At 41.6% G+C, this 72,089-nt stretch overlaps 1 protein-coding gene and 1 pseudogene across 2 annotated transcripts; one reads left to right on the top strand and one right to left on the bottom strand.

The window, feature by feature from the left end:
- The first annotated feature begins 20,859 nt into the window (after nucleotides 1–20,859).
- Nucleotides 20,860–71,224, top strand: LOC133755042 (zinc finger protein 271-like). Of its 2 annotated transcripts, none has more exons than XM_062185358.1 (4): nucleotides 20,860–21,104; nucleotides 63,195–63,321; nucleotides 63,566–63,658; nucleotides 67,067–71,224. In XM_062185358.1, exons 2-4 carry the CDS (start codon nucleotides 63,198–63,200, stop codon nucleotides 70,282–70,284), a joined length of 3,435 nt encoding a protein of 1,144 aa, XP_062041342.1. In that variant the 5' UTR covers nucleotides 20,860–21,104; nucleotides 63,195–63,197; the 3' UTR covers nucleotides 70,285–71,224. The 2 variants fall into 2 exon arrangements, with proteins under 2 accessions (XP_062041342.1, XP_062041341.1); XM_062185357.1 differs by having other exon boundaries at nucleotides 20,860–21,108; nucleotides 63,161–63,321.
- Nucleotides 34,871–36,766, bottom strand: LOC133755298 (vacuolar protein sorting-associated protein VTA1 homolog; annotated as a pseudogene).
- Nucleotides 71,225–72,089: the final 865 nt, after the last annotated feature.

The raw sequence follows: 72,089 nt of genomic DNA, 5'->3' as shown, positions 1-72,089 counted from the left end.
CTGGAAAATTAGGGGAAGATGGTTCAGGTGCTTGGGCCTCTGCAACCTATGCTTCTGGCTCCCCAGCCATGCCACTGTAGACTTGTGGGCAGTGAACCAAGATCAAAGATCTCTCTATCTCCCTGTAACTCTGCCTTTCAAATAAATGAAAGAAATCTTGAAAAATATTTATTTGCTATGTTTGCTTGCTATAATATTTATTTACTTGAAAGGCAGTTACAGAGAGAGAGAGAGAGAGAGAGAGAGGGAGTTTTTCCATCTGCTGGTTCACTTCTGCAATAACCAGGGCTGAGACAGGCCAAAGCCAGGAGCCAGGAGCTTCTTTCCAGGTCTCCCATGTGGTTTCAGGGGCCCAGACACTTGGACCTTGGACCCAGGTGTATTACCTGAGAACTGGAATGGAAGTTGAGCAGATGGAACCCACACTGGTATCCATATGAGATGCTGTCATTACAGGAGGCCACTTAACCTCCTCTGCCACAGTGCTGGTCCCTATTTGTTTTAAAAGCTGGAGACTCTGAGATAGGCAGAGATAGATGGGAAGAGAAAGTAAGAATGACAGTTTATTTCTTGAATGGCTACAACAGCCAGATCTTTGGCAGGCTGAAGCCAGCAGCCAGAAAATACATCATTGTCTCTTACATTGGGTAACAGGCACATAAGGCTTGGACCATCCTCTGCTGCTTTCCCAGGCATATTAACAAGAAACTGGATCAGAAGCAAAGTAGCTGGGATTAGAGCTGGTGCTCTGATATGGGATGCTGGCAACACAAACAATGGCTTGACATGCTGCACAATTCAGGACAATGAATAGCCTCTCATGGAATCATTAGGGTTTCTAAATAGCTAAGTTCCAGTTTTATTTCTTTTTGTCACTATTTGCTCCCACTAGATGTTTCAGTCCTATACACAATTGAGGTGATGAGAGTAGACATCCTTGTATTTTTTTGTTGTTATAGGAAATGTTTTTCTTTTCTTTTTTTTTATTAAACTTTTATTTAATGAATATAAATTTCCAAAGTACAGCTTATGGGTTACAATGGCTTCCCCCTCCCAAAACTTCCCTCCCACCCACAACCCTCCCCTTTCCCGTTCCCTCTCACCTTCCAATCACATCATGATTCATTTTCAATTCTCTTTATATACAGAAGATCAGTTTAGTATATATTAGGTAATGATTTCAACAGTTTTCCCCCATATAGCAACACAAAGTGAAAAAAAATACTGTTGGAGTACTGGTTATAGCATTAAATAAGAGTGTACAGCACATTAAAGACAGAGATCCTACATAATATTTTTTTTTAAAAATTAATTAATTTTCTATGCCATTTCCAATTTAACACCAGGTTTTTTTTTTAATTTCCAATTATCTTTATATACAGAAGATCGATTTGGTATATAATTAGTAAAGATCTCATCAGTTTGTACCCACGCAGAAACACAAAGTGTTTCTTTTCTTTTTTTAAGATTTATTTATTTCAAAGTTAGAGTTACACAGAGAGAGGAGAGGCAGAGAGAGATATAGGGGTCTTCCATCTGCTGGTTCACTCCCCAGATGGCTGCAACAGCTGGAGCTGTGCCATCAGAGGCCAGGAGCCAGGAGCTTCCTCAGGGCCTCCCACTTGGGTGCAGGGGCCCAAGGACTTGGGCCATCTTCTACTGCTTTCCCAGGCCACAGCAGAGAGCTGGATCAGAAGAGAAGCAGCTGGACTAGAACCAGCACCCATATGGGATGCCAACACTTCAGACCAGGGCTTTAATCCACTGCACCAAAGCGCTGGCCCTGGGAATGTTTATATTTTCAAGGAGTCAGGAGAGACAGAGAGAAATCTTCCATGCTCTGGTTCATTCCTGATGGCTGCAATGGCCAGCCTTGGGCCAGCCCAAAGTCAGAGGCTTCTTTTGGGACTCACATGGGTTACAGGGGCCCAAGCATTTGGAGAATCTTCTGCTGACTTTTCCTGGTCATTAAAAGGGAGCTTCATCAGAAGTGGAGCATCTGGGACACAAACCAATGCCATATGAGAGGTTGGCATTAGATGGTGACTTTAGCCAGTATCCCACAATGTCTGCCTAAGAGGAAAAGTTTTCAAATTTTCACTGTTGACTGTGGTGTTAGCTGTGAGCTTGTCATTTATGGCCTTTATTTTATTGAGATACATTTCTTTTTAAAAAATATTTATTTAGTATTTGAAAGTCAGAGTTACAATGAGAGAGGAGAGGCAGAGATCTTCCATTCACTAGTTCAACTCCCCAAATGAATGCCCAACTGATGGCAGGGCTGGGCCAGGTCAAAGCCAGGAGCCAGGAGCTTCAACTAGTCTCCAACATAGATGTAAGCAGTTGGGCCATCCACTGCTGCTTTCCCTGGCACAGTAGCAGAGACCTGGATCAAAAGTGGAGCAGCTGGGACTTGAATCAGTGACCATGTGGGATGCTGATGCTGTAGACAGTGGCCTAACCATCTGTACTGCAACACTGGCCCTGTCTCTCTCTCTCTCTTTTTTAGAGATTTATTTATTTGATAGTCAGAGTTACACGGAGAGAAGAGAAGGGGAGAGAGAGAGAGAGAGAGAGAGAGAGAGAGAGAGAGAGGTCTTCCATCCAATGGTTCACTCCCCAGATGGCCGCAACAGTTGGACCTTTGCTGATCCAAAGCCAGGAGCCAGGAGCTTCTTCCAGGTCCCCACTTGGGTGCAGGGGCCCAAGGACTTGGGCCATCTTCCACTGTTTTCCCAGGCCATCAACAGAGAGGGGGATTGGAAGAGGAGCAGCTGGTTCTAGAACTGGCACCCATATGGCATGCTGGCACTTTAGGCCAGGGCGTTAATCTGCTTTACCACAGCATCAGCCCCTGGCCCTCTCTCTTGAAATTTTTATTTATTTATTTATTTATTTATTTATTTATTTATTTATTTTACAGGCAGAGTGGATAGTGAGAGAGAGAGAGACAGAGAGAAAGGTCTTCCCTTTTGCTGTTGGTTCACCCTCCAATGGCCGCTGTGGCCAGCTCATTGTGCTGATCTGAAGCCAGGAGCCAGGTGCTTCTCCTGGTCTCCCATGGGGGTGCAGGGCCCAAGCACTTGGGCCATCCTCCACTGCCTTCCAGGGCCATAGCAGAGAGCTGGCCTGGAAGAGGGGCAACCGGGACAGAATCCGGCGCCCCAGCCGAGACTAGAGCCCGGTGTGCCAGCGCCGCAAGGCGGAGGATTAGCCTGTTAAGCCACGGTGCCGGCTGAAATTTTTAAATAATGAATCTGGGTTTGTTTTGCCAGATGCTTTTTTCTTTGCAGCTGTTATAGAATACAAAATTAAGAGAATTTATATAACCTAAGAACCAATTTTTTGAAAAACAAATTCTAGCAGAAAAAATAAATATATTGGAATGAATTTAATCTAGGATGATAATTACCTGAATGCTGAATATTTTATAATGTTGATAAAAGAAATTGAATACAATAGAAATAATTGACACATTACTCACATTCCTAAATTAGAATAGTATTAGAATATTCTGACTATCCAAAGCAATATACAGACTCAGTGCAATTGCAAAGTTTCAATGCTATTCTTTAACAAACTTTTTAAAAGATTTATTTGAAAGAATTGCAGAGAGACAGAGACAGAGAATGAAGTGTTCCATCCACTGGTTCACTCCACAGATGGACATAAAGGCTGGGGCAGGGTGCTGACCCAAAACCAAGAAACAGGATTTCTTCCAGGTCTCCAAGGACTTGGGCCATCTTCCACTGCTATCCTAGACCATAGCAGAGAGCTGAGTCATAAGTGGAGTAGTCGGTACTTGAACTGGCACGCTTATGGGATGCTGGTACTGCAGGTGGTGGTTTTACCCACTAAACCACAGTGCCAACCAGCCCCTCTTTAACAAAATATTTTAAAGTCCCCAGAATTGTACAGAACTGTGAAGGATAATGAATAGTCAAGTCAATATTGAAGTAAAAGAAGAAGGCTGGAATGGTCACACTACTTAATATATTTTACAAGGCTATAGTAATCAAAATAGCATATCACTGGCATTAAAGCAGATGCATTAAGCAATGGGGCAGAATAGAGAACAAGTCATTAACCTATAGTCAATTGATTTTTAAGGTGTCTAGAACAGATGAAGAACAATGAGTAGTCTCTTTAATACAAGGTGTTTGGAAAAGTCAACCAATTTTTTTGCATTTGAAGAGAAATTATCCAGATAACATTGAGAGCCTAGAGTGCTTCATGAAATTTATGGGGTAATTTAAGGATTAAAAGAGGGTATTTTAAGGATGAAAAGAGAGGAGGCTGTAGGCATTTCCTTAATTTATTTATTTGCTTACTTATTAATTAATAGAGAGAGAGAGAGGGAGAGATCTTCCACCTGCTGTTTCCCTTCCCCAGATGGTGGCATCAGCCAGAGCTTGATCATGCCAAATCCAGGAGCCAGGAGCTTCTTCATGGTCTCCTGCTTGGGTGGCTGGGGCACAAGTACTTAGGTCATCTTCCACTGTTTTTGTAAGGCCATTAGCAACGTGTTGGATTGGAAGTGCAGCAGCCAAGACTAAAACCAGTACTCATATGGGATGCTGGAGTCATAGTTGGCAATTTCACCTGTTACACCACAACAGCAGCTGCTGTAGGTGTTTCTTTAAGAAAAAACTCCCTAGTTCTGGGTTTAGCTGTAGTGATCTTCTGCATAAATAGAAGGTTTACACAGCCAGCTTCTGCATAGCTTTATCTTGCAGGTGCATCACCATTCTACATCAGTAATAAATGCAACATGTATTTTTGTACCTCAAATGAAACCAGAGAAATTAGTGATTTTTCTGCCTGAAAACTTTCAGTTTAAAACCAGGAAGAGTCACTGATTAAGACTTTGTGTGCATGGGGCTTCCACTTTAGTGTAGAGGATAAAGCCACCGCCTGCCTTGGCAGCATCATATGGGCATTGGTTTGAGTCCCAGATGCTCCACTTCTGATCCATCTTTGATAATGCACCTGGGAAATGAGCAGAGGATGGTCCAAGTCCTGGGCTCCTGCAACCACTTGGGAGACCTGGAAGAAGCTCTTGGCTCTTGACTTCGGTGGGCCCATCTCTGGCTGTTGCAGCAATTTGGGGAGTGAACCAGCAGATGGAAGATCTCTCTGTCTCTCCCTCTCTCTCTTTGTAAGGCAATATTTCAAATAAAAAATAAATATTTAGCAAAAATAAACAAGACTTAGAATGAGGCCAGACAATGCATTTTAAGACATGTTGAGTTCAGAAGCAATCCACACAGCAGACTCATAGGATGACAATCATTTTAAATAGCATATAGATGTAGCATTAGGTGTGAGAATATTAAGTATCATATCTAGTTCTTATCTCTTTTTCAAAATGGGAGGGCACTCTAGAGATTGTAGTTCTAGCAGAGTCTTTTTGTGCCAGTTACTATCCATCATTCATTAAAAATCTTTATAGCTTCTTTGCTTTATCTAATTTGCTTTAGAGTTCACACCAGTGACTCACTACATCTTGACTTTTGTTTCTTCCTTATGATCAAGATCTATTTCTGAAATCACAGCTGATCAATCATGTTCTATCTGTCTCTTGTTGCAAAGTTGTATTTGACCTGGTTTTTCATGCAGACCCATGTCAAGATAGAAACATTTGATGAGAAGATGTCAGTGTAAATATGTTTTTAGTCACATTTGATTAACACTGAAGATTTAGGAGTGGTCTTCAGGCTAACTTTATCTGTAGTCCATTGCAAAACTTAGATATATCTGTTCCGTATACAGAAGTCTTCGTTGCCCTGAAGTATCTAGCCAGGATTATTTTGCTGGGAATTGTGCTTCTGTAGAAGTATGGCATTCAATAGGCCCAAAGTTCAAAATAAAAGTGTTTAACAAAACCAACAAGATGATAACAAATTGAGTTACATCTATGCATATAAGCTATGCAGAAGTTATATGTTAAAACAATGAACAAGGTTACAAGCAAATAGCAGAATACCATAATTAACATCATATAAGTACACAGGAAATGTTTATGAACCTCAGTGAAAGTTTTCAGGCCCATGAACATGGGCTGGTATTGTGGCCCAGTGGTTCAGCTGCCATCTTTGATGCCTACATCCCATGTGAGTGCCAATTTGAGTCACTTCTGATTTGACTCCATACTAATGGACCTGGGAAAGCAGTAGAAGATGATATAAGTGCTTGGACCCCATCACCCATGGGGAAGACTCAGATGAAGTTCCTGATTCCTGACTTCAGCCTTGCCCCATTCCATATATTGCAGCCATTTGTGGAGTATACCATGGATGGAAGACCTTTCTTTCTCTGTCTCTCCCTCTTTGTCTGTAATTCTGCCTTTCAAATAAATGAAAAACGAAATCTTTGAAATAAAACAAAAACAATGAACAGAGTTGTGATCTGAAAGAAGGAGTATTACAGTGTGCTAACTACTTACATGAAATATGTATAATGTCTGAACCAAAAATTCTGAAAGTTAAAAATTGAATCCAAGACAGGCTTATATTTTCTTTTTTAACTGCAATATCTGGTATTTTCAAGTTTTGGGGTTCACTAAGAAGGGACAACTCTATTCACTAATTGCAAGGCTAGGAGTTCATGATGCCAGATATCTGTGCATAATTTTTGTGTATGCTAATGTTTTCAAGGACATTGTGGTATGATGATAATAGATTCTTCTTTTTTTAAATTTATTCATTTTTACTTGAAAGCCAGAATTACAAAGAGGCAGAGGTAAGAGGGAGAGAAAGATGTCTTCCATCTGCTTGTTCACTCTTCGAAATGACCACAAAGGTCAGAGCTGGGCTGATCTGAAGCCAGGAGCTTCTTCTGGTTCTCCCACACTGGTGCAGGGGCCCAAGGGCTTTAGCCATCTTCCATTGCTTTCCCAGGCCATAGCAGATAGCCAGATCAGAAGTGGAGCAGTTGGGACCTGAATCATTGCCCATATGGGAGGCCAGCACTGCAGGTAGCGACTTTGCTTGCTATGCCACAGTGCTGGCCCTGATAATGGATTCTTACTGAGCTCATACAATAACATTGCCACAAGAAATCAAAAAAGTTTTGCATTTTAGAAGAATTAAGGAGGTGGAGAGGTAAAAATTTCCATCTATTTACAAAACTGTACTAAAGTATATTAACCAATAGAAATTGTAGAAATCTTCCTGAATCTAGATGAAACACTGAAATGCAGAACCAAAAAAAAATTAAATAAAAGCATAGAAATCCAAAAATATGATTAATTCATTCTCATGTAACTAATTCTATATATTTGAAAGACAGTTACAGAGAGAGACAGAGACAGAGAGAGAGAGAGAGAGCACTTCCATTTGCTGGTTCACTCCCTAAGTGGCTGAAACAGTTGGAGCTGAGCTGATCTGAAGCTAGGATCCAGGAGCTTCTTCTGGGTCTCCCATGTAGATGTAGAGGCCCAAGGACCTGAGCCATCCTCTGTTGCTTTCTCAGGAACATTAATAGGAAGCTGGATCAACAGTGGAGCTCCCAGGACTCAAACTGGTACCCATATGGAATGCTGGAGCATCAAGCCAGGGCTTTAACCCACTGTGCCACAGCACTAGCCCCTCTACTAGCAGTTTAATGGGATTTTTAGTTTTTTTCTTTCCCTCAGCATTCTGGAAATTAGTGTCTAAAGTAGCCTAAGATCTGTATTTAAGAATATTTTCTGTTAAACTGATTTCAAGTGTTTTTAGAAAATACAAAATTATGGATGGCACAAATCTTTGAATATACATGGTTAAAATGAAATTGATTAATCGACATGAGCCATTTACATTCATCCCATACAGCAACTAAAGCAACTAAAGAGGGGGCATAGCATGTTAAGCTGCCACCTATGATGCCAGCATCCCATATGGGTTATACTTCAAGTCCTGGTTGCTCCACTCTGATCCAGCTCCCTGCTAATGCACCTGGGAAAGCAGCAGAGGATGGCCAAGTGTTTGGGCTCCTGCACCCTTTTGGGAGATATGGGTGATCCTCTCAGACTGCCTGCCTTGCCCATGCAGGAGGTTGAAAGGGCATGGTGCACCATGCCTCCCAGGAGGGACGCCGCGGCCTCCCTCCTGGCAGGCAATGGGATCCCTGAGGGCATTTCCCCTAACCACCACCAATCAGGTAAACTCCTGGGTGTGGCCCAGGCCCACCTGGAAATCTACTCTTCAAGCTGAATGGAGAAGCATAGCAGTGCCAATGTCAGCTTCATCCTGTAGAATTAGTATTGCCCTGAATTAGTTATTCTCCCACTGCCAGCCCTTTAAAAAGTATACATGGTTGTAAGCCGGTGCCATGGCTCACTAGGCTAATCCTCCGCCTTGCAGCGCCGGCACACCAGGTTCTAGTCCCGGTCAGGGCACCGATTCTGTCCTGGTTGCCCCTCTTCCAGGCCAGCTCTCTGCTGTGGCCAGGGAGTGCAGTGGAGGATGGCCCAAGTTCTTGGGCCCTGCACCCCATGGGAGACCAGGAGAAGCACCTGGCTCCTGCCATCGGATCAGTGCTGTGCACTGGCCGCAGCCCACCAACCGCGGCGGCCATTGGAGGGTGAACCAACGGCAAAACGGAAGACCTTTCTCTCTGTCTCCCTCTATTGTCCACTCTGCCTGTCAAAAATAAAAAAGAAAAAATAAAAAAAAATGAAAAAAAGTATACATGGTTGTTAATAAAGCAGACATGATCACCGAAACCTGGCCCATCCTTGGCTATTGTGTCCCTTTGGGGTGTGAACCAACAGAAGATCTCTCTCCCTCTGTCTTTTCTTCTCTGGAATTCTGCCTATCAAATAAATAGATAAATATTTTTAAAAGGAAGGATAGAAACTGAATGATTTTACAAACCTATTGTCTTCCTTAGTCCTCTGGGTCTCCTTTTTATCAAGATAACCATCATGACTGATAACAATACAACAGAACTATCAGATTTTAAAACATATAACTTTTAGGAAATTTATATATCAATGGTATATCTATATTAATATAATTTAAAATTGAGCATAATTTCATGACAGTACTTCACATACAATCTAAGTTGCATAATCAGGTATTACCTCTACAAGATAGGATATATCCTTTGAAATATCAAGGGTTCCTGTTGGAAATCTCAAAGTGAAAAAATTTAGAATCTTGATTCTGAGAAATCTGTTAAGGATACCAAAGGGGCTTAAAATATTTGGTCAAAATAAACTCCCTATTAATTTTGAAATAACATCCATCCACTTAGAGTGATCCAACCAGTTATAAACCAGATTTATTCTATCTGATGATTTTATAAATTTGTATAAATTATAAATCTGATGATTTTTATTTTATAAATTTGATAAATCTTCATTAGGTGATCAGTCAGATATTCTGAAATAAGTATACATACAACTCTTTTTTTTAAGATTTATTTATTTGAAAGAGTTACACAGAGAGAGAAGAAAAGGCAGAGAGAGAAGTCTTCCACCTGCTGGTTCACTCCCCAATTGGCCACAATGACCAGAGCTGTGCTGATCTGAATCCAGGAGCCAAAACTTCCTCCCACTTGGATGCAGAGGCCTAAAAACTTGGGCCATCTTCCATTGCTTTCCAAGGCCATCAGCAGGGAGCTGGATCAGAAGTGGAACAGTTGTGACTCAAATCAGCAGCATATGGGATGCTGAGTCACAGATGGCAGTTGTACCTCGTACACCACAACACCATCCCTGTAGGCATTTCTTTAAATAAAGTTCCTAGTCTTGGGTTTAGCTGTAGAGATCCTCTGCATTTTTTTTCAGCTGGTACTAAACAATTCAGCTTTTATTAATTTATATCTTGCATCTTAAAAAGGAAACACACAAAAAAATAGATGAGTTAGCAGAGCCAGGAGAGCTCCCTGCACAAATGCAGACAGAGGCAGACAGGATTCAGGAAGCTGGATGAGCACAAGGAGGCAGCACCCTCCGGGAGTGGGCCTGGACCCAGGGGTGCCTCGAGATCTGGGCCAGGGGCAGCCACTCTGATGGCTGGTATCTCAGAAGCCTGGATATCAAGTCTAGGGCTCCCAAAGACATTGTTACAGGAAACTTCACATCCACCTTAAGGATGTGTCTTGTATGTCTCAGTGTGAGAGATGCTCTTGAAGTTGGATTTCCCACCAGCAGCTCATAGCAGAGCACCCCAAAGTGTTGCACTGCCAGTTTCTGCACAGATTTTTTTAAAGATTTATTTATTTATGTGAAAGGCAGAGTTATAGAGAGGCAGAAGCAGCAAGAGGTCTTCCATCTGCTGGTTCATGCCCCAGATGTCTACAATGGCCAAAGCTGAGCTGATTCAAAGCCAAGAGCCTTGGAGCTTCTTCCAGGTCTCCCACACAGGTGCAGGCGCCCATGTACATGGGCCATCTTCCTCTGCTCTCCCAGGCCATAGCAGAAACCTGGATTGGAAGTGGAGCAGCTGAAACTCAAACCAGTGCCCATATGGGATGCTGACACTTCAGGTGGCAGCTTTACCCACTATGCCACAGTGCCAGCCCCTCTGCACAGCTTTATCCTGCAGTTGCATCACCATTCTATATCAATGAAACTAAGAACACACTACTATTTCTATACCTATAATGAAAGCCAGAGACATTCATAATCTTTCTGCCAGAAAACGTCCAGTCCAAACCAGCAGTAGAGTTATGAATTCAGGCTTAGTGTGGATGGGGCTGGCACTATCGTGTGGAGGGTAAAGCCACCACCTGCTTCACTAGCTTGTGTCCTAGATGGGCACAGGTTCAAGTTTCAGTTGCCCCACATCTGATCCATCTCCATGCTCAGATACCTGGGAAACAGCAGAGGTTGGCCTAAGTGCTTGGGCCCCTGCACCCACTTGGAAGACTTGGAAGAAACTCCAGGCTCCTGACTTCAGATCAGCCAAGCTCTGGCTGTTGCAGTCATTTGGGGAATAAACCAGCAGGTGGAAGATATTTCTGCCTCTCTCTCTCTCTCTCTCCCTCTGTAACTCTGTTTTGCATGTAAATGAATAAATCTTTATATAAAAAAAAACCTTAGAATTGGTCTAGACATAGCATTTTAAGACATGTTGAAAACACTTTGCCAGTGTTTAATGTGCAAAATCACACTCTCCAGTCTTATATGTAGAACAAAGATGAATAGCTAGTTTTCATATGAGTGGAACAGAGATATGGACTAGCTACAAAGAAAGTTTGGGTAACACAGATTTCTGTATACCTTTCCCATCTTTCTTGAACCCAGGGAAGGTGCAAAATATGTCTTTAATCAATATTCAGACCATCAACATCCCTCTTTCCTAACTCAAGTCAGTGAGAATTGTGACTCTTACTTTCTCCTAGACATAGGCATGGGTGAGGGCTTTGAGTTTAGCATTCTGTGCTAAGATACCTTGTAGCAATGCTACTCCTTCCAAAGTTTCCTGGGGAGTTACTGCTGCATAGTCAGCATGTGATTCTTGTCTGTGAAACTGTTTCCACCCATGATTGTTTCTGGTTTGTAGTTTCTAAAGCAAAGGACGTTTCTTCCAAGGGCCATCTGTATATCTATACCATTATTCACAGGCCATACCAAATTATCAATGTAAGATTTAGCCCAGGGGCCAGCACTGTGGTGTAGTGGGTAAAGCCACTGTCTGAAGTGCTAACATCCCATATGGTCACTGGTTCAAGTCTTGGCTGCTACACGTCTGACTCAGCTCTCTGCTATGACCTGGGAAAGCAGTAAAAGATGATCCAAATCCCTGGGCCCCTGCACCTGCTCAGGAGACCCAAAAGAAGCTCCTGGCTTCTGACATTGGATTGGCCCAGCTCCTACCATTGTGGCCATGTGGGGAGTAAAACAGTGGATGGAAGACCTCTCTCTCTCTCTCTCTCTCTCTCTCTCTCTCTCTCTCTCTCTCCCTCTTTCTCTGTCTCTCTCTCTCTCCCTCCTTCTGCCTTTCAAATAAATAAATCTTTAAAAAAAGATTTAGCCTACTATAGGTTTATTGAATTTCAAATCCCATTTGCAGTTGCCTTAGCACTGTCAGACCAAGTGATTTCATGGGCTTTTTATGGCCTACACTATGGATGTTCCCTACTCCTGCTAAAGGGACATTTGTTGGACCCAGCCTGCTAGTACACACTTGTTGAATGTCATGATTATTCACATATATGTGTCCCAGAGAGGTCTCATGGCAAGATGAGTGGATCATCTTCTACTGCTTTCCCAGGCAATAGCAGAGAGATGGATCAGAACTGGAGCAGCTGGGACTCAAACCTGTGCCCATATGGGATGCTGGCACTGCAGGCAGTGGCTTCACCTGCTATGCCACAGTGCCAGCCCACTTTTATATAATTTCTATGACATTTATATCAATAACATATCCATGTTAGTATAACAACATTTAGCATGATTTTGTACAACAGAACTTTATATAAAATCCAAAGAGACAAAGTAGCTATTACCTCTATAAGATGAGATGCATATCCTTTGACATATCCAAAGGTCCAGCTAGAAATATCAAGGTCAAAATGCTTAGAACCTTGATCCTGAGAAATCCTACCAAGAATGCAAAAAGGGCTTCACATGTTTGGTCAAAACTTCTCTTGTCGTGAGCTGTATGGAATCCTCTCTGGATTTGGGGGACCAAAAATTGGGAATTTCTTACACCCAGGGGGCTGAAGCTCATGGCTCTAAGGCAATCACCATGCTGAGAAATGACTATATTGATTCCTCAGGTACTAGTCTCTACTGTGGACAACATATTGATTGTCAGAGTGCTTTGCTTGCACACTAGAGTTTCTCACCTGATTTCACTCAGTTATAAAAGCTGTAGGAAATCATAGGAGTAGCCATTAGGAGCTTAGGTCTCCAGACATCACCAGTCGCTGGGTTCCACATTCCCCTTCCTTCCCACAACTAAGTTCAGCTAAGTCAAAGAAAAAGGGTAGCTCTTTGTATTTCCTTTCTGAAAACATCAATGCCAAATACATTTAAGTGAAGTCTTTAAAAATTTCAAGTTGGATGGGCCGGCGCCGTGGCTCACTTGATTAATCCACTGTCTGTGGTGGTGGCATCCCCTATGGGCACCAGGTTCTAGCCCCAGCTGCTCCCCTTTCAGTCCAGCTCTGCTGTGGCCTGGGAGGGCAGTAGAGGATGGCCCAAGTGCTTGGGCCCCTGAACCCGCATGGGAGACCAGGAAGAAGCACCTGGCTCCTGGCTTCAGAATGGTGCAGCTCCAGCCATTGTGGCCATTTGGGGAGTGAACCAACAGAAGGAAGACCTTTCTCTCTGTCTCTCTCACTGTCTATAACTCTACCTGTCAAATAAAAAAGAAAAGAAAAGAAATTTCAAGTTGGAGAGAACATTTAGCCAAGGTCTATGATCTAGATAGCTGATTATTTTTAGCATCTTTGAGTAAGAATTGTTAATGAGCTTTTAATCTTAGATCACCAAAGTGTTCCAAGTTTCAGTGAAGCACCACAGAATTCAAAGGAAATTTCATCAATCTCTTCCTAGCAGTTTATTTCCTGACAGCCACCTCCCAATAAAAGCAGCCAAAAGAACTTCTAAGATCACAGACACACATTAATGGAGCCACATTCTAAGTCCATATTTATAAATTAGCTTTTAAATGGTCGGGGATTGCGGTAGTAATCTTAAATCTCCATGCACGAGTCCATAAAACAAAACAAGACAAGCTGTGTGCCAAGAAAGAGGAGACAGGGCATGGAGCCACAGGCAGTCCATGTTTATTCAGAAGGTTGATTCACTCCAAGGTGAATGCATGGCAGAGAGTTCCCAGCAAACACAGCAAAGAGAGAACCCCCTGTCTTACAGGCTAGTGCTTTATATAGCACAAAGTGGTAAGAAGGAGCTTGGAGGTCAGAGCGAAAGCAGGGCTGCTGAGATAGAGCAGTGCTTGGGCTAGATTTAAAGGTCCTTTGAGGTCACAGTGTGAGCTGGGAAGGGTTTGGGCTGAGGCTGGACTCTGAGGCTGAGTGCTGAGATAGAGGGAGACAGCTTGGGAGGAGTGGGGGAGATCTCAGGCTGATAGCAGAGTTTTCACATAGTGTTGTGCCCAAAAGTTGAGGCAGGGCAAGGCTGGTCAATGCGGGTTGGTGGGGGGAGAGGCTGTATTAGCAAGTCAGAGAAACGGGGGAATGCTTGTTGTGTAGGTAGGAGATCAACATGGACATAAGGGTTTTTGTCCTTTCTCCATCACTGTGTATGACAAAGTCAGAATAAAGCAGATTTTGGTGGGAAATTTCTGATATACATTCTATAATAAAAATTTAGCCAATCACAATCTTTTGCAGTTTGGATAGATTTCTGTGGGTGATCCCATGGGACTGCCTGCCCTGCCCATATGGGAGGTTGAGAGGGCATGGTGCGCTATCCCAGGAGGGACCCCACAGCCTGGCTGCTGGCAGGTGGCAGGAGCTCCAGACCCATTTCCTCCATCTCCTCTTCCTGTTGGAAGCCTTGTGGCTGTACTTTTGTGATTCATAAACAGAGAGCTGATAAGCAACTCCCAGATGTGGGCTGGTTGCACAAAGGACCCAGGGGCCTATGTGTCCTACGTGACCTATAAGTCAATTAGTTAGAGGCCTTTTGGCATGTTGCCCCTTCTGCTCTATAGACTTGCTGTTGCCACCCAAGGTTTTTTCTACCCCTCTTACCCTATAAATTCTGAGCCTGATTGCTAATAAACAGACAGGCTCATCAGGCCTGTCTCCAGTGTTTCTTGTGGAGAGATGCTGTTGCTCTTCCATCCCGACAGCTGAGGGTCTCACACAAAGAGACCACAGATGTCAATCTTTCGATAATAGGATTCATGTTTTGCTGCCTTTCAGCTGGGACCTGAGGAAATATCTAGCAAGGGTAGATGCCATAGGAGTTGTCAGAGACCTAGTAGAGAAAATGATGTGCACCACCAAAGGCAAAATCCAGCTCTAATGACAGAACTCCAAATCCCCAATATGGAGCCACACATTTAGCATCTTTCAAGTCAGCAAGGAGTACTTACATTTTGCAAGAACTCTCAGTCAAGTCTCAAGCTATGTGCATGCCTATATTTGTTTTAAGCAAATATCATTTGTTGGGCCATTTGTAGGAAAGACAAGCAGAATATTAGCCACATTAGGCCCTTTATTCACAAGTTCCAACATCATTACTACCACCAATTCAGAATCAGGCATGTGAGTGAACACATGGGACAGTACCCAACATTGCACATTTGGTGGTCATTATGACCCACAACCTGCATACATTAACCAGAATCTCATCTGGTGGTCTCTCAGCATCACCCACCCAGGTTGTTGCATTCAACTCAGGCTCATCTAAGTTCAGAGGAGCATAAGGGGAAGGACATGTAGTCAGGAGGCCACGCTGCCTTGCAGGGCTACCCCTGCCACATCACCTTCTGAAAATATTGTTGCTTTGGCAACTTTCCAACCTTGAGGCCAGTGCTTCATACTTCCTCTGACTCTAGGTCTACACACATGCCTTGGCCTCATCAGGTACTCCAGGAGCAGACTCGCTCCATGCATACTGCAGCGCTGGCCAGGCAGAGGCAGGATTAGCTCAAACCACTGCCACCAGTCATCCCTGATGTGTCAACAACGGCAGCCAGTACCACGAGGCCACAGCTCACAGCACATCTGTGACCATCCTTCTCTGTGGGCAGATGTGTGATGTGGCAAGCCTCTGAGTCTTCTGCTGGTTCCTTTGACCAATGGGCTCTAGAGGGGCAGGGCTTTTCCTCCCCAAATGTTTTCTACACAGTCAAGACAGTGCCTGCCCAACTTTGGTCTTAGGGGATTTGTCATTGTTAGAGCCTGTACTCAGGAGGTGGGTGGCTGGGCACTTCTGAAGTGTGAACAGGATTTTTTTTTAATTTTTAAATTTTTTTTCTGCTTTGTAAGGAGGACTCTATGGTTGAGCATGATCAAAGTCCTCTGCCTCAGTTTTCTCCCCTTCATGTACACCCATAAGGTGAGAATAGATTCATGAGTCTTCCATTTACATGATACCTCAAGATTCTGTTCATTCAGCCATTCACATTCACATGTGCCCTGTGATGTGAGTCTATGGGAGGTCTGGTGGCTTGAGAGGTTTATGCTAAGAAGACAAGGCCAGAAAAGAGCCTTCCTATGAAAGAGGGAATCTCAGGGTTAAAAAGAAGATTCTGGCTTCAAATGTGGGTAGCTCCCACAGTCCCCTCAGCCAAAACCAGAGATGATTTTCTCTTTCTTGGTTATGCCTCTCTGCAGACATGGGCACTAGGATAGAAATTGGGAGATCCCAGCCTAGTCCAGGTTAATGATTGGTTTGACAGCCTGCCAGTCAAGATCCATGTGCTGATCCCAGCTTTAGTTACCAAGCTTCTACCTACCATCTGCCTATTTTCATTTCATACAATGTTGTCATTTCTGGGCTCTGCTACCTCTGAGATCTGACTCTTTTTTTTAAAAAAAGATTTATTTATTTATTTGAAAGTCAGTTACACAGAGATAGAAGGAGAGGCAGAGAGAGAAGAGGTCTTCCATACACTGGTTCACTTCACAGTTGGTGGCTGCAATAGCCAGAGCTGCACTGCTTAGAACCCAGGAGCCAGGAGATTCCTCCAGGTCTTCCCATGAGGGTGCAGGGGCCCAAGGTCTTGTGCCATCTGCTTTCCCAGTCCACAGCAGAGAGCTGGATCAGAAGTGGAGCAGCTGGGAATTGAACCAGTGCCCATATGGGATTCTGGCACTGTTGGGAGTGGCTTTGCCCTCTACACCACAATTCCAGCCCTGAGATCTGACCTTAACCTGGTGGTTCCTGCCTGATGGGCATGGCATCCACAAATGATGCAGGTGATTGTATTGTGCACCTACAACTTTTGTCACATTGTTTTTAATTATCTATGTCCTTGTCATCCATCCACCAGGACTGAAATTGCCTTTAGGGTAATCATGATATTTACATTATTTGTGTTGCACCAATTATACCCAGGAGAGTACCAGGCATAATACAGACAAGTCACCCCATCTCCATTCATCCTTGGCTCCTCATTCCCACAGTGCTAGGGGCTCTTGCTCTTCTCCTCCTCCTCCACCCCTCCCTCTGCACAGCTACCACCACCATGAGACCCTCACACACCATGCTCCTATACTCCCTCTGACCCCATATTCTCTCCAGTTCCAGTGGATCCAAACAGGATGACATATAAAGTGTGGAGGTTTAGTTGTACTCATAAAGCAAAGCTACAGTGCTCCACTATCACTAAGTGAATTGTGGATGTTGGACTTGAAAGCTCTGATTGTTGTGCTCAGTTCTATGGTCCTAGAACAACTGAGAGCATGGCAGAAATTAAGGAGATGCCTGCCTGCATATCACATTCAGTTAGGAGCCACAGAGCTCTGCAGCATTGTTGTTGGAGCCCTTTCCATTTATTCACTGCTCAAACCTATTGCTTTCTTTTCTGCCTTGTGTCCATCCACTCATATCAGAGTAGCCAGGACAGAGTGAGTTTTTATGAGTCAGGATGGTGAGCCAGTGGCTAGACACCTTACTTGGACTTTATAATGTGCATTTTGGCTATTCCAGGAAATTGTTTTTTTAAAGATTTATTTATTGATTTGAAATAGTTACACAGAGAGAGAAGGAGAGGAAGAAAGAGAGGGAAAGGTCCTCCATCCATTGGTTCATTCCCAATTGGCTGCAATGGCCAGAGCTGTGTCAATCTGAAGCCAGGAGTCAGGAGCCTCTTGCAGGTCTCCCATATGGGTTCAGGGGCCCAAGGCCTTGGGCCATCTTCTACTGCTTTCCCAGGCCATAGTAGAGAGCTGGGTCAGAAGTGGAGCAGCCAGGACTTGAACTGATGCCCATATGGGATGCTGGCACTGCAGGTGGCAGCTTTACCCACCATGTCATAGTGCCAGCCCCTTTCTAGGGAATTTTTTTTTTACTTCTTTCCTGCTTAATTGTGCTTTAGTTACCTAAGGTTGGTGAATATATAAATGGTGAATTAGCAAGGTATTCCAAATTTAGCTTTGAATTATATGATTTTGTGGGTTTTTTAACTTAACTTTTTTTTATAAATATTGGCCATTACTACTCTTTTTTAAAAATATTCATTCATTCATTCATTTATTTATTTGAAAATCAGAGTTACACAGAGAGAGGGGAGGCAGAGAGAGAGAGAGAGAGAGAGAGCGCTCTTCTGTCTGATGGTTCACTCTCCAATTGGCCACAATGTCCAGAGGTGTGCTGATTCGAAGCCAGCAGCCAGGAGCTTCCTCCAGGTCTCCCATGTGGGTGCAGGGGACCAAGTATCCTCTACTGCTTTCCCAGGCCATAGCAGAGAGCTGGATTGAAAGTGGAGCAGCCAGATTTTGAACAGGAGCCCATATGGGATGCCGGCACTTCAGGCCTGGGTGTTAACTTGCTGTGCCACAGTGCCAGCCCCTGAATTTTACTTTTTTATTTAGACCTTTCTTATAGACATGGATTATGTCTTCTAGTTTCTAAGTAACTGCATCATAATGAGGACCATTGTAGATTGTAGCAGTCAAAAATATTTGGCTTGATGATCAACATAAGGCTTATAGATAGTAGCTACCCATGAGAAAGTTTATAAGTCAGTTGGAGGTTGCCTTTTATTACTGATGAACATGAATGTACTGAGAACTCCTTGTCGATTAGATAATAAAATCCAAATGAAGATTTACAAATGAGTTCCCTCCTGCCTTCTTCTATCATTGAAATTCTGTTGTTCCTGCCTTTTGGATCTCCCTGTAATCTGTTGCCTCTTCTTCATTCCTACTACCACCATACCTTGGTTCAGATCCTACTAAATTACCATTGATATACTTTTTAATTGAACTCTCTGCTTTTTGTTTTTCTTACCTTTGTGTCAAAAGCCTCTTAGTTCATCCCAACCTTTTCTGATTGCTCAGGTTCTCTTATTCCAATATCTAGGAAAATCATGTGGCTGGTAGTTCTTTCAACACACCACACAAAAGAATGCTCAGTAAATGCTTACTAAATAGTGAATGGAATGCCTTTGGGTGAACATTTAACCTGCTTGGCCCTGGATGGTTTCTGTTTATATATTTCAGCCCTGTGTCATCATAACATGTCTTTTTTATTATCAAAGTTGTCTCTGAGCAACACATTATACATTCATCTAATTGTGTCTGTTATCAAATAGATATCTATTGCATTGTCTCTTCAACTAGGTAGTTATTGGGATCAGAAATTGTATTTGTTTAATTTTTATAGCCTGATTTATTCATTCAACTAAAAGAATGACTCTATCAACATGCTGAGTTTTAATGTCAAAGCAAACATGTTTCTTGCCCTCATGAACTTTCAATCTGGCAAGAAAAAGCAGTCTACACAAAGCATATTGCCTGACATAATAAACATTAGTGTGAAATGAATGGATATATTTAAGCATTCCTAATCCAGCAATTCTAATCCCATGAATTATAATCAACAGAAATAATCACAAACAGAACTCCATGTCATCCTGCTTCCATTTACATTTCTACTTAAAATCTTAAAAATCAAGCACCACACATATACCCAAGAATGCATAATGTTTATATGCTATCTTGATATTAAACATGAGAAAAATAACCATACAGCAATAGCAACTTTGAACCTTTCTTTTTTAGATAAGTTATAATCCTATGTGTTTCTCTACAGTGAAGATTAGGATTGTAGATACTCTTCCTCTCCCTCACTTTTTATTTTAGAGATGAGAAATCTGGGGTTTTAGAAACTGAGTCGCAAGATAAAAGAAATATTTCTTTTTTTAATAGAAGATTTTTTTTTTATTTGAAAGACAGAGTTACAGAGAGGCAGAGGCAGAGAGAGAAGTCTTCCATCCACTTGGAAATTCTGGGTCTCTGATGTGGATGCAGGGTCCCAGGCATTTGGGCCTTCTTCTACTGCTTTCCCAGGCTAGAGCAGAAAGCTGGATTGGACGTGGAGCAGCAGAGACTTGAACCAGCTCCCATATAGAATGTCGGTGCTGAAGGAGGCGGCTTAGCCCACTATGCCACTGTGGTGGTCCCAAAAGATTTCTTAAACCAATATTTCACTTTGGTTGGCCTTTAACCTAGATTTTTTTTTTTTTTTTTTACCATACTTCCATGGGCAAATTCAATTCTAATCTCTTTCCACCTCAGCTTTCTCTTTGTAAATTGAGAATGCTGTCTCCAGAATTAAATGAGGTATAATTGATACAAAGTAAGGTGTTTACTGTTAATCTGGCCCCTAGAAGATACTTGGCAATGTTAGTCCTGTATCCAGTTTTCTCTCTCTCTCTTTTTTTTTTTTTTTTTTTTGTACTTGGTGAATTAGAGGGTGGTGTAAAATGCTTTGAAAAGAACCACAAATAAAAGACACAAATAAAAATTGTATTCTCAAATCTAGATGTTAAACTATGCTGTGTACACCTGTGCTAAGAGTTACATTGAAATCCTTGTCACGCATTACTTGAGAGAAGCTGTCCAGGAATAAAGCAGCCAGTAGGATTTTTCTGAGGGAAACAGCGTGTGTGAGGGAACCGGGGTTTGGGACTCAGCAGCAGTGGCTGTCACTTCTTAAGATTTTGTTCAAGAAAGGAAGAACAGCAGCTGACCCTTGAGGTCTGGGGTGGGAAGGAAGGGAAGGAGGGATGTAAACAAAAGCAACCCTCTGGTTCCCAGCCTGTCTCCGCCCACCCCACACTGAAGCCCTAGGGGAGGGCCAGTAAGTCTATCCAGGAATGCCCTGGCCTGGACTCCATTTCCCAGAGTCACCCGGTGCTCTTACGTTTTCCTCTCTGAACGCCTGTGCGTGTGCATGCGGAAGAACGTGCGCTTGCGCGTGCCTTTCCATGTGGCTCGGCGTTAGGAACAGAAGTTCAAGAGGCCGCGCTGCTCCTTCTCCCGCATTCACTGGGGAGTCTTGCTCTGCAAGTGCAGTTGCAGGCGGTTCGGGAGCGCAGCCCCAGACCTGCCGCCCGCCGCTTCTGTGCCTCTGCATCTGCCACCGTGGGTCCCAAGTTCCAGTGACTTCTGTCCCACCCTCTCCGCTCTGCTCCCCGTGTGTCCTGAAGAAAGGGGACCTGCTCCCGAGATTTTCCACGGCAAGTATGGAGACCAGGAGGGGGCATCTATGCGTGTGTGGGAGAGCGGTGGGTGCGATGGCGGGTGGCGGCTCCCAGACCTCGATCACTTGCTTCTCAGTGATCCTGGGAGCTTCTCCGGCAGAGTCAAGGCTGGGGCCCAGGTGTTGTGTCTCCCACCGCTGCTTCCCAGTCTCCCAATTCTCGGCCGGTCCCACAGGCTGCCTCGCTCAAATTCTCCTTAAAGTACACTGGACGAGGTACGGCACAAGCAGGGCAGTTGAGAGCACGCAAAGGAAGGATTCCCATTTAAATAAGCCCAGTTCTCACTTTGGGTGGGTCAGAGAATGCCTTGTGGCTGGGCCTAAGGCTATATCCCCTGGTAGTTCCAGCTGGGTGGGGCTTGGTGGCCCTCAGCCGGAGCCCGAGGCTCCGGAGAGGTGGAGATGGAAGATCAGAGTAGGATCTGGCTCTCATGGACCCCATGCTGGATCCCGTGGACACACTTGACAGCTGGGGCTCTGGGTGTTTGGCTGACTTTCCCAGCAGCACATGAAGCTTGTGCAGTAGCTTTGTGGATTGATCTCTCTTCCGTGTATAATTAACAGACTCTTTTTCAATCTGGAGCTTGAGGCTGATTTATTTTCCTGCTTTTCGATTTCTGTCTTCAACCATTCTTCTCATGTTATTAGGGATGTCAACTTTTATTACCTGCTGCCAATCCCTTTGCAAAGTGAGAAGTGAACTGAAATTAATGCAAGTCTACCGTGTGAGTTAATAATGAGCTACTTCAATCTGGATTTTCATAGTGGAGAGCTACGAAAACATAAATACAGAAAAGTATCAATTTTTCTTGTCTAGTTCTTTACAGTCACTCAATGCTCCACCAAGCTGATTATCTTACAATTTATATGGTTTTAATTAAGAGGGCCAGTTGCTTTTTTTTTTTTTTTTTTTTAATTTGACAGGCAGAATTAGACAGAAAGGAAGGTCTTCCTTCCATTGGTTAACCCCCCAAATGTCCACTATGGTTGGCACACTGTGCTGATCCGAAGCCAGGAGCCAGGTGCTTCCTCCTGGTCTCCCACGTGGGTACAGGGGCCCAAGCACTTGGGCCACAGCAGAGAGCTGGACTGGAAGAGGAGCAACTGGGACAGAACCGGTGCACATATGGGATGCCAGCGCTGCAGGCAGAGGATTAACCAAGTGAGACACAGTGCCGGCCGGTTACTTTAAAAAAAAAAAAAATTATTTAAAAGGCAGAGTTACAGAGAGGCAAAGATAGAGAGAAAGAGAGAGATCTCCCATCTGCTGGTTCACTCCCCAGATGGTCACAATGGCCAGAACTACATGGATCTGAAGCCAGGACCTTCTTCCAGGTCTCCCACACAGGTACAGGGGACCAAGCATTTGGGCCATCTTCCACTGCTTTCCCAGGCCATAGCAGAGAGCTGGATCAAAAGTGGAGCAGCCAGGTCTTGAACCGGCACCCATATGGTTTTACCCGCTCAGCCACAACACCAGCTTCAAGTTACTTTTCTTATTCTGGGTTCTGTGTTTAACCCCATGGCATTTTCAACATGGGAGGATGTTAGTGATAGATTTTCAAAATGACTGGTCTTTGGAAGCCTTTGTACAAGGTGTTAATGTGAAGAGGGGTAAGGAAGAAAAGGGAAAATGTGCCCCTCTCCCCCCACAGAGATGCCCACACAGTACGGTAAAAGATGTGGCTTTGGGCTGGCACTGTGGCTCAGTATGTTAATCCTCTGCCTGTGGTGCCAGCATCCCATATGGGCACCTGTTTGAGTCCCAGCTGCTCCTCTGATACAGCTCTCTGCTATGGCCTGGGAACACAGTAGAAGATGGCCTAAGTGCCTGGGCCTCTGCACCCATGTTGGAGACCCAGAAGAAGCTCCTGGCTCCTGTCATTTGATCAGTGCAGTTCTTCTGGCCATTTTGGCCAACTAGGGAGTAAACCAGCAGAAGGAAGACCTTTCTCTTTGTCTATCCATCTCACTATCTGTAATTCTACCTCTCAAATAAATAAATAAAACATCTTTTAAAAAAAGAGCAATGTGGCCCTGAAAACTATTGCTATAGACTAACTTTCAGTATAATGACGTTTTCACTTGATTAACTGAGTGATTCATAGATTCTGTTAGAGTCCTGTTGTCACCAGATTACTAATCTGTGAAACTCATTTAGCATAGTAAGGTTACCTAGGAAGTAAAAATAGAAAGGGAATCCTGGATAGAGGTTGCTAGGGTAACAGCATTCTTCCTCTCAAACCCAGTGCGTTTTTGACCTTTTCTCCCATGTACTCCCTATCACAGTGCTTGTAAGTGGGCAAGCAGTTATATTTCTGCTGAAAACAGTTGCTTCACACCCAGGAAACAACTGTAAGACACTCTATCAGCAACTATGTTGTGTGTACATTAATATGAACTTGAAAACAGCCAAGAACAGGATTCCTAAACTACTCAGGCTAACTCACTGTTCTTGGCACATCATTCCCTGCTCTGCTATAAGTTTCTGGCAAGTTCTTTAAAATTTTTAGGAGAGACATGTTTCATATGAGAGACATAATCTGATAATGTAGCAGTGATGTATTTAAGAAAAGGTGCCATGTGAGGAAGCAGTCTGATGTGTCCTTTCATCTTCCCATTAATAACTCATTGATGTCTAGCACAGGGTGGCAGAAAGCAATCCTCCTTCTGAATTGCATCAAGCCAGGAGGATTCATCTACAGTTCATCTGAGCTTTCTTTGTATGAGGGAATAACCAAAATACAACATTGTATAGTTTTTTTTTTTCTATTCATTTTATTTACTTGAACAGCAGATTTACAGAGAGATGGAGAGACAGAGAGAGGTCTTCCATCCGTTGGTTCACTCCTCAAATGGCCACAATGACTTGGGCTGGGCCAGGCTAAAATGAGAAGCTAGGAGCTTCTTCTGGTTCTCACACTTGATTTCAGGGGCCCAAACACTTGGACCATCATCCTTTGCTTTCCCAGGTGAATTAGGGAGCTATATTGGAAATGAAGTAGCCAGGTCTTGAACCAGTGCCCATGTGGGGTGCTGGCACTGCCAGGGTCTGCTTAACCTACTACACCAGTCCCATGTGCATTTTTCAAAGGGGGGGAGGGGTTAAATTTTGTCTAATATGACTCTCAAAGATTATAATTTCTGGGCCGGCACCATGGCTCAACAGGCTAATCCTCTGCCTTGCAGCACTAGCACACCGGGTTCTAGTCCTGGTCGGGGCACTGGATTCTGTCCTGGTTGCCCCTCTTCCAGGCCAGCTCTCTGCTGTGGCCAGGGAGTGCAGTGGAGGATGGCCCAAGTGCTTGGGCTCTGCACCGCATGGGAGACCAGGAGAAGCACCTGGCTCCTGCCTTTGGATCAGCGCAGCGCACCGGCCGCGGCGGCCATTGGAGGGTGAACCAATGGCAAAAGGAAGACGGTTCTCTCTGTCTCTCTCTCCCACTGTCCACTCTGCCTGTCAAAAAAAAAAAAATGTAATTTGTAGTAGATGATGATTTTGGTTATATTTTGAGTTTCATTACATTTCTATATTTTTTAAGTTAATGAGTACTAGTAGTTACCTTATTTTTTTAAAAGATTTATTTATTTTACTTGAAAGTCAGAGTTGAACACAGAGAGGAGGAGAGGCAGAGAGAGATAAGTCTTCATTTGCTGGTTCACTCCCCAGTTGGCTACAGTGGTCGGAGCTGTGCCGATCCAAAGCCAGGAGCCAGGAGCTTCTTCTGTGTAGTAGTTATGTTATGTTATGTTATCCTTGCTTTGGATAAACAAACTCTCTCCCATCCCTCATTTAAAATGCTTTTTAAAATAGGTTTATTTTGAGGGCTGGCACTGTGGCATGGCAGGTGAGGCTACCACCTGCAGTGCTGGCATCCCGTATGGGTGCTGGTTTGAGATCCAGCTTCCTGCTGTCTCCTGGGAAAGCAGTGGAAGATGGCCCAAGTTCTTGAGTTCTGCACTGCATGGGAGACCTAACAGAAGCTTCTGGCTCCTGGCTTCAGATAGATCCAGTTCTGGCCATTGCAGCCATTTTCAGAGTGAATCAGTGCATGGAAGACTTCTCTTTGTGCCCTGTCTCTCTGTAACTCTGCCTTTTAAATAAATAAATAAATTTTTACATGCTACACCATGGAGCTGGCCCCAAGACCTAACAGGTTTTCTGGGTGCTTATCCTGGGGTTCACTTTGAGCACTAAGCACAGTTATTCTGTGTGACTGAATATTTCATGTTTCTTATCGAAAAGTTTTTCTCATGTTCTGAGTGATTCGGCTACATCTGCCCATAGTGGAAACTAAAACTTAATTTGGCATTTGAACACCCAGAGTGCTGATTCCTGTAATCTTCTGAATTTAATCAGAAAATGTGTTTTGAAACATTTGGTTTATGGGTAGACAGGGCAGTTTTCCTGGATCCCTGTGAGAATTGATGAACTGATGGTGTGTTTCTACCCCACGTTATATTCTGAAATTTACTTCCTTTTATTTTCTTAAAATAACTATATTTGAAATTTGCTCCCCCCTTCTGAAATGTTTGTGCTTCTGTCCTCCTTATAACCATGGACATGAGTAGCCCTTTTCCTTCCCTTTATGATGCTATAAGAGCAATAGGACATTGTCTCCCCTGTCAGCACATCTTCCTCAGTATATCTCTTTGAATTAGACCCTGGGTTAACTTGGCTGCACAAAAGGCATATACCTAAACCCAGTGTACCTAATGGATGAAAGTCATCATAAAATCAATATGCCTTGTAAACCTCTCATCTCTTGTTTTGAAATGTGTTTTGAATGTGTCTTATGTCAGTGTCTGTAAGCCAGAGACTTCCCACTTAAGGCAGAAGGCTGCTGAGGGACAGCACAACCGTAGCTTTGCTCTGTTACTTTACTGTGGCTACTCTCTCACCCTTTCTCTTTATTTTATTAAGATTTAAAAATTTTTATTTTAAAGCAGAGTTACAGAGAAAGAGGCAGAGACAGTAGGATGAGGATCTTGCATCTGCTGGTTCACTCAAGAGCCTGCAATGAATAATCCTGGCCCAGCCTGGAAGTCCAACTCAGTGTCCCATGTTGGTGCAAGGACCCAAGTACTTGTGCCATCTGTTTCTGCTTCCCCAGTTGTGTTAGCAGGGAGCTGGATCAGAAGCGGAACAGCTGTGACTCAAACTGGCACTCATGGGGCTGGCATTGTGGCACAATGGGAAAAGCCACCATCTGCAATGCCAGCTTCCCAGATGAGCAGCAGTTCATGTCCCAGTTGCTCCACTTCTAACCTAGCTCCCTGCTGATGGCCTGAGAAAAGCAGCAGCGGATGACTCAACTGTTTGGGCCATTATAACCCATGTGTGAGACCCAGATGAAATGCCTGGCTCCTGGTTTCTGTGTGGTTCAGCCCTGGCCATTGCAGCCATCTCAGATGGGAGATCTCTCTCTTTTTTAGCATTTATTTATTTATTTTCAAGGCAGAGATAGAGAAAGGGAGAGAATGAGAAACAGATTTTCCATCTGCTGCTGTACTCCCTAGATGGCTGCAATGGCCAAGACTGGGCCAGGCCCAAGCCAGGCACCAAGAGCTTCATCCAGGTCTCCCACTTGGGTGTCAAGGACCCAGGTATTGGACCATCTTCTACTTTTCCAGGGCTACTAGCAGAGAACTGGATCAGAAGTGGAGCAGCCAGGACATGAACTTGTACTTATAGCAGATGCCAGCACTGCAGACAGCAGCTTTACCTGCTAGTCCACAATGCCATCCCATCTGACTCTCCTTCCTCTCCATAATTCTGACATTTTTAAAAGATTTATTTTATTTATTTGACAGAGTTATTGATAGAGATAGAGACAAATAGAGAGGTCTTAAGTCTGTTGGTTCACTCCCCAAATGGCCACAGTGGCCAGATCTGAGCTGATTTGAAGCCAGGAGCCAGTAGCTTCTTCTGGATCTCCCACATAGATATAGGGGACCAAGGACTTGGGCCATACTGTGCCACTTTCCCAAGCACATTAGCAGGCAGCTGGATTGGAAGTGGAACAGCCAAGATCCAAACCAGTGACCATATGGGATGCAGGCCAGTGTCTCAACCAGCTGTGCCACATCACCTGCCCCCAAAACTCTGACTTTCAAATAAATCTTTTTTAAAGGGTGGACACACATATTGGATCCCAGTATTTCATTTGGTGGTGGCTTAATCCACTGTGCCACAAAGCCAGCCCCACCCTTTATGCTGTGTGTCAGGATCTTGGTAATATCTGCTGAACAAATGTTGGTATTATGTTAGACTCCTGTTTTATTTTGGTTCTCATTTGTTGAGTTCATTTTGGCTGTCACTTTTGGGTAGCAAGCTGTGATGTCATCAATGGCTAAAGCTGCCATGTGTTAGGCTGGCACAGATTCTACCTTTCCATTTCTTCAAATAGAAGTGGAAAATGAAATCCTCTCAAAACTAACATGCTACAAAGTAACTACTGGAAATCAAGCTTCCTTTCTTCTCACCTAACAGACCCAACTGGTCTCTGTGTTTCTCATTTTAGCCCAAACCTATATCAGATTCATAGAGCAGAAGGAAGCTTATTTTTCAAGGCAGAATTCATAGATGTGGTTGTCCATTCACCTCTGAGAATTAAAGCCATCACTCTGCTTTTTGACTGGTTTTCAGTCTGTGGTGGTACCATCCTTCACAGGAAGACAGATTCCTCACAGAAGAATACACCTAGGTGGAGAAAACTTTATGGAGTGGGCTTTCCAAAGTGAAATGGAATTCTGGCCTGGACATCCTTGAGATCATGATCAGCAGAGTGGGGAAATTCTTAGCTATGTCCATTCACATACTTTCCTTTTCGTTCAATGTATTCCTCTCTTACATAGTGCTCTGTGCTCTCCTCTGTTGCACAACACAAGGAGTGTCTGTGATTGAGGCTGTTTGTGTACCGCTGCAGTATCTGGAGTTGCCTTTGTCTCCATCTCTAACCAGAAACTCAGATGCAGAGTGAGGAGGAGACTGCCAGCCTGCCACACAGGGTTTGGGCCCCTTGCTCCTTTACTTTTCTTCAGTGCAGGAGCAGCCTTAAACAGAGCTGTACTGGGTAGTATTGTTTCTTTTAGATTCGAGTGCTCGGATAGCAAAAGAAATACATATTTTTTTCTTATAGAACAGATTGAGGAGGCACTACATAAAGTCAGCAGCAACATTCTTGGCTCTTGTTACATGTCAAGATGAGTCAGAATATATAGGGCCATTTGTTAAATTTTTTAAAAAATTAAAAATATTTATTTATTTGAAAGGCAGAGTTACAAAGAGAGAGAGAGACGTAAATCATTTATCCACTGGTTCACACCCCTATTGGCCACAACAGCTGCAGTTGGACTGGATTAAAGTCAGGAGCCAGTATCTTCCAAATTTCCCATGTGGGATTAGGAGCACAAGCACCATCTTTTGTAGCTTTCCTAGGCACATGAAGGAGCTGGATCAGTAGTAGACAGTTGGGACATAAATTCATGCACAATATGGAATACCAGCATCACAGGCAATGGCTTTCCCAGTATGCTCTACTGTCTGTTTTTATTATTATTATTTTTATTTGAAAGGCAGAGTTAGAGAAGCAGAGGCAGAGAGAGAGAGAGAGAGGGAGAAAGGCCTTCCATCTTCTGGTTTACTCCCAGATGGCTGCAATGGCTGGAACTACCCTGAATTGAAGCCAAGAGCTGAGAGCCTCTTGCAGTTATCCCACATGGGTGTAGGGGCCCAAGACTTGGGCCATCTTCTACTGCTTCCCCAGACCTTAGAAGAGAGCTGGATCAGAAATGGAGCAGCTGAGACTCAAAGCAGCGCCCACATAGGTTGGCGGCAGTGCAGGCAGCAGCTTCCCTGCTGGGACACAGTACCAGCCCCTCTATCATCTATTTTATGGAAATATATATTTAAGGGACATTAGAAGGCCATTCAGGCCCTTCCTACAAAACATTTTGAAATAATGATTGACAGTTTACAAGACTGCTTCCAAAGGGAGAGAGCTGCAGGAACAGAGAGGGCAGTGATATTGAAAGGGTATGAGGAACAAGGGAAGGTAAGAAGGCCAGAAGAAATCTTGAAAAGTATTCCAAAGGATAAAGTAATAGGGCACAGGTCATTTGTGAGGATTTCTATTATAGGGTTTTCCTTTTTTTTTTTTTTTTTAATTAAAGATAATTTCTAACATAATTTGTGATATACTTGACTCACTTTTCAGTTTTCTTCTTACAGATAAGATATGCTTATAAGATGTAGAGGGGCTGGTACTGTGGCTTTGTAGTTTATTCCTCTGCCTGTGGCACTGGCATCCTATATGGGCACCGGTTCTAGTCCCATCTGCTTCTCTTCTGATCCAGCTCTCAGCTATGACTATGACCTGGGAAAACAGTAGAAGATGGCTCAAGTGCTTAGGCCCCTGCACCCAAGGAGGGGACAGAGAAGAAACTCCTGGCTCCTGGCTTCAGATCAGTGCAGCTCCATCTGTTATAGCCATTTGGGGAGTGACCCAGCAGATGGTATAACTTTATCTCTGTCTCTTCCTCTCACTGTCTATAATTCATCCTCTCAAATAAATAAAATCTTAAAAAATAAGATGTAGAGAAGTACTGGAATTAAATGCAATAGTATACTCCTAAATATGCAGTTAGCATTAAATTTTTGTTGAGAAAGGGATGAGCTTGGCTTTATGTGTCTTGCTTAGAGCAGAATTTTTATGACTGAATTTGAGATAATTAAAAATCAGTTTTATAATTGAAACATTGACCATTTTTACTGCTGCAGCCTCCCCCTCACTCTGTATCCCTATGCAGATAGTCCACATGAAGGTACAACAGAAAGAGAGGCCTGCATATCTGGAGTAATGCAAATATGCCCTTTGATTAAACCAGGGGATTGATTGACTGGAGTTCTTTGTGATTCAGTTTGTGTTTTTCTGTAGAGTGAAATATAGTGATTTGGGTAAAGTATCTTGTCTTCTAGTTGATGATTCCAATTGGCTTTCTTATCCATCTACCTGGTATCACAGGTGATTCCCAAGACAGGTGTTGGACTCTATGGAAAAAAAAAAAAAAAGTAGCCTCTTCAGAGTTGATGTATTTCTCCTGGAAAATTGGAGAAATATTTTGTAAGAAGCAGTTCATGGAGGATGTATACTTCCCTAGAAATGAAACTGAAGTGATTCCCTTTAATTGCCCCTCCCTGAGCTAGTTCCTGAGGCTTATTGATCAGGGTAAGAATGCTAATATTTATAGGCCAATTATGAATGATCCATGTTTGTCTTACACATGAGATGTCTACAGATCTGTTTCTCAAGGCCTTTAAGATAAAATAAGAAAACTTTGCAACAAAAGAGAAGGTTGGCATTGCCTGTTGCCTTGGTCTAGGATCTGTGCATTTATTACCCACTTAGTACTCTGACTCCTATTGTGCGCATCTCCTGATGGTTCTTTTTTGGCCATTCCTGTGTCCAGATTCCTTAATGGGTGACAATCTTTGTCCAGATTTTCAGTCTGATAACTCAGCCCAAATTGAGTTGGACTAGTTTGTGTACCCACTTCAGGATTAAGGTGGTCCAAAACTGCCAGTGCCCAATGACTTGGCTGCCTTTATGCTCTTATCAAGAGATAAGACTCCGGGCATGGGTTCCAAGTGGCTTTGCTTGGTCCTCTTCCCTTGATCTCCCTGGTGACAAGCTGATTCTCAGGTAGGCAGGGAACTTGTTGGCTCACAGAAGTCTCCAGATTTCTGCTTTGCACTCATCTGCAAAATATTTGAGTTTTCTCTTGGATCTCAAAAGTCCTGAGTAGGGAGTTTTATTTTGTATTGAGATGTGTCTTTATAAAGACAGGTGTCACTGAATACTGTGTGTCCTCATAATTAACAACTCACCCAAGCCTGCATGGAGTTCTGGGATCCTGGCTTCAGGCTGAACATTGCCTGCTGTTAAAAAGTGCAAGAATTAAAAATTGTTATTATTTTATGCTCTTATAAAGCTGCAAAAGCATTAACATTGTGCATTTCTGGGTGATTTGAAAATTCTAAATTTGGGCCTGCACCGTGGCTTAACAGGCTAATGCTCTGCCTTGCGGCGCCGGCACACCAGGTTCTAGTCCCGGTTGGGGCACCGGATTCTGTCCCAGTTGCCCCTCTTCCAGGCTAGCTCTCTGCTATGGCCCGGGAAGGCAGTGGAGGATGGCCCAAGTCCTTGGGCCTTGCACCCGCATGGGAGACCAGAAGTACCTGGCTCCTGGCTTCAGATCAGCAAGATGCACTTGCCGCAGCGGCCATTGGAGGGTGAACCAACAGCAAAAAAAAGGAAGACCTTTCTCTCTGTCTCTCTCTCTCACTATCCACTCTGCCTGTCAAAAAAAAAAAAAAAAGAAAAGAAAATTCTAAATTTGAAATCAATTGTGTTGACTGGCTTTGCAGAGTAGGAAGAAAATAATTGGTTTATTAATTATTTATAAAGAGAGATTATGAAAGAAGCTATCATTGGTACCAATTGTCTAAGCTTTAGTATTTATGAAACTATGATTTATTTATTTATTTGTTTGTTTATTTATGTTTGACAGGTAGAGTTATAGACAGTGAGAGAGACAGAGAGAAAGGTCTTCCTTCCATTGGTTCACTCCCCTAATGGCTGCTATGGCCAGTGCTCTGCTGATCTGAAGCCCGGAGCAGAGTACTTCCTCCAGGTATCCCATGCAGGTGCAGAGACCCAAGCACTTGGGCCATCCTCCACTGCCCTCCTGGGCCCAGCAGAGAGCTGGACTGGAAGAGGAACAAACAGGACTAGTACCCGGCACCCCAACTGGGACTAGAACCTGGGGTGCTGGTGCCACAGGCAGAGGATTAGCCAAGTGAGCCATGGCATCAACCTATGAATTATTTTATTTTATGAGCTATGTCCACTTGAAGTTGTGAAAGAAAACATACAATGGTGGTTGTAATTCACTTTAACAGACTTTTTGAAAGATTTTATTTATTTCTTTGAGAGGCAGAGTTACAGACAGTGAGAGGTAGAGACAGAGAGAAAGGTCTTCTATCCATTGGTTCACTGCCCAAATGGCCACAACAGCTGGAGCTGCTTGATCCAAAGCCAGGAGCCAGGTGCCTCTTCCCAGTTGCCCATGGGTGCAGGGGCCCAAGCACTTGGGCCATATTTTACTTCTTTCCCAGGCCATAGCAGAGAGCTGTAGTGAAAGAGGAGTAGCTGGGACTAGAACCAGTGCCCATATGGGATGCCAGTGCCACAGGTGAAAGATTAACTTACTGCGCCATGGTGCCAGCCCCACAATTCTCTTGAAAACAGAAACATTTATTCCTGAGTCTTTTGATGAGTTAGGCCAATGAAGTCCTGACAGGGCACATATGTCTCTAGAATTAGAGGAGTGCTCATCATTCTCATACTGTGTTCTGTTGCTGTTCAGCCTGTGACAGTGAGACATATAAATAAAAAAAGATATTCAGCATGTGGTTACCCCACAAGGAGGCTTATCTTGTCTGCATCTGAATAATTTTGATAGTGAGGTGTTTTTAAGTTGCTAAATATTCTCCTAATTTGTATTTATTTAAAGACTATTAACTTAGTACCATAATTTTTGTTATAATAATTTGATTGCTGATAAGGAATTTACAAAATCATACCTTGACTAGAAGTTTTACTTTGTAACAATCACAGACTAGTAGAAGTCATAAACCATTAACCCTCATTTTTCTAAAATAAGAGGTTGTAATTAATATGAATATATAAAGAATATATTTTTTAAGATTTTATTTATTTATTTGAGAGGTAGAATTACAGACAGAGAGAGGGAGAGACAGAGAGAAAGGTCTTCCTTCCATTGGTTCACTCCCCAAGTGGCTGCAATGGCCAGAGCTGCACAGATCTAAAGCCAGGAGCCAGCTGCTTCTTCCTGGTCTCCCATGTGGGTGCAGGGGCCCAAGCACTTGGGCCATCTTCCACTGCTTTTCCAGGCCATAGCAGAGAACTGGACTGGAAGAGGGGCAACTGGGACTAGAACTGGCACCCATAAAGGATGCCAGCACCACAGGCAGAGGATTAGCCTTTGCATCACATCACCAGCCCGAAGTACATGAAGAATTGAGAACAGAAAATCTACCAACCTCATGGAGTTTATCTCCCTTTCAAAACATTTAATAACCTTTGGGCTGGAGAATACTAATGTAAGGTACTGTAATTAAATTCACACAAAGAAAAGATGTTTTAGGATGTTTTACTTCATTATTTAAGTTAGATACTTTAGGAAATTCTAGATTATTTTGTGGATAAATTGTAATTTCTTTTTTCTTTTCCTTTTTTTTTTTTTTGACAGGCAGAGTGGATAGTGAGAGAGAGAGAGACAGAGAGAAAGGTCTTCCTTTTTGCCGTTGGTTCACCCTCCAATGGCCGCTGCGGCCGGCGCATCATGGTGATCCAAAGCCAGGAGCCAGGTGCTTCTCCTGGTCTCCCATGCGGGTGCAAGGCCCAAGGACTTGGGCCATCCTCCACTGCCTTCCCGGGCCATAGCAGAGAGCTAGCCTGGAAGAGGGGCAACCAGGATAGAATCCGGCACCCCAACCGGGACTAGAACTTGGTGTGCCGGCGCCACAAGGCGGAGGATTAGCCTGTTAAGCCACGGCGCCAGCCAAATTGTAATTTCTTTTCACAAGTGTATTTGAGTAGAAACACAAGCTTTTATAATCAATTATTTATGTTTAAAACATATGCTTATGTATGTTTTGTATTAAAATAACAGCATTTTATGAAGTTTAGATACATCTTGTTCAATACAAGCCTATAGTTTTTTTTAAGTTTTATTTAAAAATAATCTTTGTATTTATTTTTTTAACACAGCAAATTTGAGTGACACAGTAAGTCCATAATATACCACAAAATTCATAAACTTAACAACTGAGTATCTTAAGTCTTATAAATCTTCTGAATCATCCATAGTTATGCACTCAATGGAATGAACTCCTCAGCAGCTGAGAAGAATCTTAACTTAAAAGCACCAACTCTTCAGGCATCTCTACAGGCCTCTATTTTTCATTCTCTAAGACATGCAGTCAGACTGCTAGTGCAGCAAATACCAATTCACCTTAAGCTTAATGGATAAGAAAAAGCATTTGGGAAACCAACATTATTAATATTAAGTCTGAAAGCATTTCTACCTCTTTACTGAATGACTTTCCTTTCTGTCAATGTTAAACTCTAATGAATAAAAACTATGTTTTGAACATAATTTTTTTCAGGTTTATCTAGCACTTTAGGACATTTGTATTTGTTTTATAAGCCTTAAGGAAAACAAAAAGATAATCTCTAATCCAGACAATTCTGGAATCTTTCATTAGATTTAGAATTTTACAGCAAAATAATATGATCTGTTTGTCCAAATAGTATGCCTTTTAAAAAATTCTCTTCATGTATGTAAATTAATAAAGCTTATTTCCAGTATATATTTTCTGTGTTTTCATTTGCTGGAGCAGGGTTCAAAGGGTGTTTTTAGGATCTTGCCAACATCTGCCCTCTGTACCCATAAATTACCAAAGCCATTAAATGGACAATAAAAACTGGTTGAGGCTACTGATGAATGCTTCAAAAGGAATCTGATACACACAGATTTTATTGTCATATTCAACTCAACTGAAGTCTTTCTTGAAATTGTACTCTTGATAGGCTGAAGACAGTAATGGAGTTAATTCTTTATGCCAAAGAGACATGGATCTGTTGTACAAAGGCTTCATTGTCTGTCAGTCATCAGTAACTTGAGGTCTTTCTGTATATTCTGAATGGCAGTGTTTGCATCTTCATATTGTAAGGCACTGCTAGCATATTTGCAGTATTTCTGAGCTCTCACAAACTCCTCAGGTTTGAGGTGGATATAGCCTTGGGAAACCATACTGAAAAGTGCAGGATCAATGGCTGGAATAGTCTATAGAGTAGGTTGGATAGTATTCCTTGTTACACCCATACTATGAGGCACTTTTGCTGGTGTGTAGGCTAGGGCATGTGCACCCAGAGGACCCTGTATTCAACTATAGCTGTCTGATGGCATGCTGCCTGGGTCAAATGCTGAAGATGATGATGGCTGAGGTGTGTTGAATGGGCAGAGATGCTACTACAGCATCTTCATTTCCTTCACCATCAGTATCTTCCTCAATTGCAATAGGGCCTACTTGAGGAGTCTCCTCATTGTTTAAGCAATTATGGATATATGTTACCTTCCACCTTGCATACTTCATGTGTTTCACATTTTCATCAGTGTTATGTTAAGCACGGTTATGACATCTGTTAAAAGACTTGCAGTATAGAAGAACATGATCATGTTTTTTGTGAGATCACCCAGCACAATGTTCATTGTCTGCATATATAAACATTTTCCAAGAATAATTCCCCAAATGGGCAGAACCAACTACTCCTTGGGTAATAGCTTATTATCACCCCCACTGTTTCTTTTTGTTGTTTTTGTGAAGAATCTGAGCCTGGGTCAAGGCGTAGCTATTTTAGACTAGGCCTCCATCTTGTAACTCAGGCCTGACCAGACCCTGAACCCTTTGGCAAAATCTCCTGAAAGAAGAAAAATAAACTCCCCTTGTGATAAACTCCCCTAGCAACAGCCAATCAGCAGATAGCAGGGAAATACCTGCTATCCAGATGTCTTTTCCAGGTGTATTTTTAGGCCATTAAGGTGATTGATAACATCCCCAAACCCTGCAGTTTGGAACATACACCCTCATGGCTTGGACCCTACACTTTAGCCAATCATTTTAAAAAGCATCAACCCCAAAGCCATCTAACCACCTTTACTAGGTCTATTCCCACTACTGGATTTACTAATCAATTTTAAGAGATGTTCTTTAAATTCTCACAGCATGAGATAATTTGCTGATGGTGCTATAATGTATTGAATGTCTCTGAAAACCCTATATAAACCCCACAAAGGAAATGGGATGGGTCCTCATCAGATGACCATTGTGATGATTGGAGGAGTGGACCCTAGATTGGGCTAGAACAATAAACCTCTTTGCTTTTGCATCATTGAAGTCTCTCATTGGGATAATTGAGTCCTATCCAAGTCCGGTCTAATAGTTGTTGTTAAGATTTATTTATTTATTATAATGGCAGAATTACAGAAAGGTAGAGAGACAGAAAGAGAGTCAGCCTCTGCCATCCACTCCCCAAATGGCTGCAATGGCCAGAGCTGTGCTGATCTGAAGCCAGGAGCCAGGAAATTCTTCCAGGTCTCCCACATGTGTGCAGGGGCCCAAGGACTTGGGCCATCTTTCTACTTCTTTCCCAGGCCAGAGCAGAGAGCTGAGTCAGAAGTGGAGCAGCTGGGACTTGAACTGGAGCACATATGGGATGCCATCACTGTAGGCCAGGGTTTTAACCTGCTGTACCACAGTGTCAACCCCCCACCTATTTATTAAGAGCTCCTAACTGACCTGTTAATTTTGATAACAATTTATGACACCCAGGAGTTTTATTATCAATCTTCATTCTAATTTGCATGGCATATAAATGACCCCCTTGGTGAAATATGTAATGATCAAACAATGACTATCAACAAACACCCCTCAGATCATTTCTTGAGCAACTGTTCAGTAATAGGCCACCACAGGGTCCTACTTGTCATGCTCCTGAACCATCAAGTGATGCTGTATGTTCTTTTATTTTTTAAATTTTTTTTTATTTTGACAGGTAGAGTTATAGACAGTGAGAGACAGAGAGAAATGTCTTCTTTCCAAATGTTCTTGGTATTTTGATTGAGATCACATTGAATCTGTGAATTGCTTTTGAGGGGCTGGCACTGTGGAATAGTAGTTTGAACCTCTGTGGCATTGGCATCTCATGGATGCCAGTTTGGGTCCCAGCTGGTCCTCTGATCCAACTCTCTGCTTATGGCCTAGGAAGGCAGTGGAAGATGGCCCAAGTGCTTGGGCTCCTGTATCCACATAGGAGATGAGGAGGAAGCTCCTAGCTCATGGGTTCAGATCAGCCCAGCACCAGCCATTACAGCTATTTGGAGAATTAACCAACAGGTAGAAGGCATCATTTTTTGTCTCTCCATCTCTCTATAATTTCCTCTCAAATAAATAAATGATTGTAAAAGTAAAATTAAAAATAATTTCTATTGGTAGAATGGGAATTTTGATGATATTAGTTCTTCTAATTTATGAACATCAAAGATTTTTCCTTTTTTTGTGTTTTCTTTTTTTTCTTTAATGTTTTATAATTTTTCTTATAGAGATCTTTCACACCCTTGACTAAATTTATTCCAAGGTAATAAAAAATTTTATGGTTATTGAGAATGGCACTGATCTGATAAGTTATTTTTCAGCCATGGCATTTTTGTGTATATAATGGTTATTGATTTTTGTGTGTTGATTTCATATTTTACAACTTTACCAAACTTTCTTGTGAGTTTCAATAATCTCTTGGTGGAGTCTTTTGGTTTCCCGATATTTAGGATCATATCATCTGCAAACAGGTTATTAGGCTTTCTCCTTTCTAATTTGTTTTCCTTTGATTTCTTTTTCTTGCGTTATTGCCATGGCTAAAGCTGTCAGTAGTGTATTGAACAGCAGTAGTGATGGAGAGCAACTTTGGTTTCAGATCTTAGTGGAAATGCTTCCACGATTTCCCATTCAATATGATATTGGTTGAAGATTTGTCATATATTGCCTTGATTGTGATAAGGAATGTTCCTTCTATTCCCAACTTGCTTAAGGTTTTTATAATGAAAGGTTGCTTTTTTATCAAATACTTTCTCTTCATTTATTGATCATCATGTGGTTTTTATTCTTTAGTTTGCTAGTGTCACATATCACATTTATTGATTTGCATATATTGAACTATCCCTGCATACCCTAGGTACATTCCACTTGGTCCAGGTAAATTATCTTTATGATCTATTGTTGGATTTTATTAGCTAGTATTTTGTTGAGAATTTTGGGATCTGTGGTTATCAGATTTAATGTTCTTTAATTCTCTTTCTCTATTGTATCATTTTCTGGTTTAGAAAATAAGGTGATACTGGCCAAATAGAAGGAGTTTGGGAATACTCTTCTCTTTCAATTGCTTTGAATAGCTTAAGAAGAATTGGAATTAGTTCTATTTTTAAAAGTCTGGTAGACTTCAGCAGTGAAGCTTTCTGGTCTTGGGCTTTTCTTTGGAGGGTTTTTGTTACTGATTCAATATCTGTCTTGGTTTTTTGTTTGCTTAGGTTTTCTATATGTCTTCATGGCTCAATTTTTGTACCTAGCATGTGTCTTGATTTCTTCCAGGTTTTCGAATTTGTTTGTCATTGAATGTGATGCCCACATTCTATATTGCAGTGCTAATCTAAGTTTTCAGTGTTTCACTTCCAAACTAGTTTCCTGCTTAATATCTCTGGGAAGCATGGGGTAGTGGCTTAAATTCTTTAGTTCCTTTCACCTAAGTGCAAGATCTACTACTTATTAGGGGATGTGAGAGCCTGGTCCAGCCACAGCTGTTGCAGACATTTAGAGAGTGAACCAACATATGGAAGACCTCTCTTCCTCTCTCTCTTCACCCTCTTTCTGTGTTTCTTTGCCCTTTCTAAAATCATTTTAAAAGTTATTTACTTCTTTATTTGAAAGTCACAGTTAGAGAGAGAGAGAGAGGGAGAGAGAGAGAGAGAAAGAGAAAGACATAGAGAAATCTTCCATCATCTGTTTCATGCCTCTGGTGTCTCCAATGGCCAGTGTGGGGCCAGGTTGAAACCAGGAGCTTCTTTTGAGTCACCCATGGGGGTGGCAGGAGCCCAAGTACTTGGGCCATCTTCCACTCTATCAGGCCATTAGCATGAAGCTAAATCAGAAGTGGAACAAGTGTGATTTGAACTGGTGCCTATATGGGATGCCAGTATAACAGATGGCAGCTTTGTATACTGCAGCACACCAGCCCCCTCTCTGCCTTTCAAATAAACAAATCTTTAAAAAAGAAATGAAAATGTCCTTAAGATAGTAAAGGTCATCATGATTGAGCACTGAAGAATCTATTGAAATGATTGCATTTAAAAGATTTATTTATATATTTGAAAGGCAGTGTTAGAGTGAGAAAGGGAGAGACTGATCTTCCTTCTGGTTTATTCTCCTCCAAAATGGCTGCAATGACTGGGGCTAGACCAGGCTGATGTCATGAGATAGAAGCTTCTTCCAGATATCACATGGGTTCAGGGGCCCAAGCATTTGGGCGATCCTTTGCTGCTTTCCCAGACACATAAGTAGGGAGCTGGATAAGTTTGGAGCATCAATATCTGTGACATCCTCCTTGCAGTACAAGGATATAGAGCCCATCTGGCACAATTAATGTCCTATTTATGGGTGGGCCAAGTATAACAGCTTTCAACTCTCAAGGTTTGGACTAGATGGGTTCTGAGGAATTGTGTTATAACAGGTATAAATCCATAACTCTTGGTTTAAGCTTTTGTTAGCAGATAATGGCTGTGACTACTTTGGGTCTCGGGATTGTCATCAATGAAGGCATCCAGATTAATAGTAATGAGATCAACAGTCAGCAGAATGGTGTCCAGCTGAACTTAAATGGTTTTTCTTTTTTATTGTTAGAATAGTGACCTCCTGCAGTACCCTGGCATCTGGACATAGACAGTAGACATTGGAAGCCATCCCCTCTGCCAAAAGGAGTATGCCAAGTTTTGGGTCCATCATTTATTAAGGAGGCCTTAGTAGCCATTCTCACATTTTACTATTATATATCCATGGCCAAAGTCCTACTAGACATCAAGGTTTGTAGAATCACAGGCTCAAGGTGTGTAGGTGACTGTTTTTCCAGTATAGCATAGTTAATAGCCATCTAATTTAATTTTACTGGCACATGGCAAGGTTCCAAGAGAGGTTATTTCTTGCATCACACCCTTGAGAAGTAATGGATATCATAGATGATGCAAAGAATTTAGAAGGTGTATGAGCTCCACAAGTGAAGAATTCACTGAGAGCACTAATGATAGTGCCTGCAGAATTTAATTTGACTGAATTTTAGCACTTTTCATTGGAAGGGGGGCCAGTTAAGCTGGGCTGATTTGTAGCACCCATGACAATTAATTTTTTAAATGAGGCATGCATTGCACCAAAACCCAGGAAGGACTAAAAGGTATTAGCGTTGTATGTTCTTCACAAGTCTGTCAAATAGTCTCATTCAGGGAGGAAGTCATCAATGTGATGTGTTCTTGTGCTCCTGATAAAAGGTGAGTACAGTTAAATTCTTTGTAAAAATTGTGTTTGATGGCAAAGTCAATGAGATGCTCATGTATAGCCTAGAAGTGTCTTTTCAAAGTGAAGGCAAACTAGACTAAGGAGCTGTTGGAAAAGCTTTGAGCAAAACACATTTGCCACTTTTGTGATAGTTAAGATGGGTAATTTATCTATTAAGAGGCATCAGATATATTAATATTAGATATAAAGTATGGTGGACATAATCGATGGCATATAGCATTAAGATTTTAGTAATCTACCATGAGATGCCATTTACTTTTTTCCAGATTCAACAGGTAAAATTGGGCTGCCAAGTGGTAAAGAGCTGGAATAATCACCTTTTTGTTAATTAAATCTAATGTAATAAATTTTAATGCATGAAGACATTGAGTTTTTTTTTTTTATTATGTCATCTTAATTATTTTAGTTTGGGACCTGTGGAGTGTTATTTTCCCTAGTTAAGTTGTAGCTTAAAATTTTTATTTTAATAATTACTTGCTGTATTAGGCCATCTCTCCCACCTGTGGGATTTTTTGAGTACATCTGACTATTGGAAATTTAGGTAATACTATAATTAAAATGAGATGTACCAAATAAATTATTTTTTTCTTCTGATACATATTTTGGAACTTTTTTAAAATGGTATTGAGTACCCTGTTTAAATTTGGGATCCCCTGGGTAAGACTTATTTGAGCCACATTACTGATTACATCTATGAAACTCTGAATAACTGCATCTAGAACCTGGAAAAGTTGATGTCTTATGCTGAAGAGACATAAGAATCAATGTTTCTTTATCTTTTAATTATATAATGTACAAATAAATTTTAGATCTCTAAAAGGATGAAATTATGTACTTTTCAGAAATTTATACCTATATATAACTAATTTATACATTTTACATTTTCCTCCTTTAGGTTTTTAATAAGATTTATTAGGGCTGGCACTGTGGTGTGGGTAGAGGCCCACACATTTGGGCCATCTTTTGCTGCTATTTTCCCAGGTTCAATAACAGGGGGCTGGATCAGGAGTGGAGAGATTGGGACACAAACTGGCACAAACATGGGATGCCATTCCCACCTAGTAAAACTTGGTCAGATAACACTGGTTGTTTCTATTAGTGACATTTCTATTAGTGATAAGTAGCTCAAGCTTGACCTCAAATTTAGTCCTTGTAGGATGCTGAATTAGTTTCACTCTGTGATCATCACTCTCTTTATATCTTAGGGACTATATTTTTCATTATTGATTCAGTAAAATCAAGTGTTAGAGCTCCTATTTCCAAGTGTTTGAAATTATAAATGCTGGTCATTACTCAGAAGGTTTAAGTAGGGGTTGGTGCCGTGGCTCACTTGGTTAATCCTCCACCTGTGGCACCGGCATCCCATATGGACACCAGGTTCTTGTCCAGGGAGGGCAGTGGAGGATGGCCCAAGTGCTTGGGCCCCTACACACACATGGGAGACCAGAAAGAAGCACCTGGCTCCTGGCTTCAGATTGGCACAGTGCCGTCCATAGTGACCATTTGGGAAGTGAACCAATAGAAGTAAGACCTTTCTCTCTGTCTCTCTCATTGTCTATTACTCTGCCTGTCAAATAATAATAATAATAATAAAAGATGTCTTTAAAACCAGTGAGAGGAAATGAGTTGTAAAAGATCAATCAACAACAATTGAGTGTTGCCTGCTGCCTGCCCACTTTCTTCTCAGGAATCCCCACAGAATTTACAACTGTAATTCCAAAATCACCAACTCCTGCTGTCAGAAGTGTGTGGCTACCACTATAGGGAGCAATAATTTTCAGAAAGGACAAGAGAATCCACTATTTCATGATACTATTCTTGTTTGATGCCTAAAACTTCATTTTCTGTTTACATTGTATGATGCTGGGAACTAAGTAATAATTTTCTTCTGGGTCTGAGATGAAGTTATTTAAGATAGAAGTTCAAAACTGATGTCCCTCAATTTGAAGAATGAAGTCACTGAAAGGCAATTACCAGATCAGTGATGATATAGGCATTTGAATAGCACAATTCATATACTATCCATAAAAAAAAATTACTAATAGCTGTGGGCCAACAGTCAATGGCCCATGAGACCATCACTCAAATCCTCAAGAGTTTGACTATAATTTCATGCCAATTCTCATTTAGACAAGAGGAGTAAAAGCAGGAGCTTCATGATACCTTTATATTTGTCTCTTGCCTAATTTTTTGGCAGAAACCGCAACTTAAGTGCAGTTTTTTTTTTTTTTTGATATAGCTTTGTTAAAAACATACAGATAACTGGATTGATGGACAGATGAATTTCAGGAAGTTTTGGGTAAAGAATTACCAGATAGCACAGTTTTAAATATTCACAAAGATTTTACAAGGCATTCACCCTGTTTTCCAGCCATATTAATCCACCAAATTATTACTATTTTACTGTGAAATATGATCCACAAATTGTTTTAGTGGGTAAGATCAGGAATCATTTTAAAGGATTAAAAATGATTTATTCAGGGATATTATTTTCTTCTTTAAACACTAAAGTTAAAAAGAGTCCTTGGGTTTTTTTTTTTTTTTTCCAGGTATCTGTAGAAGTATTTGAGGTTTTACAACACTCTGGCCTCAGAATCAGCCCTTAAGGCATTTGGATCTGGCTGAAGAGCCCATGAGAGTATTGTAGGCATGGAAAGCCAAGATACCATGGAGAAGAAAAAAAAAAAAAAAAGAAGAAGAAGAAGACCTAAATGAAAGATCTCTGTGAGTGAGATCCCAGTGGAAAGAACGGGGCCATCAAAGAAGGAGGTACCTTTCTCTGAAGGGAGGAGAGAACTTCCACTTTGACTATGACCCTATCGGAATAAGACCAAAGTCAGCGAACTCCAAAGGCTTCCATAGCCCTGGCAACTCATGACTAGAGCCTAGAGAGATTACTGATGCCATGAACAGGAGTGTCAAATTGTTAAGTCAGCAACAGGAGTCACTGTGTACTTACATCCCATGTGGGATCTGTCCTTAATGTGTTGTCTAATGTGCAGTGATGCTATAACTAGTACTGAAACAGTATTTTTACACTTTGTGTTTCTGCGTGGGTACAAACTGATGAGATCTTTACTAATTATATACTGAATCAATCTTCTGTATATAAAGATAATTGAAAATGAAAAAAAAATAACCTGGTGTTAAATTGGAAATGTCATAGAAAATTAATTAATTTTTTTAAAAAAATATTATGTAGGATCTCTGTCTTTAATGTGCTGTACACTCTTAATGCTATAACTAGTGCTCCAACAGTATTTTTTTTTTCACTTTGTGTTGCTATATGGGGGCAAACTGTTGAAATTGTTACCTAATATATTTTAAACTGATCTTCTGTATATAAAGAGAATTGAAAATGAATCTTTACATGAATGGAAGGGGAGAGGGAGTGGGAAAGTGGAGGGTTGTGGGTGGGAGGGAAGTTTTGGGAGGGGGAAGCCATTGTAACCCATAAGCTGTACTTTGGAAATTTATATTCATTAAATAAAAGGTTAATAAAAAATCAAAAAAAGAAGTATTTGAGGTTTTAGAACCACAATTTAATTATGAGAATTGAAAAAATAATAAAATATTTAATGGCAATTTCCAAAAATTCTATCCACATTTTAATTTCTCCACTTATAGTGTGTTTCTTTTCTTCTTTTCTTTCTTTTTTTTGGACAGGCAGAGTTAGGCAGTGAGAGCGTGAGAGAGAGAGAGAGAGAGAGACAGAGACAGAGACAGAGAGAAAGGTCTTCCTTTTTCCATTGGTTCACACCCCAAGTGGCCGCCATGGCCAGTGCGCTGCGCTGATCCAAAGCCAGGAGCCAGGTGCTTCCTCCTGGTCTCTGATGCGGGTGCAGGGCCCAAGGACCTGGGCCATCCTCCACTGCACTCCCGGGCCACAGCAGAGAGCTGGACTGGAAGAGGAGCAACTGGGACAGAATCCAGCACCCCAACCAGGACTAGAACCTGGGGTGCCGGCGCCACAGGTGGAGGATTAACCAAGTGAGCTGTGGTGCTGGCCAACTTATAGTATGTTTCTTTCAAATGTATTTGCCAAGCCAGGAATTAATGAGGAATTGGAATATTATGTGAGCACTTCATGTGGTTAGACAAGTTTTTATGTATCCCTGCTGTATCCTAAGAGGTTGATTTTCCAGCAAATTTCTTCCTAATGGAGGTGTGCACTGTTTTACAGGGAAAGTTGCTTCATTAGCCCATGATGTCAACAGGGAAAGATCATGAAAAGTCTCCTTTATTTTCCTTCTCAGCATATGCCATTGCAACCACTCCCACCACATTTAAAGAATTTCTGGTCCTGAAGCTGTCCTCATATTGCTCAAGGACTGTGTGATTGGTTTCTATGTCTGTGAATGTTAGTGTGGGGGTAAAAGGAACTTTGGAGAGCAGGACAGGTTCCTGTCTCTTGTTGGCATAGGTGCAGATGTAGATTGGAGGCATTATAATCTCTCATTCAGGTACACCCTATAGACCTTGGCTGGTTCAGGAAGGGATACCAATGGTAGATCCTCAGTTCCAAAGACATAGAAGAAATGAATAATGTTGAATTTTCAAGGATTTTTTTTTTTTTTTTTTTTTTTTTTTTTGTCAGAAGATGAGGGGCTGGCACTGTGGCTCAGTGGGTTAACGCCCTGGGCTGAAGTGCCAGCATCCCATATGGGCGTCGGTTTTAATCCTGGCTGCTCCACTTCTGATCTAGCTCTCTGCTGTGGCCAGGGAAAGGAGTAAAAGATAGCCCAAGTCCTTCGGCCCCTACACCCATGTGGGAGACCCAGAAAAAGCTCCTGGCTCCTGGCTTCAGATCAGCACAGCTCCATTGTGGCCATCTGGGAAGTGAAACAGTGGATGGAGGACCTCTCTCTCTCTCTCTCTACCTCTCTCTGTAACTCTGCCTGTCAAATAAATAAAAATAAATCTTTAAAAAAAAAAGTATATGAGGTGTCTGACAGAAGACCAATGGGTCTCCAGATATACAGAAAGGGGTTCTAAAATTTCTGTAGACAACTGGTCTCATACAAGATGGCCGTGGGATGTAGATGGATATTCAGACCATTTGAGCTGAATTGTATATGAGCTGAATGTAGGTTGCACCTCTGTCACTGTTTACTCATCTTTAAGATGAGTATAGCAATAATATTAGTGAAATGTCCTTATTGTGAGATGTGTGCCGGCTGACTTACACTGTATTGCAATTGCATTTATGGGGTTTCTGGTGTATCTCCTTTAAATGAAGTTTCTGGTTTCCTGCACTGTATAGCCTGCAAATAGCTACTCATTTGAGGTTACAGAACTTATACATTGCATAGTTTCTGGGAACATTGAAGTTTGGGTACTGGGGAACAGTCCCATTTCCTTTGGAAGTGAGAAGTTGTTATGGTATTTGAAGAAGAGAGCTCAATAAATAGGAATCTTTTCTAACAGAATACAACTTAATGCTCTCTGAGATAACACCTTAAGACTAAGAGCAGAGACAAGAGTCATTAAAAAGTAAAGATCCTAGTTGCATTGTCCAAGCAGTTATGGATCATACTGACCAGAGTGAACAAGATATACTTGATATTAACTTACCTCATCCATTAGTTTTCAAGGCTTGGTGGTAATAGAAGTTCTGGACCAGCATTCAAAAGAGAGTTGTGAATGGATTAGAAAGACAGTGGTCTTAATGGTGCAGCCTGGGGTGGAGGGATAACCTCTCCTATCTGAGAGTCACCATCTGCATTGCTTCCTACCACATGCCCATTAATTCATTCCACTATCATGATCTCTAGAAATGGAGGTCTGTGAAACCTACTCTGTCATATACTTGGTACCTGGGCTATGCTGCCCCCTGTATTCCTTTTCTCTTTATCTTTTATTTAATAAATATAAATTTTCAAAGTACAGCTTTTGTATTACAGTGGCTTCCCCCCCCATAACTTCCCTCCCACCCACAACCCTCCCATCTCCCACTCCCTCTCCCATTCCATTCACATCAAGATTCATTTTCAATTCTCTTTATGCACAGAAGACCAATTTAGTATATATTAAGTAAAGATTTCAACAGTTTGCACCCACACAGAAACACAAAGTGTAAAGTACTGTTTGAGTACTAGTTATAGCATTAATTCACATTGAACAACACAATAAGTACAGAAATCCTACATGGGGAATAAGTGCACAGTGACTCCTGTTATTGATTTAACAATTGACACTCTTGTTTATGGCCTCAGTAATCACCCTAGGCTCTTGTCATGTGTTGCCAAGGCTATGGAAGCTTTTTGAGTTCACCAACTATAATCTTACTTAGACAAAGTCATAGTCCAAGTGGAAGTTCTCTCCTCCCTTCAGAGAAAGGAACCTCCTTCTTTGATGGCCCATTCTTTCCACTGAGATCTCACAGAGATTTTTCATTTAGGTTTTTTTTTTTTTTTTTGGCTGGATTGTCTTGGCTTTCCATCCCTAAAATACTCTTATGGGCTCTTCAGCCAGATCCGAATGCCTTATGGGCTGATTCTGAGGCCAGAGTGCTGTTTAGGACATCTGCCATTCTATGAGTCTGCTGTGTATCCTGCTTCCCATGTTGGATCATTCTCTCCTTTTTAATTCTCAGTTAGTATTAGCAGACACTAGTCTTGCTTATGTGATCCCTTTGACTCTTTATCCTATCATTATGATCAATTCTGAACTGAAACTGATCACTTGGACTAGTGAGATGGCATTGGTACATGCCACCTTGATGGGATTGAATTGGAATCCCCTGGCACGTTTCTAACTCTACCATTTGATGCAAGTCAGATTGAGCATGTCCCAAATTGTTGCTCTCCTCCCTCTCTTATTCCCCCTCTTATATTTAACAGAGGTCACTTTTCAGTTAAATTTAAACACCTAGGAATAATTATGTGTGAATTACAGAGGTCAACCAATAGTATTAAGTAAAACAAAGAACTACTAAAAGGGATAAAGTATTAAGTTGCTCATCAACATTCAGTACAAGGGGTGAGCAAGTCACTGTTTCTCATAGTGTCCATTTCACTTCAACAGGCTTCTTTTAGGTGGTCGGTTAATTGCCACTGATCAGGGAGAACATATGATATTTGTCTCTTTGGGACTGGCTTATTTCACTCTGCATGATGTTTTCCAGATTCCTCTATCTTGTTGCAAATGACTGGATTTCATTGGTTTTTTTTTTTTTTTTTTTTACTGCTTTATAGTATTCTATAGAGTACATGTCCCATAATTTCTTTATCCAGTCTACTGTTGATGGCATTTAGGTTGATTCCATGTCATAGCTATTGAGAATTGAGCTGCAATAAACATTAAGGTTCAGACAGCTTTGTTATGTGCCAGTTTAATTTCCTTTGGGTAAATTCCAAGGAGTGGGAGGGCTGGGTTGTATGGTAGGGTTATATTCAGGTTTCTGAGGAGTCTCCAGACTGACTTCCATAGTGGTTTTACCAGTTTGCTTTCCCACCAACAGTGGGTTAGTGTCCTTTTGCCCCACATCCTCACCAGCATCTGTTGTTGGTAGATTTCTGTATGTGAGCCAATCTGAGGTGAGGTGAAACCTCATTGTGGTTTTGATTTGCATTTCCCTGATTGCTAGTGATCCTGAACATTTTTTCATATGTCTGTTGGCCATTTGGATTTCCTCTTTCAAAAAATGTCTCTTGAGGTCCTTGGCCCATCTCTTAAGTGGGTTGTTTGTTTTGTTGTTGTGGATTTTCTTGATTTCTTTGTAGATTCTGGTTATCAACCCTTTATCTGTAGTATAGTTTGCAAATATTTTTCCCATTCTGTTGGTTGCCTCTTCACTTTCCTGACTGTTTCTTTTGAAGTACAGAAACTTCTCAATTTGATGCAATCCCAAATGTTAATTTTGGCTTTGATTGCCTGTGCCTCTGGGGTCTTTTCTAAGAAGTCCTTGTCTATGCTTATATCTTGCATGGTTTCTCCAACGTTCTCTAATAATTTGATGGTGTCAGGTCATAGATTTAAGTCTTTAATCCATGTTGAGTGAATTTTTGTGTAAGGTGTAAAGTAGGGGCCTTGCTTCATGCTTCTGCATGTAGAAGTCCAGTTTTCCTAGCACCATTTATTGAATAGACTGTCCTTACTCCAGGTATTGGTTTTGGATCCTTTTTTTTTTTTTTTTTATTTATTTTTTTTTTATTTTTGACAGGCAGAGTGGACAGTGAGAGAGAGAGAGAGAGACAGAGAGAAAGGTCTTCCTTTTGCCGTTGGTTCACCCTCTAATGGCCGCCGCGGTAGCGCGCTGCGGCCGGCGCACCGCGCTGTTCCGATGGCAGGAGCCAGGTGCTTCTCCTGGTCTCCCATGGGGTGCAGGGCCCAAGCACTTGGGCCATCCTCCACTGCACTCCCGGGCCACAGCAGAGAGCTGGCCTGGAAGAGGGGCAACCGGGACAGGATCGGTGCCCTGACCGGGACTAAAACCCGGTGTGCCGGCGCCGCAAGGCAGAGGATTAGCCTGTTGAGCCACGGCGCCGGCCATGGTTTTGGATCCTTGATCAAATATAAGTTGGCTGTAGATGTTTGGATTGATTTCTGGTGTTTCTATTCTGTTCCATTGGTCTATCCATCTGTTTCTGTACCAGTACCATGCTGTTTTGATGACTATTGCCCTGTAGTATGTCCTGATATCTGGTATTGTGATGCCTCTGGCTTTGTTTTTGTTGTACAAGATTGCTTTAGCTATTTGAGGTCTTCTATGTCTCCATATGAATTTCAGCATCATTTTTTGCAGATCTGAGAAGAATGTATTTGGTATTTTGATTGATATTGCAATGAATCTATAAATCACTTTTGGAAGAATGGACATTTTGATGATATTGATTCCTCCAATCCATGAGAATGGAAGATTTTTCCATTTTTTGGTATTCTCTTCTATTTCTTGCTTTAAGATTCTGTAATTTTCATCATAGAGATCTTTAACATCCTTGGTTAAGTTTATTCCAAGGTATTTGATTATTTTTGTAGCTATTGTGAAGGGGATTGATCTTAGTAGTTCTTTCTCAGCTGTGGAATTGCCTGTGTATACAAAGGCTGTTGATTTTTGTGCATTGATTTTATATCGTGCTACTTTGCCAAACTCCTTTATGCGTTCCAATAGTCTCTTAGTAGAGTCCTTTGGATCCCCTAAATAAAGAATCATATTGTCTGCAAGGATGGAAAGTTTGACTTCTTCCTTCCCAATTTGTGTCCCTTACTTTCTTTTTCTTGCCTAATGGCTCTGGCTAAAACTTCCAGAACTATATTGAATAGCAGTGGTGAGAGTGGGCATCCCTGTCTGGTACCTGATCTCAATGGAAATGCTTCCAACTTTTCCCCATTCAATAGGATGTTGGCCATGGATTTTTCATATATTGCTTTGATTGTATTGAGGAATGTTCCTTCCATACCCAGTTTGCTTAGAGTTTTCATCATGAAAGTGTGTTGTATTTTATCAAATGCTTTGTCTGCATCTATTGAGATAATCGTGGTTTTTCCTCTGCAGTTTGTTAATGTGGTGTATCACATTGATTGATTTGCAAACATTGAACCATCCCTGCATACCAGGGATAAATCCCACTTAGTCTGGGTGGCTGATCTTTCTGATGTGTTATTGCATTCTACTAGCCAGGATTTTATTGAGGATTTTTGCGTCTGTGTTCATCAGGGATATTGGTCTGTAATTTTCTTTCAGTGATGCATGTTGTTCAATCTCCATGTGTTTGCATATGCTTTCAGGATTCCTGAGTTGCTAATTTCTCACTTCATTCCACTGTGGTCTGAGAAGCTGCATCCTATGCTTTTAATTCTTTTCAATTTGCTGAGCCTTGCTTTATGGCCTAGCATGTGGTCAATCCTGGAGCAGGTTCCATGCACTGCTGAGCCGAATGTAAATTCTTTAAGTGTAGGATTGGAAGTTCTGTAGATATCTGTTAGATCCATTTGGGCTATAGTGTTGATTAAATCTGCTGTTTCCTTGTTGATCTTCTGTCTGGTTGAACTTTCTATTTCTGAGAGTGGAGTATGAAGTCCCCCACTACTATTGTATTGGAGTCTATGTCTCCCTTTTGAGTCCCTTAACATATATTTTAAATAAACTAGTGTCCTGTAATTAGGTGCATATACATTTATAATAGTTACATCTTCCTGTTGAATTGATCCCTTAATCATTATATAGTGCCCCTCTTTGTCTCAATAGTTTTTGTGTTAAAGTTTATTTTGTCTGATATTAAGATGGCTACACCAGCTCTTTTTTCATTTCTGTTGGCATGGAATATCTTTTTCCAGCCTTTCACTTTCAGTGTGCATGCATCTTTGTTGGAAAGATGTGTTTCTTGTGAGCAGCAAATAGATGGGTTTTGTTCCTTAATGCATTCAGCCAGTCTGTGTCTTTTAACTGGAGAGGTATGGCCATTAACATTCAATGTGACTGTCGATAAGTAGCAACTTTGTCTTGCCATTTTCCCAAAGGTATTTCTAATATATGTTTTGAACTTCATGTGATCTTTTACTGGGAGGTTTTCTTCCTTTACCTTCTTTCATATTGATGGCTGTGTTTCTATGTGTAACACATCTTTAAGCATCTTTTGCAGGGCTGGAGGAGTGGAAACAAATTCTTTCAATTTCTGTTTGCTATGAAAGGTCTCTATTTCACCTTCATTCACAAATGAGAGCTTTGTGGGATATAATATTCTGGGCTGGCAGCTTTTTTCTCTTAGTACCTGGGCTATATCTTGCCATTCCTTCCTAGCCTGTAGGATTCCTGATGAGAAGTCTGCTGTGAGTCTAATTGGAGATCCTCTAAGAGTATTCTGACATTTCTCCCTTGCACATTTTAGAATCTTTTCTTTGTGTTTCACTGTAGTGAGTTTGATTACAACGTGTCGTGGTGAGGATCTCTTTTGGTCATGTTTATTAGGGGGCTCTATGAGCTTCCTGTACTGGGATGTCTCTGTGCTTCTCCAAACCTGGGAAGTTTTTTGCTAGTATCTCACTAAAAAGGCCTTCTAATCTTTTCTCTCTCTCCATGCCTTCAGGAACTCCTAGAACCTGAATGTTGGGTTTTTTTTAATAGTATCCTGTAGATTCCCAACAATATTTTTTGGATTTCTAATTTCTTCTTCATTTCTTTGGTTTGACTGTATACTTTCCTGTGCTCTGTCTTCTAATTCCAATATTCTCTCTTCTGCTTTACTGATTCTTTTTTTAAGGCTCTCAAATGCATTTGTCATTTGATCTATTGAATTCTTCATTTCATTTTAATTTCTCTTCACTATCACAATTTGATGTTCTACTAATTGCTTCATTTCATTTTGATTTCTCCTTAAGATTTCATTTTTATGAGAGAGATTTTCTACCCTGCCCAGTAAGGATTTCTGTAGTTCAAGAATTTGTGAGAACTTCCAAGTGTTCTTATCATAAATTTTTTTAGATCTGCTTCTTGCATTTCTTCTATCTCACCACCTTTATAATCTTGGATTGGGGTTTCTTATTCATTTGGGGTATCATAATGTCTTTCTTGTTCTTCTTTCCTCAGTTTCTGCATTTGTTGCTTGGTAGTGTGGATATATTCTTTGGTTTTTTTTTTTTTTTGTTTGTTTTGTTTTTTTTTTGTTTTTTGTTTTTTTTTTTGGATGTGGTGATTTTTCTCGTGATACTATGACTTGATTAAGCGGACTGTCTGCTTTTGATGGATCCTTAGAGGCTTGTGATGGGTGTGGCCAGAGAGCTCTGGTTCTTCAGTGTTAAGGGTGACACACCCAGGTAAGGCATGGTAAATTTTTAATTTTCTCTCTTTCTCTCTCTCTCTTTCTCTCTCTTTTTTTTTTTTTTTTGATTCAGAAGGGATTAATTCTGCCCAGCTGAGCAGAATTGAAGGCAGTCAGTGTCTGAGCTCTGCCCCCTGTGGGTATTATATTCGTCTGCTCTACCCCAAGGACCACACAAACGGTCTGTGCAGTCCTCAGTGTAAGCTCAGTTTCCCCTTCAATCTCCCACCAGCTTGCTAAGGTTACCAAGTTTGCGGCATTTCCTGAGAGTACTCACTCTCAGGCACTCCATGAATTCTCTCATACACCTTCAGGTTTTTTTTTTTTTTTTTTTTTTTTTTTTTTCCAGTCACAGTTCATAAGCTCCACTTTTCACTAGGTCCTAACCTCCTGTTATTTCTCCCCACCAGAGTCAGGTTTTTCTGCTTATTTGAGGGTGGGTGCAGCCCTGAGGTGGTGCAGCTTTTATGTATGTCCAAAATGGTGCCTGCTCTTTGTCTTGCTTGCCTTTGTATGGTGAGTGGAGAGAATCGTATCCATACGGGTCCCTTTTATTTTATTTTTTATATTATTTTATATTATTTTTTTCTTCTCTCTTCTAGTTAGCCTGTTGGACTTTCCCCCACAGGGCTTCAAACCTCGTTCCCTCTAGGCTCTTACTGCCACTTCCCTACCTGTGTCTTGGGCTACTGAGGCTTTGCCTCACCTCCCTTTCCAGTGCTGCTGTGTGGACTCGGCAGCTGGGGTCCCAATCTGTGGGCACCCATGCCCTCCACATAGATCCACTATGTCCCACTAGTTCCAGAAGAGTTTCCTCTGCAGTTTTTTTCCCTAACTCTTCCCTGAAACTACAGTATCTCCACTTTTATTAAACTATCTTTTCCCAGACTATCAGTGTGCTCCCTTCCTATTCCACCATCTTGGAGGACTCCTGCCCCCTGTATTCTAATAGTCCTTCCTGGTAGCTCAAGGAAGTTTTGCCAGTATCTCTGTAAAAAAGATGAAACAAATTGTTTTTCAGGAGAAAAGTGCTTTTTTTTTAAACTTTTATTTAATGAATATAAATTTCCAAAGTACAGCTCATGTGTTACAATGGCTTCCCCCAATAACTTCGCTCCCACCCGCAACCCTCCCCTTTCCCAATCCCTCTCCCCTTCCATTCACATCAAGATTCATTTTCAATTCTCTTTATATACAGAAGATCAGTTTAGTATATATTTAGTAAAGATTTCAACAGTTTGCCCCCCCATAGCAACACAAAGTGAAAAAATACTGTTGGAGTACTAGTTATAGCATTAAATAAGAGTGTACAGCACATTAAAGACAGAGATCCTACATGATATTTTTTAAAAATTGATTACTTTTGTATGCAATTTCCAATTTAACACCAGGTTGTTTTTTTTTTTTTTTCATTTTCAATTATCTTTATATACAGAAGATCGATTCAGTAAATGCTAAGTAAAGATTTCATCATTTTGCACCCACACAGAAACACAAAGTGTAAAAATACTGTTTTAGTACTAGTTACAGCATCACTTCACATTGGACAACACATTAAGGACAGATCCCACATGAGACATAAGTACACAGTGATTCCTGTTGTTGACTTAACAATTTGACACTCTTGTTTATGGCGTCAGTAATCTCCCTAGGCTCTAGTCATGAGTTGCCAAGGCTATGGAAGCCTTTAGGGTTCACCAACTTTGATCTTATTCCGACAGGGTCATAGTCAAAGTGGAAGTTCTCTCCTCCCTTCAGAGAAAAGTACTTCCTTCTTTGATGGCCCCATTCTTTCCACTGGGATCTTACTCACAGAGATCTTTCATTTAGGTCTTCTTCTTCTTCTTTTTTTTTGCCAGTGTGTCTTGGCTTTCCATGCCTACAATAATCTCATGGGCTCTTCAGCCAGATCCGAATGTCTTAAGGGCTGATTCTGAGGCCAGAGTTCTGTTTTGGACATCTGCCATTCTATGAGTCTATTGTGTATCCCACTTCCCATGTTGGATTGTTTTTTCCCTTTATGATTCTATCAGTTAGTATTAGCAGACACTTGTTTGTGTGATCCCTTTGACTCTTCGACCTATCAGTGTGATCAGTTGTTCACTGAAATTGATCACTTGGACTAGTGAGATGGCATTGGTACATGCCACCTTGATGGGATTGTATTGGAATCCCCTGGCACGTTTCTAACTCCACCATTTGGGGCAAGTCCGATTGAGCAAGTCCCCAATTGTACATCTCCTCCCTCTATTTTTCCCACTGTTATATTTAACAGGGATCACGGAAAGTGCTTTGTGTAGTGTCACATGATTTGTAAATACCTGGCACTGTAACTTCTGTCTAATGTTCTCTATCTTCCACACTTAATTAAAAAACATTTATTTTTCAGATCCATTTCAGAAATTGTCACCAGTTCAAACAGTACTGCTTTAGAAAACTTTCATGAGCATGTCTTCCCTTTTGCTACTAATGCTATATTTGGAGTGTGTGACTTCAAAAAGCATATCATGAGGCTGGTGCTGTGGCACAGTAGGTTAATGCCCTGGCCTGAAGTGCCCACATCCCATATTGGCATGGGTTCAAGACTCAGCTGCTCCACTTTTGATCCAGCTCTCTGCTATGGCCTGGAAAAGCAGTAGAAGATGGTCCAAGTCCCTGGGTCCCTGCACCCATGTGGGAGACCTGCACGAAGCTCCTGGGTCCTGGCGTTAGTTGGTGCAGCTCTGGCCATTGCTGCCATTTGCAGAGTGAGCCATCGGATGGAAGACCTCTCTCTCTCTCTCTCTCTACCTCTACCTCTACCTCTACCTCTACCTCTACCTCTACCTCTACCTCTACCTCTCCTCTCTCTGTGTAACTTTGACTTTCAAATAAATAAATCTTTAAGAAAAACAAAAAGCATATCATAAAAATATTCCCCCTTTCAGTCATTCTTCTTGAACAATATGCAGTATACATGCAGCTGCAGAAAATTACTGTGAACCTTTATCTTGGTTTCTGAGATAGTAAAATTATATTAAATTAGATTTCATGTGATAATAAGCTTCTTAAAATATAAACTCAAAGTACACAATGACCATATATAAGCTGAAATGTGAAAACCAATCTTATGGTCTCCAGATAATTTATTTGTGTGAATCTCAGGACTTTTTTTTTTTTTTTTTTTTTGTATTAACAGCTTTTCTAAGGTCTAATTGATAGGCAAAGATTGTGTTTATAGCAGATTTTTTCTAAGTTTTTAAAAAGTTTATTTGAAAATATTGTATATAGAGGAGAGAACCAGAGAGATCTTCCTTCTGCTTGTTCACATCACAGATGGCCGCATTGAGCAGGGCCGGGACAGAATGAGGCAAGGAACCAAGATCTTCATCTGGGTCTCTCACATTGGTAGCATTTGCCCAAGTATTTGGATCATCTTTCGTTGCTTTTCTCAGGCCATCAGCAGGAAGCTGGATCAAAAGCAGAACAGTCAGAACATGAACCAGTGCTCATATGGGGTGCTTGTATTGCAGATGGCAGATTTACTTGCTATGTGACAATGCTGGCCCTGTTTTATGGGAACTTCTAAATGAAATTTTGAAGTTGTATGCATTGTAGTTTGCATGTAATTCAACTTTCTGCCATACTTACTGATATATATCAGCATTTGATGTAGGACAAATCAGAAAACACAATGGCTTAACAAATAGCCATTTGATTTGGAGTTCTGACTCTGAGTTATGGGCTGCACTCAGCTGGGCAGTTCCTATGATCAGTCCAGGAGCAGAAATGAGAATTTAGTCATTTGGGGAACTCATTGAGGCTTCACTTAAGTGTCTGGGGTTTGTGGTGAATCTTGGCTACATATTATCTTTTTTATTTATTTATTTATTTTTTTTTGACAGGCAGAGTTAGTGAGAGAGAGAGAGACAGAGAGAAATGTCTTCCTTCCAGTGGTTCACCCCCCAAGTGGCCACTATGGCCGGCATTCTGTGCTGATCCAAAGCTAGGAGCCAGGTGCTTCCTCCTGGTCTCTCATGTGGGTGCAGGGCCCAAGCACTTGGGCCATCCTCCATTGCCTTCCCAGGCCACAGCTGAGAGCTGGACTGGAAGGGGAGCAACTGGAACAGAACCAGTGCCCCAACCTGGACTAGAATGCAGAGTGCCAGTGTTGCAGGTGGAGGATTAGCCTAGTGAGCTGTGGCGCCAGCCTACATACTATCTCTTCAATAGGCAGGCCCCAGGGTTTTTCAGAAGATAACTGTCAGAAAAAGAAAATATGAGAAGGCAAATACTTTACAAATTATCTATTTCTGGGGCTGGTTCTGTGGCATAGCAGGTAAAGCCACCACCTACAGTGCCAGCATCTCATATGGGTGTCAGTTCGAGACTCGGCTGCTCCACTTCTGATCTAGCTCTTTGCTATGGCCTGGGAAAACAGTAGAAGATGGTCCAAGTCCTTTGGCCCCTGCTCCCTTGTGGGAGACCTGGAAGAAGCTCCTGGCTCATATCTTTGGATCTACACAGCTCCAGCCATTGCAGCCATGTGGAGAGTGAACCTGCAGTTCAAAGACCTCTCTTTCTCCTTTCCTCTCCCCCCCTCCTCTCTCGTCTCTCTCTCTCTCTCTCTCTCTCTCTCTCTCTCTCTCCCTCTCTCCCACTCCCCCTCTGTCCTCTCTCTCTCTTTTTCTCTGCCTCTCCTTTTCTCTTTGTGTAACTCTTTCAAATAAATAAATCTTTTAACAAATTGTATAATTCTATCACATTTACTGGTATGTCATGGGGTAAGTCAAGTGAAATTCAGGGTCTTTTTTTTTTTACATTGTATATATTTATATATATGACCTTTTTTTTTCATTTATTAAACTTTTATTTAATGAATATAAATTTCCAAAGTACAGCTCATGTGTTACAATGGCTTCCCCCTTCCCATAACTTCCCTCCCACCCGCAACCCTCCACTTTCCCGCTCCCTCTTCCCTTCCATTCACATCAAGATTCATTTTCAATTCTCTTTATATACAGAAAATCAGTTTAGTATATATTAGGTAAAAACTTCAATAGTTTTCCCCCATATAGCAACACAAAGTGAGAAAAATAGTGTTGGAGTACTAGTTATAGCTTTAAATAACAGTGTACAGCACATTAAAGACAGATCCTACATAATATTTTTTTAAAAAAAATAATTAATTTTCTATGCCATTTCCAATTTAACACCAGGTTTTTTTTTCATTTCCAATTATCTTTATATACAGAAGATTGATTTTGTATATAATTAGTAAAGATCTCATCAGTTTGTACCCACGCAGAAACACAAAGTGTAAAAATACTGTTTCAGTACTAGTTATAGCATCACTGCACATTGGACAACACATTAAGGACAGATCCCACATGGGATGTAAGTACACAGTGACTCCTGTTGCTGATTTAACAATTTGACACTCCTGTTCATGGCGTCAGTAATCTCTCTAGGCTCTAGTCATGAGTTGCCAGGGATTTGGAAGCCTTTAGATTTCGCTGACTTTGATCTTGTTCCGATAGGGTCATAGTCAAAGTGGAAGTTCTCTCCTCCCTTCAGAGAAAGGTACCTCCTTTGATGGCCCCGTTCTTTCCACTGGGATCTCACTCGCAGAGATCTTTCATTTAGGTCTTCTTTTTTTTTTCTTTTCCATGGTATCTTGGCTTTCCATGCCTACAATACTCTCATGGGCTCTTCAGCCAGATCCAAATGCCTTAAGGGCTGATTCTGAGGCCAGAGTGTTGCTTAGGACATCTGCCATTCTATGAGTGTGCTGTGTATCCAATTCCCATGTTGGATCGTTTTTTCCCTTTTTGATTCTATCATTTAGTATTAGCAGACACTTGTCTTGTTTGTGTGATCTCTTTGACTCTTTGACCTATCAGAGCCATCAATTGTGAACTGAAATTGATCACTTGGACTAGTGAGATGGCATTGGTACATGCCACCTTGATGAGATTGTATTGGAATCCCCTGGCACGTTTCTAACTCCACCATTTGGGGCAAGTCCGATTGCCTATGTCCCCAATTGTACATCTCCTCCCTCTCTTTTTCCACTCTGAAATTTATCAGGGATCACTTTTCAGTTAAAATTTAAACACCTAAGAATAATTGTGTGTTAATTACAGAGTTCAACCACTAGTACTAGAACAACAACAACAAGAACAACAAATACTAAAAAGCATTAAGTATTACATTGTACATCTAGAGTTAGGACAAGAGCTGATCAGGTCATTGTTTTTTATAGTGTCCATTTCACTTCAAGAGGTTTCCCCTTTGGTGCTCAGGGAAAACAAATGAAATTTGTCTCTTTGGGACTGGCTTAATTCACTCAGCATGATGCTTTCCAGATTCCTTAATCTTGTTGCAAATGACCGGGTTTCATTGTTTCTTACTGCTGTATAGTATTCTATGGCGTACATGTCCCATAATTTCTTTATCCAGCCAACTGTTGATGGGCATTTGGGTTGGCTCCAGGTCTTAGCTATTGTGAATTGAGCTGCAAGAAACATTAATGTGCAGATGGCTTTTTTCATTAGCCAAATTAAGTTCCTTTGGGTAAATTCCAAGGAGTGGGATGGCTGGGTTGTATGGTAGGTTTATGTTCAGGTTTCTGAGGAATCTCCAGAGTGATTTCCATAGTGGCTTAACCAGTTTGCATTCCCACCAACAGTGTGTTAGTGTCCCTTTTTCCCCACATCTTCTCCAGCATCTGTTGTTGGTAGATTTCTGAATGTGAGCCATTTTCACCTGGGTGAGGTGAAACCTCATTGTGGTTTTGATTTGCATTTCTCTGATTGCTAGTGATCTTGAACATTTTTTCATGTGTCTGTTGGCCATTTGGATTTCCTCTTTCAAAAAATGTCTCTTGAGGTCCTTGGCCCATCTCTTAAGTGGGTTGTTTGTTTTGTTGTTGTGGATTTTCTTGATTTCTTTGTAGATTCTGGTTATCAACCCTTTATCTGTAGTATAGTTTGCAAATATTTTTCTCAGGGTCTTTTTTTAAAAGATTTATTTTTTTTTAAAGAGTTACACACAGAGAGAGGGAGATGCAGAGAGAGAGAGAGAGAGAGAGAGATCGATCTTCCATCTAATGGTTCACTCCCCAGTTTGCTCCAATGGCAGAGTTGTGCCAATCCAAAGCCAGGATCTAGGAGCTCCCACATGGGTACAGTGGCCAAAGGACTTGGGCCATCTTCTACTGATTTCCCAGGCCATAGAAGAAAGCTGGATCAGAAGTGGAGCAGCTGGCAATCAAACTAGTGCCTATATGGGATGCTGTTTGCAGGCAGCAGCTTAACCCACTAGGCCACATTGCCAGCCCCAATCCAGGGATTTGTGAAGGGAAAAGGTCTATTTAGAATCATTACTGGTAAGGTGCACTGCATTAAATATACATTATGTGTATCTGTTAACTTTATTTAGTGTAACCTTTAATAACAACATAATGTTTATCTTTGATAATCATTTATTTGAACACTCTTAACATTTCTTTTTACTTTTACACTATTATTTTAAAAAATCTGTAGATAATGCTTTCGTTAAACCAATGATAACTTCTGTTTAATCTCTGCCACGTAATATAGGTGGGTGCATTTTCCTATGTATTTCCATTTTTACAGGTTTATTCCTCCACAGTAAAGCTGGTATTTTCTTGGTTAATGTATTTATTGTTATTTATGCATTCTATCATATTCTTTTTTTCCCACTGTTCAGTGCAGAAGGAAAGTACAGGTTTTTTTTTTTTTTATATATTTCATTTATTTATTGAAAGAGTTGCAGAGAGAGAGAGAGAGAGAGAGAGAGTCTTCTATCTGCTGGCTCACCCTCCAAATTACTGCAAAGGCTGGAGCTGAGCTGATCCAATGCCAAGACCCAAGAGCTTCTGGGTCTCCCATGAAGGTGTAGGGGGCCAAGGACTTGGACCATGTTCCACTGCTTTCTCAGGACATAGCAGATAGCTAGATTGTACGTTGAGCAGGCAGGACTCAAACCAGCACCCATATGGAATGCTGGCACTGCAGGCAGCAGCTTTACCCATTATGCCACAGCGTTGGCCTCCAGAGTTTTCTTTGAACTCTTGTCATTCACCTTCTCTCCCAGGTATGATTCTGGGTCCTCCACATGTTTCTAAGAGGAAAGAAAATGAATATATCACCTGTAAGTGTTTTTTTTTTTTTTTAATTATCCCCCAGTTTGTCAGTACTTATTTTAGGTGTTTAATGCTAGTTTATTTATTTATTTTCTTTTTAGATTTTTTTTTAATTTATTTGAAAGCCAGAGTTACAGAGAGGCAGAGGGAGAGAGAGAGAGAGTCTTTCATCTGCTGGTTCACTCCCCAATTTGCCACAATGGCCAGAGTTGCACTGATCCAGAGCTAGAAGTGAAGAGCTTCTTCTGGACCTCCCATATGGGTCCAGGGGCCCAAGGACTTAGGCCATCTTCTACTGATTTCCCAGGCCATAGTAGAGAGCTGGATTGGAAGGAAAGCCACTGGGACTTGAACTGGCACCAATATGGGATGCCAGCACTGAAGGCAGTGGCTTTACCTGCTATGCCACAGTGCTGGTCCCAGTATACTAGTTAATTAAAATGGAAAATATGGGGCTGACTCTGTGGCTCAGTGGGTTAATGCCCTGGTCTAAAGCATTGGCATCCCATATGGGCACCGGTTTGAGTCCCTGCTGTTCCACTTCTGCTCCAGCTCTCTACTATGGCCTGGGAAAGCAGTGGAAGATGGCCCAGGTCCTTGGGCCCCTGAACCCATGTGGGAGGCCCAGAAGAAGCTCCTGGTTCCTGGCTTCAGATTGGTGCAGTTCCAGCCATTGCAGCCAATTGGGGACTGAACCAGCAGAGGGAAGACCTCTCTCTCTCTGCCTCTCCTCTCTCTGTGTAACTCTGACTTTCAAATAAATAAATAAATCTTTAAAAATTTTAAAATAGAAAAATAAACATAAAATTTGTTCTCATGGTATATACAGAAATGAATGATGAATTTGGCACAATTATGAAACATTACTGTCATCTATCATAATACAGTTTGGTCTCTTGTCTTTCTGTTGCTATAGCAAAATATATATTTGTTACATGAATTGAGTTGAAACTAAACACAATATGCTACATTTTTGGGGTCGTGTTGTCTGAAACAGTCTAAATGTAGATGATGTACTGAGCAGTGTTTTAGTGCTACCTATGAAGTAAACACTTAGCATTCCGCAAGTGGAAGAGTTACCTAGTGCTAAAACACAAATCAGTTAAGTTTGTTTTTGAATTGTTAGAGTAATGGAGTCCTTAATACCTTTGAGAAGCTGAATTGGATTCTGGAATAGAATAAGGAATGTGTGAAGAATCTACTGGAGGCTTATTTATTTATTTATTTATTTGGCAGGCAGAGTGGATAGTGAGAGAGAGAGAGACAGAGAGAAAGGTCTTCCTTTGCTGTTGGTTCACCCTTCAATGGCCGCTGCGGCCAGCGCGCTGTGGCCGGTGCAACATGCTGATCCAAAGCCAGGAGCCAGATGCTTCTCCTGGTCTCCCTTGCGGGTGCAGGGCCCAAGGACTTGGGCCATCCTCCACTGCACTCCCTGGCCACAGCAGAGAGCTGGCCTGGAAGAGGGGCAACTGGGACAGAATCCAGTGCCCCGACCAAGACTATAACCCGGTGTGCTGGCACCGCTAGGTGGAGGATTAGCCTGTTTAGCCACAGTGCCAGTCTGCAATACTGACTCTTGAATGGGCAATGTGAAGGAGAAGTATGTAGAAGCATTGAGAATAAAAGGCAAGAAATCATCAGTGAAACTGCAATGGGAATGAACAGAAAATAATTTCCAGGAAAACACCATGCATATCATTTCCAATATGTCAGAGAAAAAAATATATTAAAAGACAGGGCAGACATTTAGCTTAGTGTTTATGATGCCACCTCAGAGTGTCTATGTTTGATTTCCAATGCCGGCTCTAGTTTTTAGCTCCCAGATAATGCAGACCTGGGGAAGCAATGGTGATGTCACTAATGAAGGAGGCCTAGATTCCATTCCTCAATCCTGGCTTCAGTCCTGCCCCACCTCTGTTTGGTGTGGTTATCTAGGAAGTGAATTAATGTGTCAAAGCTCTCTATCTCTCAGTACATCAACATTTTGCTCTATCAAGCTAATAAATATTTTTAAGTAAGAGAGAAAATACAGGTAAGACAAAGAATACAAATTAGCTTTTGCCCTTGTCTATGATTATTCTACTGATAAACAATTGAAATAACTGCCCAAAACATTTAAATGATAAACATTTGAAATAACATTATACATAATTAAAGTGAAAGCAATGGAATTATTTGCCCAAAAAAAGAACCTGGGAATGTCTGCAGTATAATCTGCATTTGTGACTCACTGAGAAAAATGCTTAGAGATTTGTTTAAGAACCTGCAATAGTCACCAGAATTGTAATCCAGCAGGCTAAGCCTCCACTATCAATGCTGACATCCCATGTAAACAAAGGATTTGAGTCCTTGCTGCTCCACTTCCAATCTAGTTCCCTGCTAATCTGATTGAAAGAGCAGTGAAAATGACTTGAGTATTTGGACCCTTCCATCAATATGGGAGACCCACGGAGTCCCAGGCTCCTGGCTTTGACCTGGCCCAGTCCCAGCCATTGTGGTCATTTGGGAAATGAACAGTAGATAGAAGATATATCCTTTTGTCTCCCTGTCTCTCCCAATCTCTGTAAGTCTGCCTTTCAAATAAATAATCTTAAAAAATTGGCCAGCACCTCCACCTTGCGGTGTAGTCAGTATTGCCCCTCTTTTAGCCTGCTGTGCAATTCCCCTTGACAGATGTGGCCTTTGTGATTTGAACCTCCTGTTTCCCTCCAGCTTGGGCATTTCTCACAGCCAGTAGATAATGGGTTTGACTCTGTTGAATGCTCTGTGTGGCTTTCTAAACACTCAACAAGTCTAATGTAAAACCATATCCTTCCTTTTTCCTTCATATTCATACACAACTGTCAGTGTTTGTTTTGTGACAGAGTTAACATGTTGACTGGAAGTGTAATGTTACAGGTGATGATAGCATTTGAAGACCTGGCTGTGTACTTTACCTGGGAGGAATGGCAGAACATGAACAATGCTCAGAAAATCCTGTACAGAGATGTGATGCTGGAGACCTACAGCAGCCTCTTCTCCTTGGGTGAGTGACACCCATCACATTCCCAGTGATAACATTTTCTTGCTATTTGACAAGCAAGGGAACACTTTATAATGTTTAATATTGGACATGATTAGAATTTGAGTCCATGAATAATCTGAATATCTACCATCTAACAAAAGATTCAAATTGGAACATTTGTTGCATAGCTCCTTAACCAAGCTGTAGTCCTTCAAATAACCCAAGATAGTGATTTTACAAAGTCTTACTTTGTTTCCATTAATAGGGCACTGCATTACCAAACCTGACTTAATCTTCAAGTTGGAGCAAGGAGAAGAGCCATGGATGGTGGACAAATGCTTGAATCAGAGCCTTTCAGGTCAGTCTGCACATAAGAGACAGGGAGGCCAAAGCAGAAAGTGTGCATATGTTGACTAGTAGTCTTTCCATGAAATTTTCTCAAGCCTTACTCCTGCTGACAGCTGGTTTTGTGGATCAGACACAGGCATTTAGAGATACCAGTATCTTTTCTAAATTTTATTCTTAGTGAAGATGTTCTTTGATTAAAAAAAAAAAAAATCCAGTCATTTCCTGATGTTACTAAGGCTTTTATTTAGGTTTGATACATTCCCCAAATTCTAACTTGTCCTTATCTATACTTTTATACCTTTTCCTTCATGCACTTATTAGTTCCTTCAGTGCTTGTTAGTTAGGCAACATACAGAAACTTATTTTTTTAATCTTAATGTTTCTGGTCTTTTTTTCTTTTTTTGACAGGCAGAGTGGACAGTGAGAGAGAGAGACAAAGAGAAAGGTCTTCCTTTACCATTGGTTCACCTCCAATGGCCACAGCACACTGTGGCTGGCATACCATGCTGATCTGAAGCCAGGAGCCTTCTCCTGGTCTCCCATGCGGGTGTAGGGCCCAAGGACTTGGGCTATCCTCCACTGTACTCCCGGACCACAGCAGAGAGCTGGCCTGGAAGAGGGGCAACCGGGACAGAATCCGGTGCCCCAACTGGGACTAGAACCAGGTGTGCCAGTGTCACAGGCAGAGGGTTAGCCTATTGAGCCACGGTGCTGCCCTGTTTCTGTTCTTTTTTTTTTTTTTTTTTTTAAGATTTATTTATTTATTTCAAAGTCAGAGAGAGAGAAGAAGGAGAGACAGAGAGAGAGAGGTCTTCCAGCCACTGGTTCACTTCCCAATTGGCTGTCATGGCTGGAGCTGTACTGATCTGAAGCCAGGAGCCAGGAGTTTCTTCCAGGTCTCCCACATGGGTACAGGGGTCCAAGGACTTGGGCCATCTTCTACTGCTTTCCCAGGCCATAGCAGGGTGCTGGATCAGAAGTGGAGCAGCTAGGACTAAACTGGTGCCCATAAGTGATGTTGACACTGCAGGTGGTGGCTTTACCTGCTTTACCACAACGCCAGCCCCCAGAAACTTATTTCTAACTCGTTGCTCAGATTGAGTTCCCTCTCATGATTTTGCCCAGGCATAGAACTTGCTCAGTACTGAATCAATAAGTGTGAACTCTCTTTTTTAGTTTCTTTTTTTCCCTCTGTGCCTCTCAAATAAATAAGAAAATTATAGTCTGTTGGAAACATTTGAGGAGTGAGCCTATAGTTGGCAAACCTCTGTTTCAGTCTGTCTTTATCTTTCATTCTGTCTCTCTGACTCTCAAGTAAGCAAATAAGTAAATGCTAAAATATGGTCATCTGGCCGGTGCTGTGGTGCAGTGAATTAAAACCCTAGGCTGAAGAACCAGCATCCCATATGGGCACCAGTTCAAGACACAGTTGCTCCACTTCTAAACCAGCTCTCGGCTATGGCCTGGGAAAGCAGTAGAAGATGGTCTAAGTCCTTGCACCCCTGCACCTGAGGGAGACCCAGAAGAAGTTCCTGGCTCCTGGCTTCAGATCAGCACAGTTCTGGCCTCTGTGGCCAATTGAGGAGTGAACCATTGGATGGAAGAGCTTACTCTCTCTTTGCCTCTCCTCTCTCTTGTAACTCTGACTTTCAATTAAATAAATAAATCTTTAAAAAAAAAAAAAGATGGTCATGAGTAAGCCTCTGTGTTGTGACATCATAAATTATGAAGCTAGGAATGACACTGTGGTGCAGTGTGTTAAAGCTCCAGCCTGCAGCACTAGCATTGCATATGGGTGCCATTTCAAGTCCCAGCTGGTCCTCTTCTAATCCAGCTCTCTGCTAATGTACCCAAGAAAAGAGAAGAGGTTGGCCCAAGTCCTTGGCCCCCTGTACCCATGTGGGAGACAGGAAAGACACTCCTGGCTCCTAACTTCATCTTGGCCCAGCATTGGTTTGTTGTGCCCATATGGGGAGTGAACCAGCATATGGAAGGCTTCTCTCTGTCTATCTCTTTCTATAATTCTAGCTTTCAAGTAAATAAAGTAAATCTTTGAAAGAAAAGAAATCATAAACTAAGCATGAACTTATATAAAACATGAAAATAAGTGATCCTAGACTCACCAAGAAAGTAATGAGCTTTTGAGACCCAAGCTCAAGTAGCCTCCTGGGTTTATGTTGAGTGGCTTAGATTTTGTTAAGGGTGGAGTTTGAAGTATGATTTCTCTCTTATTTTTCAGTATCATTGAAAAATAAGCAAATAAAAAGATAAGAAAAGCATAGGAAATGAAGCTTTCAGTGAAAATAGGAGGCAACTGATTAAAAGCATCTAGAAATTCAAATTATCACACAGGAATGTTTACAGAAAGAATCGAGAGGAGGTAACCAGCACTGATGATTTCAGAATGAGCTAGAAAACACTTTTGAAAGAAGATGAGCACATCCCAGTTTGCAGAAACAAATTCTTCAAACTGATTGGGAGTGTTTAACTAAAGTGGTATATTGGGACTTTTCTCTACCTGTTGTATTTCTGAGAGGCTGAAGGTATTGGGTGTCCTTAGGAATTTGGGGAAGCTGGCATAGAGTAGAGACAAGGTAGTTTTTCATTTGAAAAATCCCACAAATGATGTTTACCTAGGAAGACTGAACATGAGACAATCTTAGATCCAAATCATACTCCTTAAATGTTGTCCTGCTTAAAGTACAGGCACATTTCACTCTTCTCCACCTGCAAGTAAATGATCAGTAAAACTTTTTCATGTTTATGGTTGAAATATCGGAGAATCAAAAAGCACACAATTTTTATAAAAATAAACTGGAGAAAAAGGACAGGGGAAAAATGGTTGCTAGGTAGTGGGTGAATATTTTTATTAAATATTTGTCCATTCTTTAAAATATTTTATAATTATTTCATCTTTGTGAAAGGCAGAGTGATAGTGAGAGAAGAAAGAGAGAGAAAGAGGCCCTCTATTAGCTCACTTCCCAGATGTCTGCAACACTTAAGTCTACCTAGTCTGAAACCAGAGCTCTAGAATTCCTCTAGTCTTCCCTGGTGTCTCACAGGTTCCCAGGCACATGAAACATTATCTGCTTCCTTCCAGTTTACATAGGCAGAGATCTGTACTGAAAGCAGAGTAGCCAGGGCAGGCATCCCACTCATCATAGCACAAATGTCATTCTACCATCCTTGACAAATTCCCATAGTAAAAAGGATCAGGTTTGAACATTGGGAAACCTCATGGTATATTAATGTATTAAGGAGAAAAACCATATAATGGTCACAAATAAGTACCTCATACTGATTCTGTGAAAATCTTATGCCACTTGGATAACAAGTAACTCCATTCTCTTTACATGAGTATGCCAGGAGAAACAGTAACATGTGATTCAGTGACATGATTGCTTTTTTCTCATTTCAGTGGTCATGAAAATGGATGACCTGATTAAGATCAACCTGGAAAGTCAGGACAAAAATCTGAATCAGGATTTTATGAAAAATAACAAGACATCAGCTCACAAGAGAGTTGAATTAAGAAAAACCCTTAGTTTAAATTCAAGCCATATTCCAACAATGATTATTAAAAAGGGAATCTATTCAGGATTGAAGCCTGAGGAATGCAATAAATGTCACACTGTGTATCCCCACAGTGGGCCTGATCAACTACAGGCTGGAGAGAAATTTGATAACACTAAGATACCTGGAAAATCTCTCCAGTTCTGTGAGCCTCTTAGTCAGTATGACAATATTCACATCATGAAGCAGCCATTTGGACCCACTGGACAAGCAAAAGTCTTCACAAGAAAGATGTTCTGTAAATCTGAGAGGGTTCATATGGCAGAAAACTGTAATAAATCAACTGTCACTTTTGGAAAAGCAACTCAAATAGAAAAAGCTATCCATGAAAATTCTAGCCTCAATATGCATCAACAAAGTCACACAAGAAAGAAATTTTATAAGTACATTAAGTATGTTGAACCTGTCATTCACCAGTCACATCTTGCAATAAATCACAGACTAAATACAAGGGAAAAACTTTACACATGTAACCCTTGTGGAAAATCACTCAGTATTAATTCACCTTATGAATGTAATGACTGTGGAAAAGACTTTGGACAAAAATCAGTCCTCAGGAAATGTCAACAAATTCACACAGGAGAGAAATCACATGAATGTAGTGATTGTGGGAAAGCCTTTACACAAAAGTCATACCTCATAAACCATCAGCAAATTCACACAGGGGAGAAACTTTATAAATGCCTTCATCGTGGAAGAGGCTTTCTGTGGAAGTCAGCCCTCATCAGACACCAGAGAATTCACACAGGGGAGAAACCTCATGAATGTAATGACTGTGGAAAAGCCTTTGGACAAAAGTCAGACCTCATCATACACCAGCGAATTCACACAGGGGAGAAACCTCATGAATGTAATGACTGTGGAAAAGCCTTTGGACAAAATACAGGCCTCATCATACACCAGCGAATTCACACAGGGGAGAAACCTCATGAATGTAATGACTGTGGAAAAGCCTTTGGATGCAAGTCACACCTCATCATACACCAGCGAATTCACACAGGACAGAAACCTCATAAATGTAATGACTGTGGAAAAGCATTTGGACAAAAGTCAGGCCTCATCATACACCAGCGAATTCACACAGGGGAGAAACCTCATGAATGTAATGACTGTGGAAAAGCCTTTGGATGCAAGTCAGACCTCATGAAATATCAGCGAATTCACACAGGGGAGAAACCTCATAAATGTAATGACTGTGGAAAAGCCTTTGGACGAAAGTCATGCCTCATATTACACCAGAGAATTCACACAGGGCAGAAACCTCATCAATGTAATGACTGTGGAAAAGCCTTTGGATGCAAGTCACAACTCATCATACACCAGCGAATTCACACAGGGGAGAAACCTCATGAATGTAATGACTGTGGAAAAGCCTTTGGACAAAATTCAGGCCTCATCATACACCAGCGAATTCACACAGGGGAGAAACCTCATGAATGTAATGACTGTGGAAAAGCATTTGGACAGAAGTCACACCTCACCATACACCAGCGAATTCACACAGGGGAGAAACCTCATGAATGTAATGACTGTGGAAAAGCCTTTGGATGCAAGTCATACCTCATGAAACATCAGCGAATTCACACAGGGGAGAAATCTCATAAATGTAATGACTGTGGAAAAGCATTTGGACAAAAGTCAGACCTCATCATACACCAGAGAATTCACACAGGGGAGAAACCTCATCAATGTAATGACTGTGGAAAAGCCTTTGGACACAAGTCATACTTCATGAAACATCAGCGAATTCACACAGGGGAGAAACCTCATGAATGTAATGACTGTGGAAAAGCCTTTGGATGCAAGTCACACCTCATCATACACCAGAGAATTCACACAGGACAGAAACCTCATAAATGTAATGACTGTGGAAAAGCCTTTGGACAAAAGTCAGGCCTCATCATACACCAGCGAATTCACACAGGGGAGAAACCTCATGAATGTAATGACTGTGGAAAAGCCTTTGGATGCAAGTCAGACCTCATGAAACATCAGCGAATTCACACAGGGGAGAAACCTCATAAATGTAATGACTGTGGAAAAGCCTTTGGACAAAAGTCAGGCCTCATCATACACCAGCGAATTCACACAGGGGAGAAACCTCATGAATGTAATGACTGTGGAAAAGCCTTTGGATGCAAGTCAGACCTCATGAAACATCAGCGAATTCACACAGGGGAGAAACCTCATGAATGTAATGACTGTGGAAAAGCCTTTGGACGAAAGTCACACCTTATAAACCATCAGCGAATTCACACAGGGGAGAAACCTCATAAATGTGATGACTGTGGAAAAGCCTTTGGACGCAAGTCACACCTCATGAAACATCAGCGAATTCACACAGGGGAGAAACCTCATGAATGTAATGACTGTGGAAAAGCCTTTGGATACAAGTCAGCCCTCATCATACATCAGCAAATTCACACAGGGGAGAAACCTCATAAATGTAATGACTGTGGAAAAGCCTTTGGACAAAAGTCAGACCTCATCATACACCAGAGAATTCACACAGGGCAGAAACCTCATGGATGTAATGACTGTGGAAAAGCCTTTGGACAAAAGTCAGGCCTCATCATACACCAGCGAATTCACACAGGGGAGAAACCTCATGAATGTAATGACTGTGGAAAAGCCTTTGGACGCAAGTCAGACCTCACCATACACCAGAGAATTCACACAGGGGAGAAACCTCATCAATGTAATGACTGTGGAAAAGCCTTTGGCCACAAGTCAAACCTCATCAGACACCAGCAAATTCACACAGGACAGAAACCTCATAAATGTAATGACTGTGGAAAAGCATTTGGACAAAAGTCAGGCCTCATCATACACCAGAGAATTCACACAGGGGAGAAACCTCATCAATGTAATGACTGTGGAAAAGCCTTTGGATGCAAGTCACACCTCATGAAACATCAGCGAATTCACACAGGGGAGAAACCTCATGAATGTAATGACTGTGGAAAAGCCTTTGGACAAAAGTCAGGCCTCATCGTACACCAGCAAATTCACAAAAGGGAGAAACCTCATGAATGTAATGGCGATGGAAAGGCCTTTGTATGAAAGTCACACCTCATATCACACTGGAGAATTCACATAGGGGAGAAAACCCATGAAAGTAATGACCAAGGGAAAGCCTCTGGATAAAAGTCAATCCTTTAGAAACATCAGAGAATTCACACAGGGAGGAAACCTCATGAATGTAATGACTTTGGAAAAGCCTTTTGACAAAAGACAAAACTCATATCACAGCAGAGAATTCACACAGGGTAGAAAACTCATGATTGTAATAACTGTGGAAAGCATTTAGCCATAAGTCAACCTTCATCATGCATCAGGGAATTCACACAGGGCAGAAACCTTATGAATATAATGACTGGAAAAGCCTTTGGACAAAAGTCAAACCTCATAATGCACCAGAGAATGCACACAATGTTGAAACTTCATTAATGTAATGACTGTGGAAAAACTTGATTTTAACTTCCAACTCCAAATGCATCAGAGGATTCACACAGGGAAATAACCTTATAAATGTAATGACTGCATAAAAGCCTTTTTCTATAAGTTATATCAAAACAGAATTCACACAGGGCAGAAACCGTATCAATCTAATGAGTGTGGAAAAGCCTTTATAAATCATATGTTGTAAATCATAGCTCATATCACACCAGAGAATTCACATCGGAGAGAAACTTCATGAATGCAATGACTGTAGAAAAGCCCTTGGCAATAAGTCACATCTCAGAATGCATTAGAAAATTCACATGAAAAGAAACCTTTTGGACATAATGACTTGGAAAGCTTTTTCCCATAGTTCAGCCCTCATTGCACATCATCTAATTCATATGTGGGAAAACACTTTGTATATAATGCATATGGAAAAGCCTTTATCCATAAGTAACACCCCATAAAACATCAGAATTCACATGGGGGAGAAACCATATGAATGGAATGAGTGTTGGAAAACTATGCCAATATCACACAATATAACATCGAGAATTTATTACATGGTGGAAATCTTGTAATAAATGTGGGAAAGCCTTTTGTCAGAAGGAATACCTCATAACACATGTAGTTCAAACAAGGGATAGAACTTAAGAATATAATGAATGTGAAGGACTTTTTCCAAAATCAACATAACCATGTGACAGAGCCATTTGCTGGAAATTACATCCCATACAATAGGTACTCCCATAAGGAAGAAAGGTTGGGACCAGTGCTGTGGCACAGTAAGTTAAAGCCCTGGCCTGAAATGCTGGCATACCATGTGGGCACTGGTTCTAGTCCCGGTTGCTCCTCTTCTGATCCAGCTCTCTGCTATAGCCTGGGAAAGCAGTAGAAGATGGCCCTGCACCCATGTGGGAGATGCAGAAGAAGCTCCTGACTCCTGGCTTTGGATTGTGGCAGCTCCAGCCATTGCATCCATCCAGAGTTAGGAGTTAGGAGTCTCCACTTGGCTGCTTGCCTGATGCAGACACAAGCTGGCACAGATGTTATGTATGTCCAAAATGGCTCCTGCTCTATCAGCTTGCATGTCTTTGTGAGGTGATTGGAGAGAGAAAGAAACATGTCTGTACTGTCCCTTTTTTTTCTCTCTCTCCTCTAGTTTGGCTGGCACACTTTCCCTTGGATACTTAAGCCTCATTTCCTCTAGTTTCCTGCCACATTTTTGCCGGTGGCTCAGGCTACTGTGGTCTTGTCTCACCTCACTTTCCAGTTCTGGTGCATAGGCTCTCAGCTGTTGGAGTCGTGATCCGTGGGCACCATGCCATCCATGTGGGTTCACTGCGTCCCTCTAATATCAGTAGAATTCCCTCTGTCATTTTTTACCTAACTCTTCCCTGAGACTACTCTATTTCCACTTTTTA

Source organism: Lepus europaeus, unplaced genomic scaffold, assembly GCF_033115175.1.
Source record: "Lepus europaeus isolate LE1 unplaced genomic scaffold, mLepTim1.pri SCAFFOLD_3_1, whole genome shotgun sequence".
NCBI lineage: Eukaryota > Metazoa > Chordata > Mammalia > Lagomorpha > Leporidae > Lepus > Lepus europaeus.
This window is presented reverse-complemented; position numbering and strand designations above follow the sequence as displayed.

Coding starts and splice junctions, on each gene's coding strand:
- LOC133755042 (XM_062185357.1), top strand. CDS start 63,168: ATGTTGACTGGAAGTGTAATGTTACAGGTGATGATAGCATTTGAAGAC. Junction 63,322..63,565: donor CAGCAGCCTCTTCTCCTTGG/GTGAGTGACACC, acceptor TTCCATTAATAG/GGCACTGCATTACCAAACCT. Junction 63,659..67,066: donor CTTGAATCAGAGCCTTTCAG/GTCAGTCTGCAC, acceptor TTCTCATTTCAG/TGGTCATGAAAATGGATGAC.